The sequence below is a fragment of the Aulonocara stuartgranti genome (assembly GCF_965226115.1).
Source record: "Aulonocara stuartgranti genome assembly, chromosome: 9".
NCBI classification, from domain to species: domain Eukaryota; kingdom Metazoa; phylum Chordata; class Actinopteri; order Cichliformes; family Cichlidae; genus Aulonocara; species Aulonocara stuartgranti.
Window position 1 is genome coordinate 22,072,058 of NC_138960.1, and position 69,691 is coordinate 22,141,748.

Sequence of the window (69,691 nt, forward strand, 5' to 3'; positions counted from 1 at the left end):
GCCTTAAAGGGGCAGCACAAGCCCATTATCATCAATGGAGCTCCAGTGGAGAGGGTGCAGTCCTTCAAGTATCTTGGTGTCCACATCTCCTCAGACCTGACATGGGCTGCCCACATTCAGGTCCAGACCAAAAAGGCTAGGCAGCGCCTGTATCACCTACGACAACTGAGGAAGTTCAGGGTCTCTCCAGAGATCCTCAGGATTTTCTATACAGGCGCTGTGGAGAGCATCCTCACACAGAACATGACATCGTGGTTTGGGCACAGCTGTGTGAAGGACCAAAAAGCTCTCCAGAGAGTGATCCGTACAGCAGAACGCTGCTGCAGGATTGCTCTCCCCCCGCTTCAGGACACCTACACCAGGAGATGCCGGACTAGAGCAGCGCAGATACTGAAGGACCCGTCCCATCCTGGCAACAAACTGTTCCAACTTCTGCAATCTGGTAGAAGGTTCCGCATCCTCCGGGCAAGGACAGAGAGACTCAAGAGGAGCTTCTATCCCCAAGCCATCCGGGCCCTAAACACACACACACCCGCCCTCTCACATCATCTATAATTGACTGAGACAGGACTCTCTTCCAGACACTAAACCAAGGCACAATGTACATTTTAAATTCCTTTAATTTTAAATATGTTTATATTGTCTATCCTGTAAAATAGTCAGATGTCTATTCATATTAATGTACAGAATTCACCTGCTTGCTGCTGCTACTGCACATTCACCCAATGTATATTGTGTATATATGTGTGTGTGTGTGTGTGTGTGTGTGTGTATATGTGTGTGTGTGTGTGTGTGTATATATATATATATATATATATATATATATATATATATATATATATATATATATATATATATATATATATATATATATATATATATGTTCTTCCTCTACCCCCCCCCAATTTTTGCACATGTCGAGGAGCGTGTCAGGCTACATTTCACTGTGTGTTATACTTGTATAACTATGCATGTGACAAATAAAGAACCTTGAACCTTGAAGCAGTGAGCAGCAACCAATCCAGCACCCAGGAGGCAGTGTGTAGGGACGCTACCTCAGGGGGCTCTCAGGGTAGCCGTCCAGTGGATTTGAACACCCGACCTTCCAATCATGGGGTAATGACTTTACTTACAGAGCTATCCCTGCCCCATCAGGAAAACAACAGGAACACAACACTGAAAGACAAAAAGACAAACAGAGATGTGCCATAACAGAACGGAAACACAAGTAAAAGCCTCAGAGTCATCTGTAACTAAAACTAAGTAACTAACACAGAGAATGCAAGACTCAAATGACAGGCTAAATACAGTACATGCAAGGGTCACTGGAGAGGTACAATAAATGAAAAACAAAGAATCTAAAAAAAAACACTGGTGACTTAAAAAGAAGCAAAAACTCAAACAAGAAGCACTGTCAGGAAAAAAAGGAATCATGAACTCCCAAAACTCAAAGCCCTGGGTCCAGCATCCAGGTACCATGAGATCAACAGCTTCTCTACATCTCCCCCCTCCCGTACTCACGTTCATTCCTCTTCTCTCCGACATATACCTCCACCAGTCCAGACTCTCTTCCACCTGCTTCCTGTTCTTGCTACAGATCGCAATGTCATATCCAAACATCATGGTCCACCGAGACTCCTGCCTGAACTCATCTGTCAAGCTGTCCATCACCACTGCAAACAAGGAGCTCACAGCCCTCAAACCTCTCATTCACTCCAGCTGCAGCAATGTCTCACTGTCCTCATGTTCTGCACCATCCTCATGCCTTTCTCTTCCTTTCCTACCTTCCTCGTGCACTACCACACTCTTTTTTTTCTGTCACCTTCTCATATACTTTCTCTAGATTTAAATAAACATTATTAAAAAATAAAAATGACAAAACAACTGAGAAGAAAACCGCATAAAATATAAAACCGAAGCTACATATTAAACATATTAAAACAAATGTTTCCTTGCTTCTTCCTTGTGTATTTAATCCTCCGATACAAGATGAGTTACCTTGCTGGTGTATAAAAAGAGCAGCAGGTAACTACTAAATCATTAATAGCTTTGCAAATTAGTAGCAGAAATCAATTTTACAGATCACAGCACAGGAGCCAGCTGTAATTAGTGATATCCTTCGTGGAAAACTTTTCTTTTTTTTTCCCCCTCTGCATGTATTTATTAGGGGTGCAACAATATTCGTATCGATATCGAACAATACAAAATTTTTAATTTATCAACTTTCCTTCTGACGATGCTGTCTGTGTTGAGCACTCAGTGAATCTGCGTTCGACTACTCCGCCTAGGCTGCACTGTCGAGCGCAGATCCACTGAGCGCTTAACACAGACAGCATTGTCAGACGGAAGAGCGCAGGGCAAGCTAGCGAGACAGAAGTTAAGCTCTCCTTGCAACATGGCAAATTGAACCTCCCCCACCCTCATTCAGATCTGGCGTTTGGAATTATTTTGGTTTTCATGTGACGTATGACCCTGAAGGTAAGCGTGTCATGGACTAAAGTAAAACAGTATGTTGGACGTGCCACGCAATGCTCAATTACATGGGTGGGAACTAGTGTGTTAGCGCAGTTATTTCGTTAACGTGTTGGCCGTCTAGCCCCACGCACGGGGCGATCAGGGGTAGCTCGTTAACGGAGATTTGCCGTGTTGTGGCGTTAAGGTCATTTCAACGAGATTAACGCTGACAGCACTAGTGGGAACACAACGAATATGACTGCACATTTACGCCGACATCATCCTAGTGCAAAGACAAGTGGAAGCAGACAAAAACAACAAGCATGCATGCTACAAACTTTACCCGAGTCATTTAGACAGCCGTTAGCACATGATTCTCCTTATGGGGACCTGATATGTTTAATATTGTGGCGAGCTCAGACAAGGAGGAGACGGAGGTGTCGTTTGGTCTTGCTTCCCGTGAGCTAGCCAGGGAGCACAGCCATTTATTGACATCTGCAGAAGAACACTGCCGCTAGCTAACTGCTCAGCGCGGCAACCGCACAGCAACAACAACACACAGGGCGCCCTCTGACCCCGGAAGGACACACCGTCGCAGCGAGAGGGCGTCACCCGTCACTATGGCAACGTAAACAAAACATAACTGTACAAACAGAACCCCAAACAGCCCTGACCTGCTACAATATGCTGCTGAGAATATAGCCAAGAAGAAGCGTATAGTATAGCTTTTATTTTGGAAAGAGCCATTTCTCTGTAATAAACTCTCTTTTCCAAAGATGAGTGATTCCTCAATCAGATACAGGGCTCGCAAAATCTATCTCTGCCCTGCCCGTCGGGCTATTGTAGGAAGGAAAAATATATGTCAATGCTTTTGCATTCTTTCGGAAATGTAGCTGGGTAATTATGTCATTGGCATCGGTGAGCCACTGTCAATATGTGACATATTGAAATCCCGTTTGAATTTGCACTTGTTTTTTGCTTTCACTTTGCAATCGCGCGAACTGTGTATAGAGAGCGACAGCACTGATCTGTGAGTGATGATAATTTGCGCACCAATTCCTCTGACATCGTCTTATCAATCGTTAGTTTACTATGCAAACATGACAAGTGAAATCTCCTGCAGCAAGCTTAAACATGTGAGAGGTTGATCGCGCAGAGAATCGCTGACCGTTATGTGTGTGTGCAAAAGCAGCAGGATATATATTTTAGTTCTGCTGAGCCAAATAAGACAGGTCAGGGTGAAGAAGTAACAGCCAAAGAAAAGCTTACCACAAAACGGAAAAGTTATGACAAATCAGACTATAAGGCAAAAAGAAAGTGCAGCTTTATGGTTCCATGGACAAAATAATTTCTGTGGCTGCAATATGAGGAGCTATATAACCAGGGCTGCACATAAGTGGTCCGCAGGTGCGCATTCGCTGTCAAAAAAAAAAAAAAACACGCACAAGATATGAAGTTGCAACGCGTGTTTGCATACATAAGATTTTCTGGAGGAGGACAAACATTTGTTTAGAACTCTTAAAGATGTCGAAGAAGCTCCTTTAAGCAATTACTTTGGTGTTCCTCCACCTCCAAACAATTGTCAGAAGGAGTCCGAACCACAAAAGAAGCACGTATTCTCGGAAAAGTGGTTGCAGGAGGTGAGCTGGCTTCAAACAAATGATGAACGCACAGAGATGTGGTGCGGAATGTGCCGTGAAAATCCCACTCTAGCAGACAAAAACAGTGCTTTTTATATGGACGCAAACGCGCGTTGCAACTTCTTATCTGGTGCGCGTCTTTTATTTTGACAGCGAATGCGCACATGCGGACCACTTATGTGCACCCGTGTAAATAACATAATGTTCTGCCGGGTGTGTTGTTGGTTTTCTCTCGATTTCTGAGTCGACAAGCGCCTTTATTACTGGGACCAGTCATTTTAAGAAAGGCCCCATTAGAACCCATGAGAAATGCAAGAAATGCATTATTGCTCAGTCTGCAATATCTTTCCCAGAACAAACACCAATTGCAAATAACATACTAAAAATAAACCTGAAAAATCTGTTTAGAACAGCGTACTATGTTGCAAAGAGTGAACTACCACTGGCAAAATTTAGCAGTCTTTGCAAACTTCAAAAAGCAAATGGCCTCGATCTTGGTTCCACTTGTCTCTTACCCGTGACTTCAGTGGAAATTTCAAATTCAGGATCTGACACAGACTGATTCATGTCCTACACAGTTTTTACAAGTTCATAGAAATTTCTGTTCAATTAGAACCAAGTATTTGAGTTGATGATTGTAATTTTTATGCAATGTTGTAATTTGTTTTTCAACAATTTTTTGATTAATGTTTTGTTTCCTTTACAATATTATACTTTAATGTATAATACTGTAAAGGAAACAAAACATCAATCAAAAAATTGCTCTCTTTTTTTATTCGGGCTACTTACATTTATTTTGGGCTACCAAAAACTGAAGAGTCCCTGCCCGAAGGGCTACCAGGGATTTTGAGACCCCTGAGATATATTACTTTTGTTTCAGCAACATTAAATTTAAAAACTGTACTTTTGAGTTAAAATATATATTTATAATTTTAATAAATGACAAATTAAAAAGGCATGAACATTTTTTTTGTATCGAAAAATATCGAACCGTGACACCAAAGTATCGAACCGAACCGTGAATTTTGTGTATCGTTGCACCCCTAGTATTTATGTCTATGAAGGGAAAATGGCTAGTCATGATCATGCTTCCAGTTTATTCACTATCATTATAAAGCAATACATTTAATATTTTCTCAAATGTATCTTCACAGATTAGAGACAAAGGGTGCTTTCACTTTATTTTAGCCATCTGTTCGAAATATGCCATCACCTGCACAATTCCCTAAGCTCAAATGTAGAACACATGCACACCTGATGCCAAATGTTAGCATGACTGTATCTCCAAAAGCACAGCTGTGATTCTTTTTTTCATGCATTAATTTTTAAAAGACATTACCACTTAAGAAAAAAGGGAGCATTTATTACATTAATATTATGTTAAATTGTTGCTCTCCTGTGAGTGGGTGTTGTTCACAGTCTCATATTGATGCCACAAATCATCATTTATGAATTGTTGAGGATAAAATACAATTGCTTGCAGCTACATTTCATTCAAAGCTATCCTAAAACATGGTCACAACCCCAACTGCACCACTGGATACAGCTAATAGTGCTATTAAACCCAGCACTGAGTGTGCTAGTGACACCCAGCTGTTAAAACAAAAAATATGCAGAAAGTTACAACTATTACAGGAACGATAATGAATGTGTCATATGAGGAACAGAAAATGTCCTATTAATATATGTCCCAAAATTAAATATTTGCAAATGGTGGTTTGTAAAATTTTTATGAGGGAAATGCCAAAAAAGTCAGACATTTGATTTATTCATATTCACATGTCAAGTATGTGAAAATGTTTCCTATATACATTTCATTTTAAGGTCAGTTGTAGTAATTTACTCGTTTTTTTAATGTTTCTGATCGTTAGCAGACGACTTAATACATCAAACTGCCTGTGATGCATGTGCTGCCTGGTGCACGTTCAGCCACACCGCCTGCAGGATGTTAATTGTTATCGTAAAAAATAAAATAAATTACTGGCCCAGTAATTGAAACGGAAAAGAAGGAGAAAAGAAAGTCTCAATTGTCCTCAAATAGTCAGAAACTGCAATTTTTCACAGAATTCAAGATGACGTCTTCTGAAAGATGTGTGCATATATAATTGGGTACAAATCTGCCAGTAAAGTGATGATGCTGAGACATGTATCGATCGTGTCTGTTGACGGCTTTCACTTCTCATTAAGTCGTAGGCATCCATCACAAAGCTAGAGGTTCCCTAGGTGACGGTTAGTGGAGGATCGTGAGGAGAAGCGCCAGAGTACCACAGCTGACATGCAGAGGCGGTTAGGAGAGCTCTCACTGTGTACTGGTTGCAGAATAGATTTGCCTCATATCTAAAAGTATGTGTCAAGGTTGTGTGGACCTATACTACGTGCCTGCCTCTGTGTGTGTGTATAAAACACACAGTAGGGAGCCTCTGTACAACCCACTGATGCCAAGCATGTTTTAAGGCCGGAGGGCAAATCAGTAGACGGATGACTTCTGATGCCGTGAGACAGTCGAATTTCTACAGAGCGTGGCTGTTTTCTTTATGTAATATCAGGCTCCAGTAGGTTTGTGATCTGTCTCCAGTCTGATTGTTTTATATACAGAAGCGTATTATCTTGGTATCAGGTCAGTGTTGCTCATCTCGATGCGAAGATAGGAGAGATAAATGAGAGGATTCAGGAGACCTTTATCTGAATGATCTAAGACACTGTCTGTGGTGGATGTTCATGACTAACAGTTTGGAATTAATCATAAATAAGAGCTAAATTTGATCAAAATTAATGAAAGAAACGTGCAAAACTGCTGATTCTGTTGCAGATGTGAGAAAATATACATTTTACTGGCATTTTAAAAAATTCTATGTTGAATATAGAGTTTGAAGCACCTCTGTACCTCTGTACCTACGTGTAAGTGGTTCATTTCACGTGTTTGTTGCATACACTGTATGTAAAAACAAATGTTTCCATTGACTCAGAAAAGCTAAGGCAAAATAGCAGTGCCCTTTTTGTATATTTCTTACTAATGGCCAGCAGGGGGCGATGCCTCTGTTTTGTTTTGTTTTGTTTTTTTAATTTTCTCTTATCTTTTGTTCTTTATCTTTTCCTGCTTTCAAACTGGATGTGAAAAATAAGAAGTGGATCCGACTGTGATACTGTGCTCTCATTGGCTAATGATGTAAGACTGAGAAGTCAATAGCCAATTAGCACACCCTGGAAAATCTTTCCTTTTGCCTCTAATAATGATCATCGTTGGTAAGTGGAAAAACAATGGATGCAAAGATCCCCCATGTGACCTGTTGTGGTTGATGGAAACTGATGGCAGGTGCGACTCTCCAAACTTTAGTGAAACTGTGAAAATAACAACACAAGCCAGAAAACTGGAGGCCATCCACCTTCAAAGTAAAGGTTGTGCCCTTTGAAACATGCTCACGGCAGTGCTTGTCCATTTCCAGTTTACATTTATGCTTTTTTGAATTGTGCATCCAATTCCAATCTACTAGAAAAGTAAACACTATGGGAGGTTTTTGGTGCAGCGCCTTCTGTGACTCTGATTTTACCCAAAAAGAACCAAAAAACTCCAGAAACCTCTGCCAACCAGTCAGAGAAAACATGTTAATTCCCAACAAGGTACTGGGTGGATGTATCAAGTCCAATGTGGTGGACAACACATGAGAAACCTCAATATCCATAAGCCTTAAAGCAGGTGTTCATAGGCTAAACATGGCTGAAGACTGCTTAGAAACCAGGAGCTACATCAAAAGTTGAATTTCATGGATTTGGACAAAACTCAGTTATGGTGATGAAAGAATAGCCTTTGGGGGACCAGGTGTCCTACTCTTTGGGACTGCCACATACTGAGACAATGTCCTGCATTATAAATGGCTCAAGTATTGAAAAGTCGACCCTGCTGGACAGGCACTTTTCTAAAGTTTGGCTTTTATCCAGTGGCTGTGAAGAAAGCAGGAAAGGCTGTTATTACGCTCAATGGGGAAAATTTCAAATTTCACCACATAGTCAGGAGCTATGCAGATTTCTAAGAGAATGATGGAAACTACCACATATAAAAGAAATTCAACAATAGAGGCTAAAAAAGGACTATATAGCTGGGGGAAATGGGTGGAGGGCAATTTTCAGAATTCTTTTGCCTTGATATATATATTTTTTGCTTTTATCATTATTTTATAATTTTACACAAAAATGACAAAGATGTCATGAAGTGACACAGAACATGTGGGCAGCACAAAATAAGCTGGCTCCTAAAGAGATGTCCAGCTATGACTGCAACCCTACTGAAAGTCACAGATGATTAGAGGACAGAACTGCAGTTAAAATAACAGCAAACAGTTTTCACAGTTTCTGGGAAAGAAAAAAAATAATACATGAGAAGATTATCAGACAAACTTTAGCTTTCATTTATGCTCACTGTATTTATGCAGAAAGTTGTATTTGGATAAAAAGTTGTGTATTTCTTTCAGAATATGTTTGTCTTTTTTTGTACTTCATTTATTTTTCTGGGATCTAATCAGTTGAAACACCTGCTGGTTCAGTTTCTCAGGAGCTGCTTAATTGATTTGTTTTCTTTATTTGTCATTTTGCTTTTATTTTGTATTTCTATGTCCATTTTCATTTCTAGTATGTTAAGATTTATATATGGAAAGCAGATCTCAAGTACAAGCCCGATGGGAGAGTGTATCAATCTGCAGAAGCTTTTGAAATCAGCATCATCACTTCTTTGCATCAGTTTTTTCAATCTGCAGTTATGCTGAATTACACAAACATGATGCTTTTCATCATTTAATGCAAAGATGCATTTTCTGTGACGACAGGCTTAAATCTAAAAACATTAGAGTTGATCGTATTTACAGTGTTTTGTGGTTAAATAGCAACTGTCTCATTTAAGTGAAGTTATTATGGATTATACTAAGTTATTACACTGTACATAAGGATTTACTGAGTAAAAGTCCTCACCCATCTCATCATTTTAGCTTCTGTCGAAATCTTCCATCACTTTTGCCTCTTTGTCCAACATTTTCACTTCATCATCACCTAAATTTTCCAACTTTGCCCCCATCTTTTTCTCTCTTACCTTGATGTAGAGGACCGCCAGCGTGCCTTCCAATCCCCCGGCCATTGATTGTAAATGTCCCGCTCACTCACAGTGCACATTCAGCATTTCTGAAGATGATCAGCTGTTCCCCTGAGTCATAGATCAAAAACAGTGAGCCCCTCTGGCTCCACACCTCAAAGTGAATCATGCAAACATCTGCAATACGAAGCAGCTTCAGGGGGATTATTTGTTATGATCACATATTTGCTTGTGTGGGAGATTGATAATGAAGCTGGGCCAATTAACTTACACATTATCATTCACACAAAAATAGATTTTCTTTTTTCTGTATTGCCTACAATTTTTTTCTCTTTCTTCTAAGTGTTGGCCACATCGATCACCCACGCAATCTTTATGAATCAAGTCAAGTCATCTTTATTTATATAGCACATTTAAAAGACATCAAGTGTTGCCCAAAGTGCTGAACAGAGGAATATAATACAAAGAATTTAAATAGATAGAATAGAATCAAAAAGGAGTGTGTGTGGTTTCTTTGGGGCCAAATACTATTGAAGATACCATTATCATATTTATAGTGTTGCAACGAAAATTACCCCTTCCCCCAAAGGAATGGTTTTACAGGCAGAGGTCCCTTCTCATCTTTTCTGACTGCTTTCTCACTAGTTTTGTATTTCAGAATCAGAATCTGAATACTTTATTAATCCCTAAGGAAATTATGTAATGTATTGTATAATGTATTTGGATTGGGTCAGAGTCACTACTGATATCATGAGGTGATACCTGAACCTCACAGTTGTTGCAGAGGTAATCACATGAATACGTGCCATTGCCAGAAGGTTTTCTGTCTCAGTAGCATGGAGACAAGCTGTTATTTTAGGCGAGCTGGACAGGGCAGTAGAAGGTCCTTAACCCATGAGCAGGACTGGTATCTGCTCCTTTGTGCAAGAAAGAACAGGATGAGCACTGCTATTGCTATAAAATATCCTCCAGCAGGGCACTGGTGTGAATATCTCTGACCAAGCAATCAGTAACCCCAACAACGATGACTCCATATGTGTGGCCAACTAGAGTTTCAACATCCTCTGTTTGGCACCGTGCTTGATGCCCAGCACCATGGAGCCGACTGGCATTTGCCATAGAATACCAGAATTGGCAGGTCCATTACCTGCAATATTCTTTTCACAGATGAGAGCAGGTTCACCCTGAGCACATGTGGCAGACGCGAAAGCCCCCGGAGTCTCTGTGGAGAACATTGTGCTGCCTGCAACATCATTCAGCAAGACCAGTTTGGTGGTAAGTCAGCGATGGGGAGGCACATACATGGAGGGACGCACAGGCCTCTACACGCTAGGCAATGACACCTTAGACCCAATGTCAGACCCTATGCTGGTGAGGTGGGCCCTGGGTTCCTCCTTGTGCATGCAGGTAGTTCCTGAAGGGTGAAAGAATTGATACCATTGGTCCCCATGCTTGCTAAACCCAATAGAGCACAAGCTGGGACATCATCTTTCTGGTTTGCCAGGTTGCACCTCAGACTATCCAGGAGCACATTGATGCTCTGGTCCATATCTGGGAGGACGAGACCCGTCATCTCAATCAGAGTAAGACGTTATCAGGCATAAATATCAGCACATGGTAGCAATACAAACTACTGAGTAATATTTTGAGTCACTTCAATGAAATTTAGGCAAAGTGGACTAGCCTCCTGCATCGTTTGATCACTTTGATTTTCAAGGTCTCTTTGAATTTGGCTCTCTGTAGGTTGATCATTTTCATCAAACAATGCAGCATCATTTCCTTCCTAGTATATTACCCAGGTCAGATCAGTAGAAATACAGAACGATGATTTTATATTTCTTGCAATAATAATTGAACCTGGATTTTTTTTGCACATGCAGGTTGTTCCAAAAATACCAAATGTTGCTTTTTGGCACCACGCTGTTCTTCCAGCATCTGCTCTACATGTGATAATTGAGTATAATATATATTAAGCCTGGAAGTTGCAACAGTTGTCTGCCATATTTTTGTGCCATTGTGGTGACCATTAGGCTACTTCTGTTATCTGTTGCTTGCAATCTTCCGCCCGTATTAATGGAGTCTCTCTTTGCCTCTTCTAGTTGCCTGCTCCATGCTCCCTTTGAAACATCACCACCTTCGAAACACATTCACCTGTTTCCTGTGGAATCATCCACCCTAATTTATTTGCTTTATCACCTAAGAAAGGACTTACTCTGCCTGTCACCTCTACCAACATATTTGTTACCCCGAGCTGCTAACATCGTGCACATCCGAGTTTGACGTCACATGTTACGGCATGCACAACTTTATTTGTGGCACTTCAGCCAGTCATGCACCTCTGGTTTTTTCTAACCAGCTACACAACAGTACAACTGTCTCGTATTTTACTGCCATTTTAATGATGTTCCAGCTCAGAGATACACAGATTATACAGAGGAAGATGTTGCAACTGTTTGAAAACTTAAGACTTTGTGGAAAACATCTCAAGCGGTGACACCAATCATTCAGGAGAATACTGCAGCAGCTTCCTGTGCTTTAAAGGAAGGCATAAATAGAAATGACTGCGTCATGATATTATGGCGGGGCACGATGCAACGTGGAAGGTTTATTGGTGCAATAAGTCTTTGCTCTTAAACAACTGAAGCAGAACTGTCACAAACAATCAAGTTCCTCTCTGCAAACAGTACTCTCTATTTGGACTTATTATCTACTGGCAGAGCTTCTGTGTGTGAACCAGCAGTGGTGCACCTCCAACCTACTACCTGAAAACTGTTCACTCTCTGTCAACAAACACTTTCCTCACCCAACTATTACTCGAATCTGGTCCTTGGGTCCACTTTTTTCCAAACAAGGACAATCAGTTTCTCTGAATTTAAAAAAAGAAGAATATGAATTTCACAAAGAAGCATGTTTGACTTGATGCCTCTATCAGGAGGATTTACTTTGAAGTGAGTTCAACATAGCTTGGCTTTTTTGTCATTAACTGCCAGGACCAAACCAAACCTAAGACCCCAGATTGTTGGGTGTGGCTGTGTGCAGGCAGGAATAGGACCCAAGGTGCAGACTCCGGAGACAGACGTGAACTCAAAAAAGGCTTTAATTCTGAACACAACATGACATAACTTGAAAAAACTCTAAATAAACTTACACCGGTGGACAGACAAAACACACAGCAAAATAAACGGTAGATCACGACACGGACACAGAGAAACACTGGGCTTAAATACACAGAGGGAGCAATCAGGGAATGGGTAACAGGAGGGAAACACAGCTGGGGCAAATCAGGCCTAACGAGACAAGAGGAAGCAAAACCAGACACATTAACATCAGACATGGACTTTCAAAGTAAAACAGGAAACACATAACACAGACTGAACAAAGACACAGACTCATATGCAGGCACTACAAAGGGAACAGAGACGTGGGAACAGGGCAGACACAAACACTGACTGAACACGGGGATATAGGAACTTAAGATACACATAGACGCGAACTAGACAAGGGGATGCAGGTGATAGGGGAGACAGAGCAACTAAAGACGACAGAGACATAAGCCATAAGACGGAACTCAAAGAAACCAAAAACTAGAAATTATAAAATAATATCAAAAACTCAAAAACCCTGGGTCGACGACCCAGGCATCCTAACACAGATAGAGATAACGGGTATCAGCACAGTACTTATTGGCTTTCTTTGTTAACTCCGGCTTTCTGCTTCAGGCTCTTTGGTCACATAAAAGGAAGTGTCTTAGTGCCGCCTACTTAAGGCAGACAGAATATTATCAGAGGGCTGGGGGGGATATGAAGAATAGGAAAAATATGAAGGCAAAATGGCAAACAGGGGTTGCTAAAATAAGACAAGAGACCAGTGCTGCAGAAAACTAATCTTGCGTGAATTTTATTGCTGGGTGTGCTCTCAGTGATAGCTGCACATTAGAGCTCTGAAACGTATACATTTAAACATGACTCTCAAGAAGTGCATACAGCTGTGATGCTGTCACATCGCCTGAAGAAGAGAACCTCATAATCACAGTCTTTGCCCAAAGCAAAGCAAAACTGATTTTAATGGCTGAATATTCTAACCCGTGCTTCCTCAGCTGCAGTACCAGCAGTGTAAAACAGACCAAGCCTTAATACTTACTTTGGATTTTCTCCATTAACACCTGAACACACGCAAATTGCCGGGATAATGCAGTGCATGCAGGCCGAGATCTTCGAATTTTATTGGTGGTGTTAGCGGGCTATGTGTCTAAAATGTTAGAATCTGCATCACATCACGCATGTTTGCAAGAAAAGAATCACTGGAAATGTGGTGGTGAAAAGAATTTTACTAGGCTATGAAAAATGAAGGAAATGAAACGTACAACAGCCAGATAAAACATAATAAAACAGAATGGCACTTAAAATTTAAAAATGCGTTTTTGTGTGGAAAGTCACAAAACTCTTCACTTTGCACTGATGTTTACTGCACTGCAAACCTCAAAGTACAATGTTGTATAAAACAAAACAAATTAAATATATAGAGAAAATATTTGTTCTTGTTTTTGTTGATGTGACAGTAATGTAGTTACAGATCACTTTAAGCACAAAGGGGGCTTGGTTACATCCAGTGAAAGGTCAAAGTTTGGATGAAAATATTAGGAGAACTTCTGAAGATTTATAACCTGAATGGGACAAATCTTTCTCTCAGGAGCTGGAGGAGACCAAAAGTAAGCAAAAATAACAACAACAAAAAAACATTCATTCACGACATGACAATCAACACAACTTCAAAAATGTTGTGTGCACGCTGTCTACCCCCTTGCATTGTATTCATGTGCAGCTGTGTGCAACAAAGGGAAGAACACTGTGTGTTATTTAAAATTGATTTACTGGTTTAATCTGAAAGTAGATAATTAACTATAAATGGTCAGTACTTGGCAGACACATTGCTTGTTTAAGAATTCGAATCAAAGGAGGTCTTTTTTCTTATTACTTTCCATTACATATCTAAAACAACAGAAGGTTGGCAGCAACACGGTTGATTTAGTCCGCATCGTGACAAAGCAGCCTTTGACTCAGCAGCTCAGACTGATACAGTTTGGAGAAACAATTTATCCCTTTGACCTCAGGGATGGGAGATTATTGCCACACTTTTTGTTTTTTCCAGCGATGCCAAAATGCCTTTCTGTGTTGGGTGGAAGTCTCATAATTCTCACAACAGAACAACGCGTTCAGTTTCCCACATTTATTGTACGAATCCAGCAGGGAAAACCTCGAGCCAGAAATAGCAGCTCTCACATCTGAACCTACACATTTTCTATCTCTGCTTCATGTTATCGAGTGAAAACACTAAAGGTAAACACTTACAACACACAAATACGAAGAGTTGATTCATTACCAGGCATCACGGCGATGACCTCTATTACTGTGCGTTTCTGGTGAAATGATTTATGAAAAGAAAAACAAAAAGGAGAACGGATCACTGCTGGTTGGAAAATGGGTTTTGATGCCCGTGGAGTTTGTAAATCAGGCAGGAAAAGTGATTCACGACACATAATGACCACAGCTCTGCTCTTTTTGTTCAGATTATGGGAGAAAGACCAGCAGGGTGGGGTTTGATTAAACCAAAATAAAGACTGGTGGGAGCGGGAGTGTTGCAGTAATTCAGAAGGACATCAGAACAATAAACCTTTGACAGCCTCTGAGAGATTCTGACATTTAAAAACAACAGTAATTACAATTTTCTCATTTGAAATTTGAATTTGATTCTTGCATACTTTAACTGGCCTGTCTGAGAGATCCTGAGAAAATCGATGCTTTAAACTCACGACTGTGCTTATTTAATCTGAACTTAAATCAGATCCAGTATTCCTCTCTGACCCACTCGCGTCTCCACGCCAGCAAACGAAACACGCGACGACGGCATCCATCTGTCCTTTCATGCCTGCAAGTTCGGGCGAAGCTGTGAAAGATGCTCCGCCGACCTCCCACACATCTTCACAAAAGCTGCAAATTATCAGCAAACTGTGAATGTCATCTTCGGAGTTGTACACTTGTAAACGGCGAGATCAATCACGGCTCCTGTCAGAGGCAGATCAATAAGTTTTCACACCATGGCGTCAAAGTTAAAAATACCAAGCTGCTGAGCGCAGTCATTAGCAGATGGAGCCGGTCAGCAATAATCTCTGCTGCACTGTGAGCCTGTTTTGAGATCATGTTTGGAGTGGAAGTTTACTTTTTTAGGTTCCATCACTGACCCAAAAAAACAGAGAAAAAAAAATATATATTTTTTTATTTTTTGCTCTTCGAATAGTCACATCTGACGCTGTTTACTTCTGAGCACAGACACAGACTTTACAATGTAATCTTTTTCTAAGTCCTTTTAATCCCTCGCTGCGGTTCGCAAATACTGGTTGAGTTGTGTTCGGTCACACGTACGTGAGCTTTTTTTTTTCCTTGAGCTCAGCAGAGTACAGGTTGGTGTGCAGGAAGGCCGGGGCGGATCTGGAATATTAATGCATTGTATGGACTCCTGAAGGGGAATCCTCCTGAGCTTGCTCATCTACAGTTGGGGTCAGAGGTCAGGACCAGTTAGAGAAGGAATGCTAGAAAAGGTCTGGTGATTTGCTCAAGAGCACCTGGTGTTTAACAAAGCCACGTGAGCCGCATTCATGTCTCTCCGCACTGGTCTTGGCTCAGAACAGATGTGTGCAGATGATTACAGCAGGGATCTCCAGCAGATTAAAGCAAAGGTCTGGCTCTTTGGCAACTCTGTGCAAGATTTAAAAATGACAATCACATGCTCATCTGTTACATAATCGCCACCAACGTAGGAGAATTCCAGTTCCACTGACGGGTTGGTAGCTGCAGAGAGATACAATAGCAATCGGTCTATAGCTTATGTCAGATGATTACAGATTGATTTTTGTGGACACTCGTAGCTCCCAGAGGATGAATCCTAATTACTTTAAGGATCTTCTTACTTTTCCCTTTCACTTGTTGTTATTCAGTGCAAAAAGTTACACGTATTTATTGAATTCAGATTAATATACTTAACAGATTTCAAGTAGTTTCTCATCATTTGCTAGGTTATCATACACACTTCTCATATGCAACGCTTTTTTCTGCAATCTAACACAAATGTGCAGCACAGGCTCTGTTCAAGCTCTATTTTTCTCTACGGAAGTTCTGGAGGTACAGCGATCAATCTTCTTAGTTCAATATGCGTTGCGGATGACAGAGTGCAATCTCGTAAATCTAAGTCTTAAATAATCTTCTATGTATGGTCTCATGTTTGTCTAGCACCGTTATAAACTTATAAAAACCAAATCACTTCACCCCAAGAGTGACTCTAATATGTAACTGTTTCTTTCCTCTTCACAAAAGCCATTTTCGCTGTCCTTGCTGGATTTCTTCTTTTTTTCATTCATTGATTTTCTATACCTTTCTCAGTGCTATAGCCTTCCCCAGAATGCACCAGGCAAGAAGTGAATTTCCCAAATTCATTTTGCCCTCCTGTATGAAAACACTGGGGGTGTACTGTAGCTTTTTCTGCTTTTCAAATATTTGCCCATGTTTTCTCTGAGCCCCCGGGATGGGTTCGGCCAGCGTTTGTGAACCATGTATAAACATTTCCTGAGTCAGAGTCAGAGGATTTCATCTGTCAACAAAATGATAAAATGATCTCCTCCACGGATGACAAATGGAGTAATCACTTTAAGTGCCTCACAATTAAAGCTCACTATTCATGTGAACTGATTAAAAATACTTAAAAACTTAAAAACAGTGCATTTTATGGGATCTAATGAGAAAAATGCACTACAAAGTAAATAAAAGTTATTGCGAGTAGATAAGAAACTATGAAGAGCAGATGACTAACTCGACCTCTTTCCTATGTGGAGAAATTTCAGACTAAAGTAGAAATGTAATGAAAGGATACAAGTAGCAGAAATGAGTTCATTTGTTATTGTTTGGATTAGCTACAAAACAGCTTAAATTATTTAATGACTCTTGACTTTTATATTATCTTAGTCCTCAAGTTTGCGATAATTAATGAAGCTTGCAGAAGCTCAGTTTCCCGAGGGCCTGGGACATTGCGTAGCTGCGCCGTAGATGACATGCTTAGGATGATTATGATCCATCGTGAAACTTTATATTATGATCACACAAAGCCTCTAATGTTAAAATTTAGCTCTGCATTTCTGATTGTTTAATACTTGAGTCAGTGTAGCCTGGTAATGAGGTTTACTGTTGATCAGCTATAACATTAAAAGCACCGATTGATGCTATTAAGGTAGTTAAATATTGCTTATAATCTGCTTACAAAAGAAGATTTTGCTGGGGAGCCTGGAAATTAACTGGATATTGCTTTGACATGTACCACCCATGTAAATATCACTGTGGACAAAGCACATCCCCCCATGTTGGCAGCACTTCCCCACAGTCATGGTCATTCAGAATGGGACAGCATGCCCCACACCACACCACAAAAATGGCTCATGCCAGAGAAACAAACCAAAAAGCTCAATTCCAAATCCACAAAACTCGATCCTCTTGAGCACAGTAACAAGCCTCAAACACGGAGCCTCTGCTTCTAGCATCTCAGCGCTGACTTTACAGGAAGCTAATTAGCAGGCAGATGTTGCTCATTGAAAACAAGTGGATTAATCGAGCATCACCAAACGTGAGCACCTCAATAAAAGCTGACGTTTTGGCAGTTTACTGGCAAGTTACCAATCTTCCTACGAGTGGACATCCTAGCAAATTTGCCCCAAAGAAAAACTCAAGAGCTACATCTCAGACTCTACAGGCCTCAGTTAGCATGTTAAATGTTAAAGTTCATGACAGTAAAATTAGAAAGTGATTGAAAAATAATGATTTAAAAGTGTTTGCAGGAGAAAGTCTCTTCTCACTAAAAACAACAATGGCAGCATGGCAGAATTGCATCTGAACAAACTACAAGACGTCTGGACAGATGAGACCAAAGTGAAGATGTTTGGCCATAATGTACCAAACACAGCATATCAGCACAAATACTCCAACTGTGGAACATGGTGGTGGACATGTGATAATTTAGGCTTGTTTTGCAGCCAAAGAACCCGGGAAGTCTGCAGTCATTAAGTTGACCGTGAACTCCTCTGTATAACAAAGTATTCCAGTCAAATATGAGGCCACCTGTCCAGCGGTCTGTCTTGGCCTAGACTGAGTTGCAGCAGCAAATCTATAACAGAATGGCTGAAAAAGAAGTAAAATCAAGGAGTTGCAATGGAGCAGTGCAAACCTCAGCCCGAGTGAATAAATCAATAAGATGCTTATTTGCAATAAGTAAAAAAGATGACAGTGAAGCATCTGTTTATGTTTTTATTCTTTAATGTTGGGATTGCATAGACCCACTGCAGTATGTGCAAAAAAGAATAACAAGAAAATAGATTTTTTTTATTATCATGCTTTTGAAAATGACGGTCTTGGTAATTTTTCACTTGAACACAAACTGCAGCAGACAAAAGTGACAAAATTACACTCTGTTCTCCCAGAAAATGACTCGAGAGGTAATTTGTGCAAGCAGATATTACAATCCAGTAAGCACCCTTTAGATGCAAATTCACACTTTCACATACTTAAGGTTGCAAAAATGTGAATCTAATCTAAAAAGCAAAGCAAAGTTAATTCCCCAAATTAACTACAGCAAGTAGATTTGGTGCCTAAACCTGGCTAAACTGTGAAAGTGGTTCCATAATTTTTCTCTTAGCAAATGCACACTATATTATCCCCATGTTAGACCTCGTAGCCAGGTTTTTGTTTTCATTGGAAGGTGAACCATTAAAATGAAATTCATTTAATTATATCCATATTTGACTGTTTATCCACTACCTATTATCCAGTTAATGTTTTTCTAATCTAGCTTGCTGTGCATTAGTCTCGAGCAGTTTTATAGTTCAAACACCTATTATTAACCCATGAGTCATCATTAACTGATAAGCAATGAATAGTATGCTACATAGTCTATTCTGGAATAACAACACTCTGTTAAAAGGGACTATGATCAACCACACCAACAGATGGGAGGAAATCCCTTTATGTTCAGTGATTTCTCTGATTTTTCTTTAGACAAACAGAAGCAATTTTCTTTCAGTTTAAACTTCGGTTTATTGTATACAAGTTACTGTCATTATCATTCAGTATCCAGTTCATAAAGCAACTCTGAGCAGGTTTTATCTTTTTTTAAAGGTTTAAAGAAGAGAGCTGCACAAATCTGCCATTTAACACTCTTCTCTCATCATAGTTATTCTACCAACAGCCTGTAGTGTCAGAAGCCATAGAGCCAAGAGAGCTGTTTTTGGCACTCGCAGTGAAGGAGATCCTTTATAAAAACAGAGCTAAGCACAATGCATCAGACTGAGAGAGGTCTAAAACAACAGTGTACACTACAACTGATGTTTTTTTTTTTAAAACATCTTTAAAAAAACCAAAAACAAACATGGATTCTAAAAATGATCAAAATTAGACTTTGAATCAAGAACATTTGAAATGCTGGGAAGCAAAATGAGATCCAGTGCCAATGGCTTTTCCTTTCACTGAGGGTGAAATGATGGGTCATTCTGGTTGTTTGCTGGAGTGGTCTGAGTGCTGGCTGTGCTGGACCTTGGTCATATATCACCCCCCCTTTTCTGTCCCCGGGTTGTAGCTCCTCTGTCCACCAAAGCAGAAATGGCCCGAAATGCGCAGTGCTGTGTCCAGTTAAAGTGTTTATGACCTCCATCATTGAACACACACACACACACACACACACACACACACACACACACACACACACACACACTCCTAAACATCAGCGAGGCTGTATTTGTTGCACTCTCGCCTGAATTCACAACTTAAAAGGAAAAACGTGTTTTCTTTGCCCACGGAGAATTTCCTCGAGCCCCTGTACATCGTTATAGGACCATTTTTTAATAAACTGCAACATAGATGCAATTTTAATCTCGTCTAAACCTTTTCAGTGCTTCTAATGCACAAATCTTACTTCATTATGCTCAACAGTTTTTACTCGGCTGTGACATGGTGATTGTGGGAAGCTGTGCGCTTGCCTGCAGGTTATTGTCATCGCTCTGTCATCTCATATTTTGGGTGAATGTTGTGTGTGTGTGTGTGTGTGTGTGTGTGTGTGTGTGTGTGTGTGTGTGTGTGTGTGTGTGTGTGTGGTGGGTCTAGCCTGATTGCGCGCCACTTCTCCATCAGTGCGTGTGCACGAGGGTCCGCAAAGGTGCCGCTGCTCCTCTCCGGGCGCGCAGTACCATCCCCAAACTTTGATGAGCCGTAACCTTCACCAGGGCAACAAAACAAGCCGGGCTGAATTATACCTGCGAGGATATATTAAAAATAAAAACAGCGTCGTCTCTTTCTCCCCCCCTCTCTCTTTTTCTGAGTGATTAAGGTGAGTAAACTGCAAGCTTCACATTACAGTGCGCGTTTTCCCCTCAACGATTCGCAGCACAGCGCGTATTTTACCGGACGTGTTTTGCCAGATCTGCGCGCGTCTCCACAACCAAAGTGAAGTTTGTGTAGGTGTGATGTTTTTGCATTAATTAATTGATCGTGCAAACTTTTTTCCTTTTTATAACTGAGTAAAGATGTTCTAGATGCTTTTTTTGCAGCTCAGTTGCTCCGATATCACCATATCTTTTTTTTTTTTTTGCCTGCCGTATGTTACATCTCTGAATTCAACACGCAGAATTTATCAGTAACTCGATTTTAAAAGTCTTAACCAGAAAGGATTTTTTTCCTCCAAGCCCAACAACAAACAGGTGTCAAAATGGAAAGCACTCCGATTGAAATTTACAAAGAAGACACCAAGTGCCTCTCCTCGCTGCTGGAAGACTGTCCGGCGAATTCAACTGCTTGGGTATCCGGATACTCTGACAGCCGCAATGTGACCCACGATGATGATAGCTGGGAGCAGGAGAGCATGTCTCCCATCATCCCCATCATCACCGCAGTGTACTCCGTGGTGTTTGTGGTCGGCTTGTTGGGCAACTGCCTCGTTATGTATGTGATTATTAGGTAAGGATTTTTCTCCCCACTTTGTATAACATCATAAAGTGTGTGAATGTGTGTGTGAATGGGTGGATGACTGAATGTGTAAAGCGCTTTGGGGTCCTTAGGGACTAGTAAAGCGCTATACAAATACAGGCCATTTACCATTTACCATAAAGTATAAATAATAAATCCGCATGTGTGCCAGAAATCACTTCTCTGTTTCTATGGAGAAAAGAAAAGAGAAAAGATGCAATTGTGTCTTTTTTTTTTTTTTTTTAAGAAATCAAGATCCAGCCAGAGGAATGTTTTTCTTCTCTGCCTTTGCAAATGTTATTGCTTGGGAATAAGAGCACCCAGACTTGGGCTTACACAGTGACCTCCAGGCCATCTGGTGTTAGTCACAGTTCTTGTTTTTGCCTGCATTTTGTTTTTGGATGCGCTTCAGAGACACTGAAAAAAAGGTGTGATGCTCTAAGCTCATGAAAGAATTGACAAAATGGGCATTTAAAATGGTAAGAGACAGCATCCAGATAGAGAACGATCTTTTTTAAACCCCCAAGTCTCAAAAAAGAAAACAAGACGTCATTTTGGCAAAGAAAGGGAATGTCGTCATTTCTAACCTGACATTAAATGTTCAAAAGCTTGGTGACAGGGAGCTAATTCTACCTCCTCCAGAAAATGAAACATGCCAACTTTATGAATGGCAACTCTCCAGCAAGACCTCCCAGATATATAATGGGTTTCTATACATTTCTCATCAAGTCTGGCCTGGCAGGCATAAAATTAATTACGTCTGAAACCAGTGGTGCTTTGTCAACCCAATAACATGCTTACACCTCATTGGGCTTTATTTATGGTCTGTGTGAGCAACAAATCTTATCTGATGTAACGTGAACTGCTGCAGTGCCATCCAGAATGCTTCAATTCCTCGACAACAATTACCTCAAATCAGGTTGATGGCTTCGCCTGTCTGCAGGAGTCAGCTTTTTCACGTCACTTTACAGACAAGAGTGTACATTTTACTGTTTCTCCACAGAGAACAGCTGAAGGAAGAAGATGCTTAATGCTGATTTATTGGGAAGAAATATATGCAATTATTCAAATGTAATAAAGTCCATTTGGGTCACAAAATAGATGTTTTAGGCCGCTTGTCTGATTTTCAGACATGTCATGTTTTATATAGCCAAACTGCCCGTTTTACCATCTTTCGCTTTTAGGTGTGCTCTTATTCCTTATGTCAGATTCAACAATCTGACATAAGCTCCTCAGAGATTTTGGTCTATTTTGCCATGATAGCGTCACACAGTTACTGCAGATTTTTCAGCTGCACATCCATGATGTGAATCTGCCATTCCACCCCCTGGCCTCTAAATGGCCATTTGAGTACAGTGAACTCATTGTCATGTTCAGGAAACCAGTATGAGATGATTTGAACTTTGTGCATTATCCTGCTGGAAGAAGCCATCAGGAGACGGCTACATTTTGGTCGTAAAGGGACGGTCAGCAACAATACTCAGGTAGGCTGCAGTGCTCAGAGGAGTTCAAAGGGGGACAAGAAAATATGTCCTACATCATTATACATCACCAGCCTGATCAGCTGATACAAGGCAAGGTGGATAAGGGTTTTCATGTTCTGACCCTACCATGCAAAAGTCGGAGAAGCAGTAACACTTACTCATCAAACCAGGCAAGGTTTTTCCAATCTATTTTTCACTTTTGATGAGTCTATGTGAAATGTAGCCTCAGTTTCCTGTTCTTATCTGACAGAAGTAGCAGCCGTTGTGGTCTTCTGCTGCTGTAGCCCATTTGCCTCAAGGTTTGATATGTTATCCATTCAAAGACATACTTTGGTCGCAACAAGTGGATACTTGAATTACTGTTACTCACCTGTCAGTTTGAAAAAGTCAGGGTATTCTGCTCTGGCTTCTTGTATCAACAAGATATTTTCAATCAGTGAACTGCTGATTTGGATAGTTTCTCTTTTTGGTAAATCCTATACTGGTTGTCCTTTGTAGATCAGCAGTTTCTGAAATACTCAGACTACCCCATCTGACACAAAAATGGGACTTAAATCACATTTTTCTCCAGTCTTATTCTCAGATTGAACTAGATCCACTACAATGTCTAGATCCGCTGAGTTGCTGCCATATGATTGGCTGATTAGATATTTGGTATACAACTGCACTTGAACACGTTACATACTGAAGTAAAGCCACTGAATGTATTTACAACTCCCAGTGAATATAACGTCGCTTATTCTCTGCTATATGTGTATAAAAAACACAATAGCTGCTTGCTAACACATTAATCCACATATCAAAGTCAGTGCCTGCTGAACTAAACCCAAGTGGCTAAAAGTAAACTTGAAAAAAACTTTGATATCATGACAAATAAATTTCTCTTTTGCTCAGAGGACTGAGCTTTATCTATGAATATAAAGCTGAAGCTAGCAGCTAGTTAGCTTGAAATTTAATTTACTGCTTCTACATTTTGGGTTAATCACACCATAAATAAAAGACATGCAGTGTGTTCAATAGTGAACTTCTGGTAGACTGAACTTCTTTTTTCTGGTCACAACTATTTTCTTGGGTTTTTTGTCTTCATGATTAGCTAAAGTAACTGGTTGCTAATAGGTTCCTTAAATTAAAAAGTACATTGTTTAAGCAACTCGATGATATCTGGTTTCAGAGGGCTGTATTATAAAGAAATATTGTTTTACCTGTCTCTTTTTCTGGATTACTGCTTGTGAATAGTAGACCATTTATAAGTAATTGAATTACTTTAGCCCACTATATTGTGGTATATAATACCAGCAACTCTGCAAATTGTGCAAAATAACGTCTATTTTCAGGTTGATCTCAAATGGAGGGGAGTTCACATTAATTTTTCCAGTTGGAAACAAATTTTTCTGATTACTCCAACATGACACGAATGCAGTTTATTCTAACCAAAGTTTGCTTGTGAAACACTGACGCTCTTTATGATAATTTTGCTGTAATCTTGAACAGAAGTTCATTCTTTTAGGTGAATCTTCTAGGTTCTTGCAGATCATACTATAGCAAGTAAATATCAACTTTTTAAAATTTCTACCCAAACCCCAAAATTCTGCATGTATTTTGCATTGGTGCTACCACAAGTAAAAATCTGTAAATACACAATTGTATAAAGCTCATTGGATATGGTTTCAATCCAACACCACTTTACATATAACAATGAAGTGTGAGCCTGAAAGATTGCATTACAAATTCAAGAAAGCACTGTGGACTAATGGACAATGTTTAATTCACAAAGAGCCCAGAACAAAGGTCTTCCACTGAGTCGCGAAGCAATAACGGCTGCCGAGACAGTGCCGTATCTCTCCTCACAGGACAACTTTGTGTTGTGCATATTTAACAGGTACACGAAGATGAAGACGGCCACCAATATTTATATTTTCAACCTGGCACTCGCCGACGCCCTCGTCACCACCACGATGCCATTCCAGAGCACTGACTACCTTCTGAATACGTGGCCCTTCGGCGAGGTGGTATGCAAGGTCTTCATCTCCATCGACTACTACAACATGTTCACAAGTATCTTCACCCTCACCATGATGAGTGTGGACCGCTACGTGGCCGTGTGCCACCCCGTGAAAGCCCTGGATTTCCGCACTCCCCTCAAGGCCAAGATGATAAACGTGTGCATCTGGATCTTGTCCTCGGCTGCAGGGATACCGGCTTTTGTGCTGGGCGGTACTCAGACGAATAGCGGTGAGGAAGTCTTTCCCCGATGTCTAACAAAAAGTTTAAGAGTCTCTGTCCACTTTCTATGCATAGCAAATACTCTCCAAGCATGTACTAATAAAATGTTAAGAACAGAAATATATTCAATATATCAAATCCATCCGTCACTGAAGAGTTTTTCATTAGCTACAAATTGAGCACATCCTTCCTGAATATAGATGACGTAAGAAATAAAAAAGCGTTTAGAGCAAAATGTTCCCTTGTTGAGTGCAGATTAGCTATTCTACAGCAACTTGCTAAATTGATTGCAGAAAATTGTGAAGTGGAATTTCATTTATCATAAAGTGCACTTCAAAAATAGACTCAAAACCTTTTTGTTCATACTTGGCAGCTGTGTGTGAATGCCTTTTTTAAAGTTTTCACTGACTTAAGACATAATCAAACCTACAGGTTTTTCTGTTTTTATTTTCAGTGTTAATTACATTGAGTTTCATAAAACATGTCATATAAATAAAATTGCCACTTTATTTTCTCTCCACTGTTCTTCCACAGACATAACAGAGTGTGCGCTGCAGTTCCCCGATCCCTACGCAAAGTGGGACACACTGATGAAGATTTTAGTGTTTGTCTTTGCCTTCGTCGTGCCTGTGCTCATTATCACCGTGTGCTACTCCCTCATGGTCCTGAGGCTGAAGAGCGTCCGAATGTTGTCCGGCTCGAGGGAGAAGGATCGCAACTTGCGCCGGATCACGCGGTTGGTGGTGGTCGTGGTGGCCGTGTTTGTGGTCTGCTGGACGCCCATTCACATCTTCATCCTGGTCAAAGCTCTCGTCACCGTGCCGGAAACCACCGCCATCATGGCCGCCTACTTCTTCTGCGTGGCTCTGGGTTACACCAACAGCAGCCTCAATCCTGTCCTCTACGCCTTTCTGGATGAGAACTTCAAACGCTGCTTCAAAGACTTCTGCCTGTCAGCCAGACTGAAGGGGGAGAAGGTGTCAGGGAGCAAAAAGGCCCCCAGCACTGTGCGAGAGGCCGCTGTTCCCCTGGAGAACCCAGATGGGACTGGTAAGCCGACATGACTAGCAGTGGAACTGTCTTCAATCTCCCACACTGGAAAAGAAGACTCACAATACCTGGGCTTAACCCACATCACAACAGCAATGTAGACTGGGTTTTGGATTCACTTCATTTTCATTATCACCCAGGGTATAATCATCGATGTGGTTGTCCATAAATCCAAATCAATCCATCCTAGTGTCCTCTGACTTCTGACACTTTCCTTCACAGCAGCCTGTGATTGTAGGTCGAGACAAAGATTGTGCATTTATGGTTTAACCTGGCAGGTGGATGTAAACCAAACACTGTTTCTGTTTAAGTAGGTCAAAGAAGAAAGTGCTGCTTATAATTAATATGGATTACTGTTGATGGAGGTCCAACAATTAGTTGATTAACCAATTATTGCATGAATCCCCATTTATTTTGATGACTAAGTAATTATTCAGGGAGGGTTTTTTTTTTAGGAAAAATTAAACATTCGCACCATCCAGCATCCTAAATAAGATTTTGATTTCATACGTGACAGTTAATTAAACATTTTTAAAACAAATTTATGATCGCTTACTGTTTTAATGATGATTTATTTAGCCATAAGTTTAATTTAGACTGCCAACCTTCCCAGGGTGTACTGACAGCTGAGATACGTTACATCACCTCTACAACCCTGAATTGAATAAGTAGGAGATGGATAGATGGGTATTGAGCTTACTGGCAAAATAATCAGCAGATTAGCATTTCATAAAATCATCATTACACAATATTGCACACACGGTCATGAGATAATTATGTGAAGATATCTTAGGAGAACTGATGATTATTTAAAGGGTAAACGAGCAGGAGACTGATTAAAATCACTTGGCCCATATCAAGTTTCATCAGTTTTGATTCATTTGTCTCTCAAATGCTGTTTATTCCCAAAATTTCCTCCTATCATTTTTCATTTGCCAAATGTGCCTTTACAAGTCCAGGAAAAAATGTTTGTGGCGGCAGAAAAATGACTTCAGGAATGATTACTAGATAGGGGTCAAACAGCACTTCATATTATAATGTTTGCTATTTTTATTCAATGCATTTGACATGCCGGTGATATTTGCATGAATCGCTGACAGCAGACATGTGCCAAAAACATTTTCACATCTGTGCAGAGCCTGAATGGTGCTGATTGACCACAGTGTGAGAGCACTCACTGACTCGTGTTGGACTTTGAAGTTGTGTAAGAGTCAAAGAAAAAAACAAAAAGCAACATTCAGCTGCATCAAAGCAAGTTAATCAATGAGAGAATGTGGAGGGAAGATCCTGGACTTGAATGTGCATTTAAAATTTGACAGAGGGCTCTCTATCAGCTTTGACCCTGGCTTTGTGTCCAGACTGATAAGTTGTTAACTTTATGGTATATAACTAATAATGATATGTGCTTTGTATATGGCTTTTACCATGATACACATACTGTAGTCCTGCTGAACTGTCATACTGTTATTGTTGTGCAGTCTGATAAGCCGATTAGCTCTTTCAACAAGTAAAAATACAGAATATTCTAACAACTGTACAGTATCTCAGTCTCTATACAAAGACTTATTTTGTATAGACTACAAAATGAAAATCTTTGCACAGACTTTATGAAAATATACTGTATTTGTAGCATGTTAATCATCACTGCTATGATAGTAAAGGCAACATCAGCAGCCATAAGCTTCATGGACTGTGCTGTTATTTTGAATGTACTGCAAATACTACATGAAAGTCATCTATCTCATTTAAAAAAAAAGCATCTTTAGCTAATACTTGTTGATAAATCTCTTGCTGACATATGGACACAAAAATAGATAAAGCACAGATGTTCTAAAAATAAGAGACGTTATTCTAAGAATCAACACTGTGATCGAGGCATCGTTGTAGTTTTTATTTATTTCTTTTTCATCTCTGTGCTCACAGTTTAATGCTGTACATTGGCTTCTCCTGCCGTCATTCGAGCAGGACGTGTACTGATCGATTAAAACTTGTCTGTGAAGAGCTTAATAAAACAAGTTTAACAAATACACAATGATTCTTTCCTTGGAGTGTGACAAGCTCGGGGATAGCGGATACTCATTGTTTGTTTGTTTTAAGGAAAACAAATCTCTCTCCTTTTTGGTGACTTGTTTTAATAGATTTTGAAGCTTTGAAGAGATTCTTATTGGAGGCAGTGACTCTGCAGACTTCTACAGTTTAAGAGTTTTTTACTGTAAGCCATCAGCTCCCCCCAGAGGGAAGAGGATGCAATGTGGGGTCTTTGTTTTGTTTTTTATTTTAAAGAAACTGCAATGATTAATAGCTGCATTCACATAACTTGGCATAAACAGAAGCTTCTGTATAGCAGTCCATATTAGTGTTCACATACTGGATCTCAATTGTGCCACCTCTGCAAGACTACGGGATAAGAAGATACATCAGGTGATGATTGATGATTTCTCCCACATTACAAGCTTCTGTCTCAGACTTCTTTTATTATGTTCATTATAATACATCCACAAGACCTCCAGATCATTTGATCATTATTCACCCATTAATGCACCTGATACAAAATCGTAATCGTTTATTATTATTATTAGTATTAGTAACCTCATTTTTGATTTGTTCATATTTCAACATTACTAAATTGATTTGACTTATCATGGCAGTGTATGAATTACTGTAGGCAAATTCCAGCACTTAGTGTTTTTGGACTATTTCTGTATGTGTAGAAATAAGCCATAAGAAGAACAGACAGACTAGATTCATGTAGGTTCACTGTCTAAGTTCAGGTCAAAGGAATTTTATTTACATACAGAGTACCGAGTCTGTAGTCGGTAGTCTGATACTGAAAATATGCGTAATTTTGCTTTAAACAATCCATATGAAATTTCTGTTTGTTTGGATAAGGACAAACTCTTCTAAACTTTTTATCAGTGAAGTAAAACAAGGAAACATTCAGGTTCTGAGCCACTAACACTTTTTTCCTAATTTACATGTTCTGTTGTATTCTCCTTCATAAATGACTTGTCTTTTGAAAAGGGCTCTACAAATAATAAGTGCTTTTATGGAAAAAGCAGATGGCTTTTAACAGCATGTTTGTTTGAAGGCAGCAAGCATAACGAAAATAAAAGAAAATGAACTAAACAGGCTGGCGAGGCTATGTCTACAAAGATGTACCTAATTTTAATATTATCAGAGTGTGTGGGCGGAGTGGGGGGCATAAAGCTTTTAGTTACAAGCTGCGGTGTGGATAACTGGAATACTTGAGCTTACTAATAGACATAATATATGAAATGATAGAATATTTCATATATATCATATCAAGTTAATTTAGGACCCCGAATTTTGTACAAATTTTGTGTAGTTGTGTTTAATTTTTAGAATTAGTGCTATCTAAACGGCAAAAAGAGAGAGAAAAAGAATTAGTTGAAGAACTTAATTGCGCCATATAAAGACGAGGCAGGCCAATAATCAAGCACACATACAACAGCACAACAGTAATCTGAGGAGGGTGTGGCCGGGTGAGTCAAGCCCATGTGACTCCCCTTACGTCATGGGAAGGGCTTTTCCGGGTGTTTAGTTGGACACTGAACTCTTGACAGACAAACAAACGTAGCTCTTCTTTTACACTTTTCACCTTATTTTTGCCGAAATGAATCGCATATTTGGCAAAGGAAAAGCTAAAGGTCCGCCACCGAACCTGACGGACTGCATCGGAAGCGTAAGTATGAGGCGGAAATAACTTTTCGGAAGGATCTTTAAACGAAGTAAACAAAGACAGTTAGCTAAGTGTTAGCCAAGTTTCTGGGGACCAAACAGGCCACGGGTTCACATATTTAATTGGAGATATAATTTTCGGAAATATACATTATTTTCTAGATTAATCGTATGTTATTTTTTTTATGTTTTTAATGTCTCGTAGACTTAAAACCTAACGCCTTGAGTTGACAGTGTCAGTTGGTAAATAAGGTTCTCAAAGAAAACAATCAGTTCTCAGTGTGGGTAATGGGTCATCATTGTGTAACGTTGGGCAGGAATTTGAGCCATTTGACTGTGATTGAGCTCAAACCATGTTGTTCTCCGAGTAAAACAAAGAGAATAAGCAGACATGAACCAGTTAAACTGGTTGTCAGACTGCAGATGAAGGACGTGTTTAACGATGATGAGTTTTAGCGCCCACCGCAGAAAAATTACCACGGCTGTGATAGAAAAATATTTTGTTTTTAATTTACTGTAGCATAAAATACATTTACAGTGTCCACCAAATGGCCTGAAATAACAGGAAAATGCTTAGTTTCTGATAAGATGAGATAAAATAGATCCCAAGGGAAATCCCTAGTGCCTTTTTAGATGCTCGGTACAATGAGAAAAAGCATTCTCACACAAAAAAAAAAATTATGATCAACTACTGAACGGCTGCTGGAAAGATAAGACACAGGTGAGAACAACAGCAAAATGTCTACAGGACAGTATAAATGTCAGTATGATTAGTAAATAGGCAGAAAGTGGTGTTTTAAATAATATTTTTAATGCTATAGGGAATTGTAGCATGTGACAATGGAGAATAAACTACAAATGATACTGTATTAATAATAATAATAATAATTGTCCCATCTGGTAAAGAGTCGATGGGTTAGGAAGTGTTGCTGTGCATGTGTATATTTTTCATGCATCACATGAGGGAGGAGTTGTACTGTCTAATAGCCACAGGTAGAAAGAACTTCCTGTAGTCCTCAGGCCTGCACCTTGTGGCAGTGAGTCATTTGACTCGTGTGCTGTGGTGACTAATCAAGAGGGTCATGCTTGGATGGATTGTCCAAGATGCTGAGGAGTTGAACCAGCCTTCTCGATCAATTTGTTCAATCTGTTGCCATCAACTGCCTTCACCCAGCTGCCCCAGCACACTGTCGCATACAAGACCACTATTGCAACCACGGAGGTATAAAACATAGGCAGCATAGTCTGTAGATGCCCTTCAACATCTGTAGGACCATTTAGTGGCCTATTCTGAACCAGGAAAAACCCTGAATTCATTACTGTGTTCTTCTTTAAAAAGAGCTCCAATAATAATATGGTCCTACTGTCAAAGATCAACTAAAATTGATGTCATGTTTCTACTTTCAGGTGGATTCTCGGGCGGAGTCCATTGATAAGAAAATCGCCAGACTAGATGCTGAACTTGTGAAGTACAAAGATCAGATGAAAAAGATGAGAGATGGGCCTTCAAAGGTGAGTCTTGTTGTCCGGTTGTACTGTAAGACAAAGAGGCTGGTGTCTCTTAAAAACTTTCAAGATCAAAATAAACCTCTCTAAAAGAATTCCTACAGTTTGTGAGGGGGTTTTCCACAAGTTTGTCCTTTTTCTCCCCCACTAGAACATGGTCAAGCAAAAGGCAATGAGAGTGCTAAAGCAGAAGAGAATGTGAGTACTTTTACTTCCTAAAGAAAGGGTAAGTTATTTAAGCTGCTGCCTTGATTGCTCTCATAACTTTATTTCTTCACGGCTCCAAGGTATGAAGGCCAGAGAGACAATCTTATGCAGCAGTCGTTCAACATGGAGCAAACAAACTACGCGATCCAAAACCTGAAAGACACTAAAACTACAGTAAGAGAACAGGAACTGGACCAGATCTTAGTTACAGAAGAAAATACTTTGTGTGCTAACATGTTTTGTTTTTTTTCTTTTAGGTTGATGCCATGAAAGTTGGCCTCAAAGACATGAAGAAGGCTTACAAGAATGTGAAGATTGATAAAATTGAGGTATGCTTTCAGGTTATTTTAACAGCAGTTAATGTAGCTACTTGGCTGTTAGTTAATAATTAACTAATTAATTATTATTATTGAAATTCAGTTACCAGTCTTAGGTGCTAACTCTTTAACCCTTGAAGGTTTGCTGATAGAACAAAACGAGTCGCTGTGCATCACAAATTAGTGAGGGTGGTCTCTGCCTGTGCAGCTACATCCAGATAAACCCAGAAACTATTGTATTGGTTGTCAAATACACATGTTAGATAAGTCCTGTAAAGGAAAGATCCTTAATGGTGATTGGCCAGCAGGGATTAATAACAGCCCAGATTAAATATGAGCAGAGTGTGCAGGTTATCAAATTACCAAAGATGCTGCTGACACAAATGTAATGCTTCAAACTTTTTTTTTTAAATATTCAGGATCTCCAAGACCAGCTGGAGGACATGATGGAGGATGCCAACGAGATCCAGGAAGCGATGAGCAGGAGCTATGGCACACCTGACATCGACGAGGACGACTTGGAAGCAGGTCAGGAAAACACAAATATGCCTGGATTTCACATATACAGCATTAAAAAAGAAAACATTACAGTGTACAAAGCTGCAGCAGTTCTGGTCAAGACTTATCTTTGCAGCATATGTGACCAGTGTGTGGATTTCATAAAAAAGGCTTCTAGTTTTTCCACTGACATCCCTGTGCACACACAGGACTTTAAGGATTCACGTGTGTAGACAGTTTAAACACAGATCTAAAGTGATAGAGCTCCTGATCTTTAAATGCTGTTCTGTCCACAGAGCTGGACGCTCTGGGAGATGAGCTGCTGATGGATGACGACAGCTCCTACCTCGATGAGGCCTCATCTGCTCCTTCCATCCCAGAGGGCCTGCCCGGCGACAAGTCAAACAGGGTACTGATCACAAGATTTTTACAGTTTCCTGTGAAATTTCTATTTAGTTTATAGCTTCTTGGTTTGTTATGCTTTCATTATTCATGGGAATTCCTTCTTTTTCTTTCAGGATGGTGTCCTGGTAGACGAGTTTGGCCTTCCTCAGATCCCAGCTTCGTAAAGGAAAATACATCATCCTAGTTTTACATGTATCATAGCCCTTTTTTTCTATTTATCCAACTGACACTCCTGGCCGAAAAAGGCAGCAATAAAAACCAAAGCATCTTGTGTCCAATGAATGGTAGAAACTGTAAGGTAAAAATCAGGCGTCTTTAATTCAAGGTTGTGCTTATGACTCTTTATAACTAAGCTTGTGATTGCTGGAATTAGGTTTCTATTATCTTTGTACAGTTTTTGCGGCACCCTGTTGCAAAAAACAAAATAAATTATATTTTTCAAACAATACTCATCCTTGTGTGATATAGAAATCATTCCATCAAGTCATTTTTTTGTACAAAAGACAGTTTATTGTCCAGTTAAATTTGTGCATGTGCAGGTGATAACTTAACACATTAACTTGGCAATTACTGTTAGCAAAAATAAATATGGAGTTTTTCCTTTTTAAAAGCCCTGAAGTTCCAACCACAGCGAAACTGTTTCTCGGTCACCAGCTGAGCCTGTAGGTGTGAGGGAAGATCTTTTGGTGTAGATACTCCACCATGCTGGTCTTGCTTTGCAGCTTTTCAAACTCAAAGTAAGGAATCTAGAAAGAAAAACACAAATTCGGCTATTTCGTTTGAATTTTAGGATTTACTGATCTACACAAATCTAAGAACTGTTGAGGATCTAACCTGAACAACTTCATATCCCAGAAGGCGCAGATGCCGCTGCTTGATGGCCTCTTTTCCAAGAAGCTGCCTCAAGTTTGACGTGAACCTCTTTTGTCCATCAATACACAGAGCGATCCTGCAACGTCACCATACAGCTCTCAAATACGAGCTTTACTTTCACTGCTTTGACATCGAAAACATGAAACTGGTTTACCTTTTGTATACGTCATCAGTTTGGCTGGCAGGCAGCACATATCCCTCTTCATCAAGTTTTATTTCAACATCTGCAACAAGAAAAGAACGAAGCCTTCAGTAGATAAGCTACAGGAAACATTTATGAAGTAAACCACTGGTGCAGACCAGCGTGTGTGCGTTACCGAGTGTGTAGCAGTATGGCGTCAGAACTTTCGATCCAAAGTATGAACGATCCCCGAGCAAATCCACCAATCCAGTTTTCACAGAGTTGTACAGATGTGGATCCACTGGTGTCTCCAGAGAGCGTCCAGACATGAGGAAAGACTTGACGCGGTATTTTGGAAGGAGTTTGGGACCCTGATTAAAGAAAAACAAAGGTTGACACAGGAAAGTGTTCATATAGCCTGCTATGACGTGTGACTTACAGATTTTCATTTATTTGAAAACAAAACACTGAGCAGTATAAATGTTATTAGTATTCACTTCTTTTTGTTTACCTTTACGTGTGTTTTCTATCCATTTGAAATGAGAAAAACACAATAAAAACACATCATCCTGTTTTTATAAAAGCTCACAGAACGTGTATACATTTGTTAGTTTGTCTTTTTGGATCTCAAAAAATGAAAACTAGATAAAAGACCGGAATTGGAGGTTGGTAAGTCAAATTTAAATAAAATACAACTGAACACTGTAGAAACAATAAAGTGACCCTAGATAAGTAAATTGATAAATAATTTGCTCCTAATGCCACATAACTAAAATGCACTGAAGCTCACACACCGATGATGAGTTAAGCATGTGGGTGTGTATTCAGGTTTTGCATTGTTCCTGTGTCATTCAGCTTTCCAAGTGTCTAACCCTCACATTGTTCTAAATACTTTACCTCATAGAAGGGACACTCCAACTTCACAGTCATGTAGAGCTGAGTCAGTTGTGCCAGAGCAGCCCGGTCAATTCCCATGCTTTGCTCTACAGGACAAAAACACACAGCAGGAAATGACGTCAGCAATATTTTGTTAAATCATGCACTCATGACACAGCATGTGTTGGCATTACGATTTACCTTGCAGCTGCTGGAGGAAGTAACTGCTGAAAACTTTGGAGACAAAATTAACAGGGAACCTCTCCACCAGGGTGCAGGCATGGAGCAGGTTGAGCAGCGTTCGAGGCTGGAAGTGTGAGAAACGCGTGTGTAGGATAGTTTCTACTTTCCCGAACACCTGGCCCGCATTGGGTGGGAGGTATCCCAGCTTCCCAAAAGCCATGATCTGCCTAGCCACCTGGCTGGTGCTGTAGTCATCTGCTCGGTACACAAAGCTCTCAGCGATGGCATCAAAGACGGGCGGGGAAAGGATGTTCCTGCGTCCAAAGAACTGCATCACTTTAGTAATTGTCTCTGGGTGGGAGGTGAAGGCCACTGTAGGAACATATTTCTCCATCGCCCCCATAAAGTAATGATCACTGTGACCAAAGTGCATTAGTGCCCCAAGTACATGGGTGAGCTCCTCATCGGTGAAGTGAGGCACATGCCGCACAGCCTGCTTACACAGATTGATCACAAGAGGCATGGCCTGCATCTGATTCAGGGTTACGAGAGCGCCGAGCACCCCGCTGACAGCAGCAGGATCCATACGGGAAGTAACAGTCACAGCGTGGCTGTGCATGGCATTCAGGAGGTCCCTGTATTTTCCATCTACACCCACACCACCTTGCAGAAGTCTATAAACAGCAACAAGGTCTGCTAGGCTCCAATTGGAAAGCTCCTGCCTCTGGATTTGCTCCATCAACTGCTCCAACATCACACTGCCTGGACCCTCTATGGCCAGCATCGCCTGCCCCAGAGTACACAGTTCCCCTATGGTCATCTCCCCCCTGTCAAGCCTTGCCTGGCTCTCAGACAAGAGCCTTACCATCAGTGTGCTCCAGGGATCCAAGTAAAGCCGTGTGCAAGCCAAGAGAGCCGAAACCAGTCCAGCATTAGTCAACCGTCCAGAGTCCTGCTCCAGCTGGAAGCACAGGGCCCTGATAGTGGCCTCCTCCAACACAGTGGGGTTGGTCAGAGCACCACCCTCCTGCTCCAAGTCGGCCACACGGTGAAGGGCTGCTGCGGCCATGGTGTCAGACATGATTTCCACTGAGCGCAGCAGTCTGAAAACCTGCCTGGAGGAGGAGCAGGTCTCTAGACGGTGCAGGAAACTTTGCTCCTCTATAGCTGTGGGTCGGTGCAGCTGGGTCAGACAAAACCGCGGGACCGAATCTCTGTGGATTCCCACTGAGCTGCTGGTGATGAATGCAGGCTCCCTGACGATGGTGGTCAGACTCCTCGTCACGCTGTCCTGTAGTAGCTTCCGGCAGCCCCATATCCTGATACACCGGCCGGCTGATGTACACAGGCAAGTTACACATAAGACCTGGCTGCTGGTACTCAGAGGCCTGACGGATCCAGCAGGATAACATCGGATCCTGAACGGAATCCTCTGAATCAGCTTCAGAGCCATGACCCTGGTCCGGGACTCACCGGTCCCAGCTGAGCTAAAACGAAATAAAAACACAAAATTATTAAGACTATTTTTAAATAAGTGAGAGAACAAAAAAAAACACCAAGAGTCAGAGACTCCTTCCAAACGTTTTCCTGTTTAAAATGAGCAGTTCATGGGTGGCTTTTTCAAAGACGCTAGACTGGTATGCAAATAATTCAAGGCAAAGATAACATCTGTTATTTTTGGCCATTGACAATATTATCCTTGCGTAAATGCCACCTTACTTACAAAATTTAAATATATATATTGATAGAAAACTAAAATGTCTCTGGTATTCACCAAAATGTTTTAAATACAGGGAAACGTCTGTCTTAGTTTCTTTTAGCGAACCAACCTTGAAGGTTGCTGTTAGCTAACGTTAGCATAGGTGCTAGCCTCATGTGTAACCTAGCAGAGCCGCACTGCTCTTTGTACTAACTTTTCATAGGGCTGACACTTCGGAAATATAAATAAAAACAAAAATGTGACGACAGTAAACTGAAAAAGTTCGTACCTGGACCTTCCAACAGCGGAAAAGGGTAAAATAACCGCTGACACCGGAGATGCTACCAAACGTGACTCCGTAAGGAGCACGAGGCGTTCAAGGCACCCTCAAAGTCTGTTCTTCTTAATTTCACACGCGTCTTGATGTTCCAAATCAAGAAGTAATTCTTAAATTAGCATATAACAAGAGAATTGCTGTAGATTAGCATAGCTCTTCACACATCTGAAATTCGTGGTGTAGAAAAAGATATACATTTCTTTCTTTTATTATTAAATTTGTATGAAACCCCTAAAGGGAGCAGACGAAAGAAGCAGTGTCTGAAATCCATACTTTCACTGTAACCTTCACTTCTCTTAGTCTCTTCGCAATAAATGTTCATTTCCGATAACTCGTTTTAATAGTTTTCTGACCTTCATAGGTTTTGTATGTCCAATAATCGAGGCATCATTGAAGGCAGCGTCATGTGGTTTGAACCTTCCACTCAGACACTAGAGGGCGACATTATCACTGCACAAGCCTATTCAAAATAACGTTTTGAGTTTGCGGCCGGTCGTCATAGCTTAACCCTCCTGTTATGTTGGTTTCCAGGAACACCAATTATGCTCCTGGGTTAATTTGACCCGGGACAAATTTACTCATCCAAAAGTGTCAGAAATACTGCCATTGATTATTTTACAATTTAGATTTTTTATTTTCGTTTTCTGTAGTGATGCAGATGACATCTCTTCTGTTCTGGGTCAATCTGACCCGCAACATAACAGGAGGGTTAAGTGGTCTTTCTGCGCCAAAAATAATTTTGTATTTTAACCTGCCATTTAAAGCATGGACTGTCATTTAAAGAGGGCGCAGCTGTAAAGTGCAGACTGATTTAGCGTCATCGCTCAAACAAGATTTTGGGAAATGAACACTGTAAATGTAGTTCTGCCAAAAACCAAAGAAAATTTAGTTCCAGGATGGATTTAAGCCCGTCCTTCTCATCTGGTAGGTTAGCATCCTTTTGTATATGTTTCATAGATAAGCATTTTTATTATACTAGATCACTCCCTAATATGAAGCAGACAGCATGCAGGTATGTACTGAGCAGTTTTCCTTTCATTTTTATAAAGGTCAGATTTTACTGTTTGCACTGGACTTTGCACAAACATCACCTAGTGCTAGCCTGCACATGCTGATTGAATTGGATCGGAGGAAGAGCAGGCTTGTAGAGACTTGACAAAAATCCCAATGGGGGGGGGGGGGGGAATCTGTTGCTTAAGAATTTTGTTTCACCCGAGGCAATAAAATAAAGACAAAATAATGCAACACTTATTTCAGTTGTCATTTATGGAAGGGAAACAGCAAAATACAACTTGATAGAGGGCTTTTATTTAAAAAGTTTATATTAGAAAATGTAAAAACTCAGCTAAACCCAATCACATGAATTGCAAAGATGCATTTCCTTAGAGCTTTCCAAGTGCTGCCACTTCACATCTTTACATGACAAAACAACACTATTCAGATTTTTCTTCTAAGATGTGTAAATTTGGCAATACTGGAAGTTCACAGCAAACCGTGTTGATAGTTATTGCTTTGGTTTGTTTAAAATAGGGTTTAAACTGGAGTTGAGACATGCAGCATGGTGATCTAGCTGACGACAGAGAGGTGGAGGGCACAGAGAGAACGCTGGTGTAGCTCCTTAATCGTCCTTATCCTTGGCTCCGTGCTTTAGGATGCGTGTGAACTCCACATAGTTGAAATTATTCTTCTTGTCAATGGGGGCCTCCCTGAAGAGCTCATCCACCTCCTCATCTGTAAACCGGTCACCCATTGTTGTGAGCAGCTCTCTGAGGTAATCTTCCTGGATGAAACCTGAAGTGGATAATGGTCAAAATCAGATAAGAAACTGCAACAGTTCCCTCTTCAAATTAAAAAAAGCAAAAACAAAAAAAACCCCATGAGACTGTGGGTCACCAACAGGAAGTTACCTGTCCCCTCCTCATCAAAGCAAGCAAATGCATTCCTGATCACATCCTCGGGGTCTGTGCCATTGAGCTTCTCTCCAAACATGGTGAGGAACATGGTGAAGTTGATGGGCCCAGGAGCTTCATTCATCATGGCCTCCAGGTAGTCCTCATTGGGATTTTTGCCTGTGTAGATAAACATATGTGATGCAAACTGAATTCAGAGGAGACTTTTCTATTTTCAAACAACTTCTTATCCTAATAGGAACAAAACTAAATTGGGCAAACATCTTACTGCCTTCAATGTTCTCTGTACCGAGAGCCCTGTGTTTATTTCTCTATAAAGCAACTTCAGCCAGCTAATCCCAGCTTCAAACCATTATTATTTTCATTGTGCTTCCTATCAAAGAAGCAGAGTGAAGCCTTTTAAGTGTAGGGTTTCTGCCGGACAAGTTATAAGACCAAGAGTAAAAGAGTAATAAGTTGTAACATTTGCCTGGGTCTTTTGCTTAGCAGTTCTAACCCTTTCACAGCTTACTGAATGTGTTAAAATAAAAAGGTATATTAAACAGCAGCTGTACTTCTCGTCCTAAAGCCAAGCTTAAAATTACCAGCTGTTTTCAGACATTAGTCTGGGTAGGCGGCTCCGTTTAGGAGCTTGAAATACATGGGTGGAAACCCTGCATAGCAGTAGCATTGGCAGGAACAGGTCACACAGCAGTTACTGCACCATTTTCTTCTAATGAACCAGTATAGATCTATGAAGAGCACCTTTTCTCTACTCATAAACCTGAAAGGCTCAAATGATAGAGGCAATCATTATTTTTATTAACAGCTAAAAGCAAATTTAAATACGTGTGCCTGTAGAACCAGTTTAAGCACAGCTAACATCAGTACACACCCAAATGAATACGAACAGAGCATGAATGGCATACATTTGACCTCCTTAAGACGTCTGAGAATTTTACTCACCCAGCGAGGCAAGCATGTCGTGGAGGTCCTCTTTGTCGACAAACCCATCTCGGTTCTGGTCGATCATGTTGAAGGCCTCCTTAAACTCCTGAATCTGGGACTGGTCAAACATGGCGAAGACATTGGAAGTGGCGCGCTGAGGGCGCTTCTTCGTGGTCTTTCCCTTAGCCCTTTTGCTAGACATTGTGAATGTTTTGTTTCTGTGGAAATTAACAGACATCAGGTTACACATCTTTTTGAATTACAGCTCCATTTGATTAACTACTGAGAAACAAACTGGAAACTGATTTAGGTTGGGTTGATTTCTACATCTGATAAGACTAAACTAAAAGACTTTTCATTTGATTGAAAAGACTTCAAGAATTCCAATCAGGATGCAATGTTATAGGGATGAATGCCAACTTATTCCCCATTTACAGGAAACAGCATCATTTGCCAAGGCACAATGTGGAAGAAAACACCACAAGACAGACAAAAGTTGGCAGCACAATTCAGCATTTAGATCAAAGTAGATGATGCCATTATTCAAAATAAGAGTTTGTCAGTCACATCCACACATGAGTAGCAGGGTAATATAATTCTCTGGCAGCGAATCCCCAGTGAGGTGTCCCTCACTGAGCTATTAATGGAAATGTTCCTCATCTTTCTAGGTTGATCAGCTCACTGCTTTCAAAGAGGGTAGGAAAACTACCGATGTGAGGACAGATGCCCTTATCAGGCAAAGTCTTGAATAAAGAGTTGAACTGTCCCCACGTTAACATCTTTATGTTGACAGACACTTTGGGTTTTGCTGCTCTGCGCTCATGGAAAATGGATTCCAACAGCTCAGGCAGCAAGTATTATCTCGCTATGCATGTGATGCCCTGTAAAAACAGTGATGTGGGCTGATATTATCTGAAACACTGACAAGTGCAACAAAAAAGGAAAGAAAATATGAGCAACGTCTTACCCTATAACTTATTAAATAAAAAAATAGAATAAAATGACAAATGTTATGCCTACTGAGAATGAATCTGAAAAGCTGACTGAAGACAGCTGGTGATTGTTGGTTAACCGTGTCGACTGACTAACAACTAAAGCTGATTTACGCATATATCATATTTACGCGTTTTTAATTAAATGTTCTCTTCTCCCCAGCGGTCATACAAATGCACAATTGACATTAATTAACTTCGAATAAGCCAAAAAAGTTAAACACGATATTTATATGATTTAAAAAGCTGACCGTACCTGCACACTCTTCTGGTTTGCGGCCTGTATTAACCAACATCATAATTTATATGAAATACCCAACAGTCACTGGCGATAACCCAATTCACAAACACATTTTCAACTCACGAAGCTAACCGCGGGATTTACTAGCTGAAAATATTTCTTTACTTGCGACCAATTTCGTAACAGAGCCATTAGCTACGCGGCTAACTGTTAGCCGTGTTTTCAAGGCTACCAACGAGTGAGCAACACATTACGTTTTCTTTTAAGATATGAAGTTTTAGCAGCGGGATTAAATCCGTGTTTTGTATATATCAGAGTGTGTTTAATGCAACTAAATAGCTCTTTAAAATAAGATATAAACACAGACTTACCTGACAACTTCCAGAAAACCGTCAGCTAGCCCTGTGCCGTTCTTTTTCTCAACCACCGCCCTTCACTTCCTCATAATATTGCTGGGTTCCGTACAGAACACCAGACCAAACCAATGAAGAACTATGGGGGTGCCGGTCAAGAATGAAGCCATTATTTCTCATTTGGAATTAATTGCATGTTTCAGTCTAATTGTAATTCTTAAATAACTTGTCTAAAACTCCGTTTGAAAACATATCTAAATAATTCTAGCATTATTAGCAATAAAATACAAAATAATTTTTAACACTTCCCTCTTTGGAGTAATTGTAACTTCCACTCTCTGCCTGCATTGACTTTCAAGGATATGTCCTTTTAAGGAAATAGCGACATACATCCTCCCTGCGATGAGCAATTAAGGAAAGGTGTGTAGTTTCAATGATCCCCGTGGGAGGATGGAATTTTTTAAATTCCATATTTTATTTATTCTAACGTTTCTCTTATTTTCTAAACTATTCAACACATAAATTTATCTTTAATGTATTTTTTAAACACGTTTCTAACAGCTGATTTCATTCATTCCTTTAATGGAAAAACAGAAATTTAGTCATATTTGGGTCATATTTGGGTCATCCTCATAACTAAACTACGTTGACACTGATCATTTGTTATTTATGATTCTCCTTTGTTGCATTATCATTGGGCTTTTAATGTTGTTTACGTGTTATTTATTGTTGAAGAATATGTTATGATGTCTTCCTGGGAACGTCCTCGTTGAAGATTTGAATAGGTAAATCGAACAGGAAAAGATAATGAAATATTGAAGGAAGTCAAATACTAAACCATAACAAAATGAAGAAATGTTGACATAGAGGATAATTATAGTCCGACCTGTCCGACGATGGGTCAGACAACAGTTGGTACCACAGTCATTGCTGTAAACAGAGGATTACTGCTGCAGGGCTTCAAAAGCAACACGTGGAACTATTGACTCACAGTTAAAACAGGCCACGTCTGCCTTTGTTGTCCACCTGTCATATCACTTTCAGAGTTAGGGAAACAGCTTCACACTGGAAAAAGTTTTACTCGCAGCAAAGCCAGAGGAAGAAGCCTAGTTTAAAGCTTCAAACATACAAAGAGGTGAAGCATATGGTTGTGTGCTGCCTCATGAACGCATTGCCCAGGCATGCCCGAAAAGGGGAATGTGGCTCATTGAGTGGGTCCGGTTACAGAAGATAAGTAACAGTAAAATCATTTTTTTCGTTGTATGCCACACTTAATTTGTGATTTTAGTAGTTAAACTATTTTTGTTTACAAAATAATTATCTAAAAAAAAAAGCTACAACAAATTTAAACTGTGCATGGTTCACTTACCTTTAGCACTGCACTTTCAAAGCTGATAACAAAATGAGTGTCATGACTCATGAATATTTATATATTTTACAATAACCAGACTTTTACAATTATACATATAGATACCAAACTGTTAGTTTCTACTCCTCCTCTGTGTTTAGGAGAGACACAACCGAGCCACTCAAAATGAAAAGAGAAAATTAATGTTGGAAAATATTTTACGATTGTATTTTAAGTTTTGCATTTATTTATTTATTTTTACTTAGAATTGCAGTACTGCATTCACCCACTAGAGGCTGCTACTTACATATGAAACTTCTCATGCATATTTAAACACTTCTTGAGATATTTACTTACCTTTCTTAGAGTGTCACTTCGTGTGAACTGAATATGTTCATATCTCCGAACTTTATATAGCTTCAAAGCATTGATGCAGCACAAACACAGAAGATAAAAATAGCCTCAACAGATCCCCTGATATCCATACAGTGGGAATTTCCTGGACAGCTAAACTCAGTTCATTGCTGTGAACTGTCTTTCTGTTCAAATCTTAGTGAGTCAGAGTAATATTGTGGTTAAGCAAATCATTTCTGTTTTTGAAGTGGGAACCCCACACAACACTAGAAAAACCTCTCAGTATAATGTACCATTACACCAGAGCTAACCATAACCTCAAAACTGTAACCTTGAGTTGAATACACCTACACCTTTGTGGTCATTCAAACGTGTCAATAATACAAGACTTCACAGGCTTTATATTTACCAGTTTTGTGCTTTACTTACAGTCATAATAACTAAGTGCAAACTGTTTCAATAAGGTGATAAAATCAACTGTATTCTGTAAAACATATTTATGTAGACTATGATACTCTTCATATACCATGGGGACTTCACTGTGCCAATACAAACTTTAAACTTTCAAACAAGCTAGTATTTTGAGGAAGAGTTTATCAGCTGTGGGTGGCAGCTGTTTGGTGAATGGGGCTTATTTTCAGGGCTATTTAGATGTTTTTGGTAGGAGATACTGAGCAGCTACATGCTGTTCTTTGATGCTCAGTCATACGCACTAATTATGCAGTTTACTGTAGCTTGTGGTGTAACACAGCGGCTTTAAAATGTAGCATTGGTGAGTATGGAGGGGATGATGAAGGTCTGTGTGTAGAATATAATGTAAAAGGATAATTAGAAAAAAAAATACTATAACAGTTCTGTGCAAGCCAGATGAATCCAACAATGGAGGGATTTTCATACTGTTTGAATACTTAAGAAAATATGAATATGAACTATGAATTTATATGTGGCATGGTGGAGCAGCGGCTAGCACTGTGTTAGCTCCTAGCAAGGAGGTTCTGGGTATGGATCTGCTGCCATGGTCGGGTCTTTAAATGCTGGTTTTGCACATTTTCCTCTTCAGGTACTCACACTTCTTCCAACTGTACAAAGACATGTATGTTGAGTTTACGGGAGCTTCTAAATTGACTGCAGGTGTGAATGGTTGTATCATCAGCTCAGTTAGACCTGTGTTGAACATTGGCCCAGAAAACTGTGTCTGTGCACACAGTAGATCGTGCCATCCTAAAATGCAGAATCAAACTTTATCGTGCAAAGAAGCCAAATTATGTGAAAGTTTTAAACAGTTCTGTGCTGAGACACATCAAAATTTGAGTTCTTTTTTGAAAAACATAGACATCACATCATCTAGACTAAAAAGGAGAGAAACCATCTAACTTGTTATTAGCACTCAGTTCATTAAAATGAAAAAAGAAATGTAATTTTCTTTGTCTTGTTGAGAGGTTTTCTATTGAAACTGAGGCCTCGATACAAAGTAAACAAGACAAGTTTGACTGAAAAGAGAAAATCTGCAGATTCCCTAAACAGCACACACTTATGAAATACACACTTGTACACACAAGTTATAATAAACTGATTAAGACTAGGCAAACTGAAACAATATGTTAATTAGTTTGAACTTTGTCCCTATTGCCAGTCTTGGCACCCGGGGGTCAGTCCGCCAGGGCCTCCGGAGTTTGGATGGAGTTTGAACTTTGATTTAATGCATAATGAAAAGTTGTGTTTGATTTGATTTGGAGCTGGATGTTCACACGTGAAACCAGTCGCAGACAAACTTGCTGTTTATCTGATGATTTCTGCAACTCCCTTGTTTTTCAGTTAATGCAACCAGTTCAAATCTATCACCTTGGAGGCTTGTTTAGTGGGTAAGCTATTTTCATTAGACAGAATGAAGTACTGTGACCCTGCTTAATGTCTTGTACTAGCTCCCTCAGTGTACAGAGGTGGGCTTATCTCTTTTAATGGGCTCACACTTCATGTTGCTGCCATAATGTTTAAGGTATGCTGTCATGCTGATTGCTGACCGTATTATGTTGAACACTGATGAGTGAGAGCCAAAAAGGAAAGAATGGTCAGAACAAAAGCCCCTGAAGTGCCCACTGACATGATATTTTTGCCATGGAAATTGTCAGATGTTTGACCTGAAGTCAAATTCCAGAACAAAGTCCAAACACAGATAGAGCTCAAATTATCTCCACCAGGCAAATGACGTAAAGCTCACTATATTTGCATGTAAATAGAAACATGTTAGTTTATGTTTATGTGCTCTATTAGCCACTGGATTCTGAGTTTTATTTATTTGACCTTCTTAGTAGCTGTTTATGAGTAGAGTGACCAAGAGGAGACACTCATGCACTTCTCCAAATGACAGTGACACTGAAAGAGAGAGTGACAAAGAGACATTAACTGGCATTTGTTGTATGCAATGAGCATAACAATAGCATTGCTAAAGTTAGCAACGGTCACAGCTGAGACCGCTACAGTCAAAAGCCAAGATAAAAAGCTGCTGGAGGCTAACCAGCAATGCCACACTTTGGGCTTTGAGCCATCACAGTCTTAACAGACTTAAAACAAAATTAGAAGATATCAGACACTGACTAAAGAATACTGAAAAACCTTGGGAACCTCTGGGGAAGCTTGGCCTCGAGGAAAAGCTGGTTGATGAGGTGCTTTGGTGGTGTGGCACAATTTCAATTAAAAAAAAAGTGGTAGTAAATATTTAAAAATGACAAATATAAATAAGCAGCATTCATAAATACAAAACATGTAAAAAAATTAATATTATATAGATTTAATGCAACACTAAAAGTGATATTAACAATTTAACCTTGACATTAATTGGCAATTTAAACTTCAAACACTAGCCTTGTATTTACCTGCATATCAAGCCCACTGGCAGAGACCTGCACCCATAAGTGTTTTGCACTATGGGAGTTGACTTGCCCCCCAGCTCTGCTCCTAGCTATATTTATCTCCACTCTCACCATAAAAGGCTGTGACTGCTGCTTGGACTCTGACTAAGGCCAATATTATTTTTGTTGTGTAGACCGCAGCCGTGTGTGTGCCTACCTGCGGGTTTGCTTGGGATATCAAACTTAAGAGTGTGTGGAGTTGGACCATCTTTTCATTTAAAGCTTAGAATTGAGAGAGTTTGTCCAGAGTAAGTGACTACTTTGGGGGTAAGATGTGATATGCAAGGTTGTAGTTGTTGCATATGTCTGTGTAAGCATGCCGAGAAAGTGCCTGATTGCCTGAAACTGTATATCATGTCTTTGTAGCTGATGTTGCAGGTTTGATTTGAAAGGTTTTATGATGGTTCCCTTAAACTGTCTTTGTTGATCAAGAAACTATTTGTAGTTTTTGGCCATCATACCTTTAGTACACTTAGTACAGTCTAATTTTTTCCACTATGACAATTAGATTAACTATTTATGTTCAGCAAAAAGAGTCAAAAAGCTTGCTGTGAACCTACCCTGTATTGACAGTGAATCCACATGCTCTTGACCACTAACTAACCTGACAGACAAGCAGATAGACAGGAAGAAACTCGGAAACTCAGGGCTCGTGTGAGGAGTGGCCTGCAGCATGTCTGGATCTATACCGTTCTACCAGAAGCACCATCTCCACTATGACCGCGGCTACCGTAGCAAGGAGACTCAGTCTAAAGTGAGTCAGTACCAGGCCAGCAGCAGATACAGTGCTAGCGGCAGCGCCTCTGCCGCCACCAGGAGCAGGGGGTAAGGAGAAGGAAAGGGAGGTGGATCAACTTCATCAATCCTTTTTCTTTATGACAGGAAAGTCCTACTACCTCCCTAACACCTACCCCACCCCAGCTGATCAAGTTCACCTCCATCACCCTTGTGAGATCACCTCCCTGACACAACTCTGGGATCGTCTTTCCTTGACACCAAGTAACCATCTTACTCCCCCATGAGTTTTCTTTCACCTTGATCGCCCCTCAAACACACCTGAGGATTGAAAACAGCTTTGAGTCCTGCATGAAGCCCTGTGCATGTAGCCTGACAGATGTCCTTTGTGTTTTCATGCATGTTGACCAAGTCTTACCTTTAACACAGTAATGTGTCTAAAAGGGCTACAGGAATTTCTGTCACCTTTAGAGGAATGGCATTCGTTAGAAAGGATGCAACGTTATGTTATATTAGAGCTATATGCTATATAAATTGACTGAAATAGCATCTTGACCTGTGTATCATACTAGGATGAAAATAAGAAGAGATAGTTTATCAGTCTTGTTCGTTTGAAAACTCATCCACTGTGCCGTGAATCTTTTTAATTAGTGAGTGTGGGAAACTTGGCAGCTTCTCTTTATTTTTAAGAGGCATAAGGATAGCTGTTCATGAGCTGCTGATTTGTCATCAGTTCACATTTCCTGACATTTAAAGTTTGGAGTATATTGAGCTTTTCTATCCAGGGAATACCAAAGCTCCCATAGTGAGCCTATCTATTAGGGTATCTGGCAAATCCTTAAATACTCTGGCCTGGAGAGTGTGAACACATCAGAGGGCTTAGATTTTACTATCTCATCTTTCCCTTCAGGCAGCTCACCAGACCCCAGATCAGTGCTGAGGGGAGGCAGGGAGCATTGCTTTTATGGCAAAGATAGGATTGCATTTATGTGGTTATAGGAGTTTCTTGTAATATGGGATAATCTTCATATCACACCCTCGCAAATTCTATGAGATTTTCCAATTAAAATCTTGGAAATGGTCAGAGGTAAAGGGACACTGACTCAGATAGACATAGGAAAAATGAGGGCAGCTGTCCTACTTGCTATGCCATTCTGTGAATCCTCAAAAACTATTCAAAGCTATAGTGTTGACACTGGACAGATTTCCTTACCTACATCAGGATATTTCACCCTATGAGCCACAGTCATTTCCTGAAAGCAGTTTGTCAGTAATAAATGATTCTAGCATAAACATTACAGAACAAGATTACGACCCAGGTGGGACTTGAACCCACAATCCCCAGCTCCGGAGGCTGATGCCTTATCCATTAGGCCACTGGGCCACTGATTGATTGTAAGCTCTACGTAAACTAAAGATGGATTTCTCACTTTGCCCTAAATCTTTCTTAGAGAAACATGAAATGTAGTATGGAAGTCAGTAGGACAGCTGGGTTTCACATTTTGGTATGCACTGAGATACCATCATAGATGAAGGACACTCATCTGTTAATGACCGAATACTGGCTGCTTTTAGTGGTCGTTAGCGGTGTCAGTATTGTCTTTCACATCATATGGTTGTTATAGATGTTGAAAACTTAATAACTGAGGTGTGCAAAGCTGTAAAAAATAATTACAACTAAACCATCTCCACTACTTTCCAACTGAATTTTAATCCACATCTCATCCACCCCTGACCTTGGCTTTGTCCCCACATTTTTCTGTTGTTGGTTGCACTGTCTGGCTGTGTGCCAGGCTGATGGTACTCTGTATGTCTCAGACTTAACGTGTCTTCGCACTCTGGCCTGGAGGAGAGCAGACTAAGCCCCTCACCCAAGAGAGCCAAGCCAACTTACTTGGCTGTGGATAAAGACAACCAAATCATCGGCTATGTAGTGCCTATCTTCAGGGGCAGGTAATAACTATCCCTCTATGTAGAACTGGAAATCCAAGATTGCTTTTCAACAGCCTAAAGTTTTAACAACATGCCTTGCTTTCACGTCCATCCCTGGCTCTGCTTTGCTGCCTCCTAGTCAAGAGTTTGCTACAGGACTTTCAGATACAGAGGAAGCAAGAGTGAGAGACACTGCTGCATACATGGCCCGCAGGGATTTGTTCACCAGTGGCCTGGAGATGGAGAGGTCTGAGCTCATCTCCAGGAAGGAGACCATGCGCGAGTCGGCTGAGCGCATCACTCTGAATAAAAGGGTCAGTTCTCACTGTTTTGAGATCACACAAGGCAGCCGTGCTGTTCTTTAAAGTTTTAAAGCAAACATGGAGAACTGCTTAGAATTTTACATCACAGAAACGGGCCTTAGGTTTGGTCTGTTTGGTTGTTTGTATGCGCTTGCAAAAACCTGCATACTTATTTTTTTTGTAAATCAGTCTTCTTCTTGACATTACAGACTCACTTCTCACATTTAAGGCACATATCATAGTCCATAACAGGGTCATAGAGTGTATCATGGGTCAAGGAAATGCCTGTGTGGCATTATAATGGCACATATCTTTTGCAAAAGCCCAGAAAAATGTTTCTTGAGCCTGGATTATACTTTCTGTTAGTCTGCTAGGGCCCACTCAGGTCCACTCTGGTCAGAGTGATGCAAATTTCATCGTCAAATGGTGAGTGCAAGGGTCTATGCGGACGTCTATATGCCTGCCCACTTTTTGTGACCACGTTGACATCTTTGAAGAATTTACATTAGAATGCACCAGGAAGCTGTCCAAGTATAAGCTAGGCTTTAGCTTTGATATCACAAATAAGCATTATGTATTTGTGATGTTACAGTAAACTTTAGGACATGCCAAATTTGCTTTTGTACTTTTGTAATCACAGTACAGCCATCTCAGTCGCTGGGGAGTATATTAGTGAATAATTCTGTAATTCTGCTTAGATAATTATAAGCTAATATTACTTACTATCAGGTTTCACTTTACTTAAGAGAACACAAAAATGGTAGTTAATGGTTAAATAGTGGTTAAGTAATGAGTAACTACTGAATAACTGTTAATTCTTCTTCTCTTCGCATTGCTTGGCATAACAGAGGAAACATGGGGTAGTGGTGAAGTAGTCCTTAAACTACTGAGTAACAATTAAGTATAACATTTCCATTGTGTTGAGTTATATTTTACTGACATAATGTGATTAAAAAAAGAAAAAAAGATTTTGGCTGTTAGTTAAAAGGTTTTCCAAAGAAACTCAAGATAGGTGAAGTATGCTTAATCCAAATGAATCATCTGCACCATTCATCTGTGCTTATATATTGTGCTTTTATTGCTCATTACTTGTGGGATCATAGTAGATCATCCTCTATTATAATATCACAATAAATCCATATTCTAATGCCAATATCAGGCCACAAAGCACAACAATATTTATTTATTGTAGCAAAACTGACCATGGTTGATTGCATCAGTGCTTGGGAATGTAAAGTGTCTGTGGCTAAGTGGTTGTTATTACTACCCCTTACACAAGAAAGTTATTTATGTGCCTGGATGATTATGTGAATTGGTACCCAGCCATTCAATGAGCATCATGAAAAACCACACTTACCCCCTCACTGCATTTATATGCCTCCCCTGCCGCACAGCCTTACTACTGGGTGACAAATTCTTCAGGAGATCACGTTTCTTCGGACAGAGGGAAGCAGTGTCTCATTGGTGGTATTATGTGTTGAGATACTGGATAGTGAACAAACAGACAAGACCTCAACACCTCATCTTTTCACAGGACTAAGGAAGAACACATCCTTACAGTTGTAATGTGTGAAGATAATATCTAAAGTAGATGTGTTGGTTTTATTTAAATGTATCTACAAGAAAATGGTAATTGTGGAGCACGTTGTGGTTGGTAGAAGGTAAAAACTGTCCTGAGTGATTTGCTCTATCTTTAGATCCATGAACACGAGGAACACTTCAAGCGTATGAACGAAGACAGCCTGATGCACGCCCCAGAGTTTGTGATTAAACCTCGCTCCCACACTGTGTGGGAGAAACAGTGTGTCCGGCTGCACTGCACTGTCAGTGGGTGGCCCGACCCACGGGTCGTCTGGTAGGTCACCAACTACACAATCTTATGTCTTTCCTCTCTGTTCTTTCAAAAAATGATCTTTATCCATTCCATCTAGATCCATCTAGTTTTTAATGTTTCCTCGCTTGATTTTGTTTTATTCTTTTCAAACTTTTTTTGTCTTTCAAGGTACAAAAACAATGTGGCGCTTGATCCGCTTGCCAACCCTGGCAAGTACAAAATTGAGAGCAGATACAGCGTGCACTCACTGGAGATTAACAAGTAGGTCGTTTCTCCCATCCACAGTACTTAAAGTAGATGTCCACATACATTTTATGCCATAAATTAATGTCAATACACATCATCACCTTGAAGATTTTCCAGTGAGCCCTTTGAAAGAAGGCAGGGTATTTTCATGCAACTTGTGAATCCCAAATAGTGCTATACTACAGCTCTGTATATTAAGTTTAACTTAAAAACGTAACCAGAACATCATGGAAGTTAAGATGTTAGACATTAAGATAAAATATATTAGTCAAAGAACTTGTTATGATTACATACTGAAAATAAAGTTTATTTAATATCTTCATTGTTTTCCAGTGACTGACACAAAATTGGGTTGAAATAAAGAAGTTTGTTGGGGGCAAAATATGATAGGCTGACACTGATGTTCCTTGGGCCTCGGTTTGTAGTATATGTATTAAAAATACTTTGTTAAAATTAAAATATTTACTTTGAAATTTAGGATTCTTTAAACTGAGTGTTATTTTTTAAAGTAGGCATCTTGCCCTGGATTCAGCATTCAGCCATATATGGACTTATGTGTAAATGACTTAATCTACAGGCCCAGGGTCTTGATAACAAAGAGGTGGTCTAAGGATAGCTAGTCTAAGATAGTAGATGTAGCCGTATTATGTAGAAGTTAGTCTACATCAGATGCACCCCATCTCTGAGTTGAGCTTCATGTTTGATCACTTGTAGCACAACAATTCACTAGCATTAAGATTACATGCAGCTTAAAATATAAATTCAACCACTACTACAAGCTGCTATTCAGTTTAACGGATATCTGTTACATTCAGTGGACAATGTTAAAATGTTTATCTAATAACATGGCCTGTTTAATAATGCATCATTCAAGCTAAAAATGCTGCTAATGCTAGCAGGTTCAGTGAGCAAGCTGTACTCTTAAACGTTATGAGCATAGAAGACATACACAAATACTTTCTAGTGCAGGCTAATTAAATAGTATAAACTTGACTCACCAAATCACCAAAACTGGAGGACTTTTAGGACAGCCTATATCTGTGTGTTTTCTGTAATTTTATACATTTATCTCTTACAGTTTAATCCCAAAGCAGCATTTCTTTATCACATAGAAAACCTATGATGTGCTGTTGAAATTGCATTTTCTTAAATTAAAACATCTAGGGGGAAAAAGTGTCATAAAATTGCTTTACTTTATTTATTCTTTTTTAAACTACTGCTTATCCATCAAATTAGTTAACCTTTCTTGCTAGTCTGTCGGCACGTCACACATCGGATCACTTCATGTACAGAAAGCCACAACACCTAATGCGTGTGACATCACCAGCGTGTCTATTTTTTGCCAGAGTATTTCTGGCCAGGAGTGATGGAACGTTTTACAGTTGGGCTCACATAGTTGGTATTATTTACATGGCTGAAAGGAATTAGGTTGAGCTGGGGGGAGGGGCACCGTACACATGAATCCTTAACACAGTACACCGAACATGTGCATATCATGGACATTGATCAGCTGATGCTCTCCTCTTTCAGATGTGATTTTGATGATACAGCTCAGTATCGTGTCTCTGCCATGAACTCCCAGGGAGAGCTGTCTGCATTTGCCTCCGTTGTTGTCAAGAGTAGGTTTCACCCAATTCCACAGCTAATGCCAATATGCTCATGATCATCAAAAACATATATAAAAAAAAAACTTAAGAGTAATTATATTTTCCTAATTAACTGTTTAAAATTAGTGTGTGACAACTTAAATTTGCATGTGTGTGAAATGAAAACAAAAATTCTCTCCATCAGTGTGATAAAGTCATACAACAATCTGTAAATGTGAAATGTATTAAAAGTGCCTCCTGCTGTTCTTCATAGGGTTCAAAGGTGAAATGGATGAGTTCCTGCCAGCACCCAGGCGTAAGTTGGAATTTACTGCCAGTTTTAATTCATGAATGAACTTTTTTCAGGCCACTGGAAAGTAAAATATGTCAATAAAGACTCTAAACAGCAAATTGCTATACTAGCAAATAAGCGGATTCTGAACAACATTTATCTTCTTTTATAAAGTCCTTTCATTGGAGCTGTGTTTTGGTCTCCTCCAGTCTTTGGAAAAAAATGATGCAACAGTTACGCTACAGAAAACAGTGGGTGGAGATCTTGGCACGGCCAAAATGACTGGGATCATGTGCAATGAACTTGTGATCTTGCTGCTTTTAAAATGGTGGTTATGAACATGACGATTAAGGCCTGTTAAAACACTCATGGTCAGTTGTATTTAAAGCAAGGTTGGTGCATCCAAACAGCAATAAGATAAAATCAGTCTGCTATTAGTCTGCAGTCAAGTATCAAGCTGGTATTTGAATGCAATCTGCTTTTGATAACACAGCAATTAACTGATACATCAGCGAAAGTCACAAATTATTTTTCATTTTTCAAATGAGTGTAATTCAGTTTTATTTATATAGTGCCAAATCACAACAGCAGTCGATTCAGTGCTCTTTATATTGCAAGGTAAAGGCCCTACAATAATGAAGAGAAAATCCCAACCACCAGAAAACACTACTCTATAAGCAAGCATTTGGCGAGAGTGAGAAGGAAAAACTCCCTTTCAACAGGAAGAAACCTCCAGCAAACCGAGGCTCAGGGAGCCATCTGCCTCAACCAGTTAGGGCTGAGGGGGAAGAGACAGGACAAAAAACACAGTGTGGAAGCAAAGTTCTTTGAAATTTGTATATCTATTGCCTTCTACTTACACAAAAATTCACATCAGCTAATTACAATCAGAGTCCAGTTGGCCATTACAACTACTTGCAATCAGTTTTTGACATTAAAAGAAAAGCAAAGCAATCACTGGGAAAACGCAGATTTTTTCCTTCTGATTGCCATTTTTTTCCATGGTGTGTAACTGGGCATGTACCATACAGTTTTTTATTAATGAAACAGATGCCTGCAACATGATTGATGATCGTCCAGTGAGTCCAAATGGATTTAAAAGCACAGCATAGTAAACAGCTGTGTTATAAATCTAACTAACCCCAGTGGGGAGCAGGGTGGTGGGATGTTTGGAGAAGAACAATGGGCGCTATTGCATTAACATTTTTGTTGTTGCTTTTTTGACAATGCAGGGGCCATTACTGAAGGTAACAGGGTGTCGGGAGTGTGGTCTGAAATCGATTTTCTCCAAGCATGGCCGTTTTTGTCTGAATAGAAAAATCCACAGTAACATTCATAATAGTCTAATTAAACTGCAGAGAGTAAGTGTGCAAAAATGTACTAATTTTTTAATGCATGAAAACATGAATTATTTCAGCAGTTGTTTTTGTGAGAGCTGCAGTGAAGTTTTAGAGTCCCCCTTTTGGTCTGTATTTGTGTTTTTGCCCTTTATCCTTTTACATCTTATACACGCTCACTTTTCCACCGTTTTCCATCTGGGTGCAAAACTTTGATAGTTGATGTGTGCAACACCTGTAGTTCCACTTAATTCAATCTCAGTAGTCTGAATTTGCGAGATTCTTTATATATATTTGTGTGTGTGTGTGTGTGTGTGTGTGTGTGTGTGTGTGTGTGTGTGTGTGTGTGTGTGTGTGTAAACTGTTTAATAATGATACCAGCCAGTGACTTTGTTGTCACATCCTTTTGTATAGTTGGCCCAGTTTCCGAGTACGGCATCACCTTCCAGACTCACATTGTTGATAAATTCGGTGTATCGTTTGGAAGGGAGGGTGAGACCATGAGTCTGGGGTGTACAGTCATCATCTACCCTGCCCTGCATCGCTACCAGCCAGAGGTGGAGTGGTATAGAGATGGTAGGAAGACTTACTGTGATACTGAACAATGCCCGTAATGTACAGTTCTTGTAGATTTAAATCAGTTGTTCTCTGTACTGTAATATGTTTACTTCTCACCTTGCTAATACTTAATGACCTGCACTCCAGATGTTCTGCTGTCTCCCTCCAAATGGACTCACATGCACTGGAGCGGAGATCGAGCCACCCTGACACTCACGCACCTGAACAAAGAAGACGAGGGCCTCTACACCCTGCGCGTCACCACCAAGTCTGGATATGAGACCTACTCAGCCTACGTCTTTGTCAGAGGTAGGTACATCCTCGCTGAACGGTTTCTTGTCATTAAGTCATAATTATTCTATTCAGATTATCTTTTGACTGATTTAGAAATTAGGCTTTATCTTCATCTGTAAACATGCCATTTGTTTGGTCCTATGCTGCCAGCTGAATCTGGCACACATGCACAGATTCACAGAGCATGCACAAAAATATCCTCCAGCTTTAATCTCAGCTGTTTTGTCCAAATAATCTTAATAATTCAGATCCAGGTTTGAGTTTTGAGTCTAAACTAGCTAAGCTCTGAAGGTTGGTCCTGCTGACCAACCTTCATACATCACACAAGATTTAGTATATTAGTAAAATTATAAAAACTAATGTTATATATCTAAGATGTGTTCACATAGATATTTCTACTGTAGTTCTTTTACATTAGTCAAGTGGACTTCCTTAAAAAATGTTTTTAAAGCCTATCAGATCTAGATCAAAGTCACAACAGATTAAACCCTGGCACCCGATGATGCAATGGCATCTAAAAGTCAAAGTGTTTGGATGTTAGTGATGGTTTTAAATAGGATATCTCTAATAGATACACCACTGAGTGGCAACTCTCTGGCATCTGTTTAAATAGCATGGAAAAATAGGTCACCACAGCTTATCTTTGCTGCCTTCAGAGACAATCTGACCTTTGAAGCTTCAGCTTCTACACAGGAACCATGCTAAGTATGAGGAGGCTGAAAAATATCCTGCTCATTCTTCTGTTATAGTTCAGGGTCATTTGGTAAAGAAGAATCCAGGTACAGTCTCCACAACAAAACACTAGACGATCATGGCTGCAGCCATGCTATTCTTAGAGAGCCGGTGCTTAAAGAATGGAGAACACAAAATTGGTCCAAAAACCTCTCATGTTCAGCTGTTTTTTTGTAAAAAGATAACAATGCTAGCCTTTTCTGCAGCTATGGGGCATATATGGTATCACTCTTGGCTGGAAGCAGTGCTTAAACAATGGAAAAAACACAAACTTTGTCCTAAACCTCTCATGTTTAACTGTTTTCCACTTTTTCTTTGGTCATTTTAGCCTTTTTGGCCAGGGTGAAGGGAGTATCTGCCATCAAACAAGAGGACAGCCGCATGTAGCTATGATGATGTTTGCTAGTTCACCTTACCTGCATTAATGTAATAACGTGGTTAGCCTACTCAACGTAAATTAGCTACTCACGCAGAGAAGAACTGCTGCTGCTGCCACCATCATCCGTCATCATTTCTGCTACACTGGCAGGGCTAGGGGCGAGGACTCTCCTCTTCGGGTTTTTGGGGGATGTTGCTAACTCCGGGTCCGATAACAGGCACAACACCCGCAGTAGATGTGCTCGGTGTGAGGTCTCGCAGCAAGCTATCAAATACGGCGCATTTCTCGGCTTTTAAAAAAAACGCTATGCGTCGCCAGGTGTTTCATCGGATTTGAGGTGTTACCTCCTTTGACAGTATCACAGTATCAGCTTAAAGCACTTGTTGCTGCTGAGTTTGCATATTTTGCTATGAAGTACAGCCAGACTTTTGACCGCTTCGCCTTGGACATTTTTAATCTGTAGCTCTGCTCTAACAGAACGTACGTACCTGGCCCCGCCTACTATCCTCGGAAACGTAAAATGATTGGCTAGAATCAGCTCAGGAAAAAAAAGCACCGAAATAAAGCACCGAAATAAAGCACCGAAATGTGCGCTGCTTTTCGGTCTGGTTACTACCGTTTATGTCAGAACTGGTGCCATCATGGCACCGGACACCGGTACCCATCCCTAATGACAAGTGAAATCTCCTGCAGCAAGCTTAAACATGTGAGAGGTTGGTCGCGCAGAGAATCGCTGACCGTTATGTGTGTGTGCGTGTAAAAGCAGCAGGATATATATTTTAGTTCTGCTGAGCCAAATAAGACAGGTCAGGGTGAAGAAGTAACAGCCAAAGAAAACCTTACCACAAAACGGAAAAGTTATGACAAATCAGACTATAAGGCAAAACGAAAGTGCAGCTTTATGGTTTCATGGACAAAAGAATTTCTGTGGCTGCAATATGAGGAGCTATATAACCGGGGCTGCACATAAGTGGTCCACAGGTGCGCATTCGCTGTCAAAATTTTAAAAAACGCGCACAAGATATGAAGTTGCAACGCGTGTTTGCATACATAAGATTTTCTGGAGGAGGACAGACATTTGTTTAGAACTCTTAAAGATGTCGAAGAAGCTCCTTTAAGCAATTACTTTGGTGTTCCTCTACCTCCAAAGAAATGTCAGAAGGAGTCCGAACCACAAAAGAAGCGCGTATTCTCGGAAAAGTGGTTGCAGGAGGTGAGCTGGCTTCAAACAAATGATGAACGCACAGAGATGTGGTGCGGAATGTGCCGTGAAAATCCCACTCTAGCAGACAAAAACAGTGCTTTTTATATGGACGCAAATGCGCGTTGCAACTTCTTATCTGGTGCGCGTCTTTTATTTTGACAGTGAATGCGCACATGCGGACCACTTATGTGCACCCGTGTAAATAACATGATGTTCTGCCGGGTGTGTTGTTGGTTTTCTCTCGATTTCTGAGTCAACAAGCGCCTTTGTTACTGGGACCAGTCATTTTAAGAAAGGCCCCATTAGAACCCATGAGAAATGCAAGAAATGCATTATTGCTCAGTCTGCAATATCTTTCCCAGAACAAACACCAATTGCAAATAACATACTAAAAATAAACCTGAAAAATCTGTTTAGAACAGCGTACTATGTTGCAAAGAGTGAACTACCACTGGCAAAATTTAGCAGTCTTTGCAAACTTTAAAAAGCAAATGGCCTAGATCTTGGTTCCACTTGTCTCTTACCCGTGACTTCAGTGGAAATTTCAAATTCAGGATCTGACACAGACTGATTCATGTCCTACACAGTTCTTACAAGTTCATAGAAATTTCTGTTCAATTAGAACCAAGTATTTGAGTTGATGATTGTAATTTTTATACAATGTTGTAATTTGTTTTTCAACAATTTTTTGATTAATGTTTTGTTTCCTTTACAATATTATACTTTAATGTATAATACTGTAAAGGAAACAAAACATCAATCAAAAAATTGCTCTCTTTTTTATTCGGGCTACTTACATTTATTTTGGGCTACCAAAAACTGAAGAGTCCCTGCCCGAAGGGCTACCAGGGATTTTGAAATTTTGAGAGCCCTGAGATATATTTATTTTTTTAATTACTTTTGTTTCAGCAACATTAAATTTAAAAACTGTACTTTTGAGTTAAAATATATATTTATAATTTTAATAAATGACAAATTAAAAAGGCATGAACATTTTTTTTGTATCGAAAAAATATCGAACCGTGACAACAAAGTATCGAACCGAACCGTGAATTTTGTGTATCGTTGCACCCCTAGTAAATATCTGCTTTAAGGAGGAACAACAGATTCATTTCAGTGCTCTCTGGATAGCTGTGTGAGCCAATGAACAACCAAAATAAAAAACAAACACAAAGTGAATATTTAATTTTACAATATACAAGGATGTAAATTCCAGACGTTATTCCCCCACATATCCAGTTTAAAACAAATCTGTCTCTCTATTCTAAAACCTTTGTCTCTTTCCTTAGTGTCCTGACTTTACCTACAGATGACAGGCATGTTTGCTTTATTTAAAAGTCACCTCTTTTATCCCTTTTCCCTTCAGCGCAGGCTTGTGCTAATTCTGTCCTCCTGCTTGACCTGAAATATTCCTGGCATTGAACCCTGCAGCTGCAAAGTTCACCCACATGGTCCACTCGCTATAAATCAAACATCCTGTCAATTTATTGCAAAAATAAAGCTGAGCTAAAGCTGAATAAAACAATAGAACGTGCACGTTCAGAGAGCGCGCTCATACTGTCCTGATGATATTCTTCTTGTATCTGTTAGATGCTGATGCTGAGGTCGAAGGAGCTCCTGCAGCCCCTCTGGATGTGCGCTGTTTGGATGCCAACAAGGATTATATCATTGTTGCATGGAAGCAGCCAGCTGTTGATGGTGGCAACTCCATCCTGGGCTACTTTGTGGACAGGTTGGTCAATGCGTCGCTTCCTGCTACTCTAACCTCCAAAGCTAAACTGGATAGACACCACAGAATGAGCTATCAATGCAAAACATAAAAGTCTTTCTCAAGTGAATGTCAGAGGAATAAGGCAACACAATGTTGGTGATAACATGACTAACAAGTAGTCTTTAGGTGTTTGAAATAAAATCAAAAGTCTGAATGTGACATACTAATATTTTAATGTTTACGCACAGGTGTGAGGTCGGAACCACTCACTGGATTCAGTGCAATGACACCCTGGTGAAGTTTGCCCGATTCCCCGTCACTGGTTTGGTGGAGGGGCGCTCTTATATCTTCCGTGTGCGCGCTGTAAACAAAAGTGGCATAAGCCGCCCATCCAGAGTCTCGGAGCCAGTGGCTGCAATGGACCCAGCTGACCGCGCCCGCATGAGAGGTAGTTGACACAGAGAGGAATTTGACTGTATCGTGAATCAAAGCATCCGATGCACAAACACTCTTAAACATATTTAGGGATTTTGAAGAATAAAAGATGTAGTTTGGGCATTAGTTTTGGCACTGGAGCAAAATATAGAAAACATTTAGCTCACAGAAAATCGCAGGACTGACAATGTGTCTGTACTGATCTACTACATGTTTGCAGGTACTTCTGCTCCCTGGACTGGCCAAATCATTGTCACGGAGGAGGAGCCTGCAGGTAGGAGGTCAAATGCTTTTGCATGATGATTTATATCAGAGAGTGACTCAAGTAGAAGGGGATTATAAAATTCTCCAACTCTGAGTCCACCTGATTCAAGCTTATTAACCACATTCAGGGAAGAAGAAGCACCTGTGCTTTTTCATTTATGCTCTATTTATTATCAATGTAATTATTAAAAAATAATAAAGAAGAAAGGAATGATAACATTTCTTGAATAGATGCATTTTCCAATAAGTGGTGGATGTGATCTTAATACATCCATCTGGTGTTGAAGGGTCAATCTTTCTTTTTTGGAGACTTGACTCTTTCCCTTTTGACCATCAGAGGGCATTGTTCCCAGCAAACCCTGTGATCTGCAGGTGACAGAGGCAACCAAAAACTATGTGGTGCTGAGCTGGAAGCCACCCGGAGAGAAAGGGCTTGAGGGTGTCATGTACTATGTGGAAAAGGTAAATTATTCCTCCACTTTTCCTCAGATGCACTTTAACTAAACGTTTCTGTTTTCCTGCATATGAGATTGTTACATTGCCTGAGTTTCAGTGACAGTGTGACGTTTTCCTCTTTGCCCATCAGTGTGTTTCCGGTACAGACAGCTGGCAGAGGGTGAACACGGAGATCCCAGTAAAGTCTCCTCGCTTTGCGCTGTTTGATCTCGCAGAGGGAAAAGCCTACCGCTTCCGTGTCCGCTGCTGCAATTCTGCCGGTGTTGGCGAGCCATCTGACCCGACTGAGGCCACCACAGTTGGAGACAAGCTTGGTCAGAAGAGAGATAAACATAAACATAGAGAAGATTAGCTCTTTTAGATATTAAGAATCTTATTTGTCACACAATGCTATCAGGCAAACTGGTCCCAGACCTGTTTTGCAGTCATGACTCCTGCATCACAGATCTGATGAAACTGAACATTTGCACGGTACAAATATATTATGTTAGCACTGACTCAGCCCCAAAATGTAACTATTCTTGTGTGCAGATATCCCATCTGCCCCAGGAAAGGTTATTCCCACCAGAAACACGGACACATCAGTTGTTGTGTCCTGGGAAGCGTCTTGCAATGCCAAAGAGTTAGTGGGATACTACATCGAGGGCAGCATTGTGGGGAGCAACGTGTGGGAGCCCTGCAACAACAAGCCCGTGAATGTCACCAGGTAAAAATGACCCCTCTTGTTTTCTTTCAGCAATTTCTGATACAAATTCATGGCTGCTGCACTTTCTGCATTTACAGGTTCATCTGCCACGGTCTGATCACAGGAGAGAAGTACGTGTTCAGGGTGAGGGCGGTGAACGCTGCAGGGATCAGCCAGTTCTCCCAGGAGTCAGAGGCTGTGGAGGTGAAGGCTGCTATTGGTGAGTACAGTGGATCCATCACATCTAAATACAACAAAGTAATGTAGTAATCAGAGGACGTTAATAATTCCAGTTTACTGCTATTTAGATTAAGATTTGTTTAGAGATGTTAAAAAAACTAAACTGTTGGTGTTATATTGTGCATTTCTGAGCCAGTTGTGCTGGAAATTTCAACAAGGCACACCTCTTGGACGCACTGAACACCACAGACTGATCACTGCTATCATTAGCAGACTCTCTATGTGGAAGAAATAATGCAACAAGCTGATTTTTCTTGATATTTTACCACGAATTGTGTTGTAGGCTACGGTTCTCTTGAAACATGTCTTCAGCTCCCACACTTTCTCCACCATTGTTCCACTCTGTCACCCTGTCACATTATTCTGCACTGTCGTATGCTCTACCTACCTCCTACCCTGTCTGGCCACATCTCCTCTAGCGCCTCCTCCTCCCTGCACAGCCTGAGGCGGGGCTGGGGGTCAGGACTTGTAGACTTCCTCTAATTTGGGTCAGTGCGATCCAATTCAGCGGTCGTTACAAAGTAGCTCAGTGTCACACATCACCACTATCACCACCACCTCCCCGCATCTCCCCTATCCTATCTCGGGCACAGGATGTGTCGGCAACCCCACATTAGAGCTAAAGGTACCACCATTGGAACCCCCCCTGTTATCAGCTAGCAATGTTATTGTTCCGTTGATCTGATTCTTTATAACTCAATATTTTTACATTATTTCATTCAACTCAAAGTCAATAAACTGCACCCTAACACGTACTTTGCATGCCAGCAACAGAAACAGTGTTACTGTTTTAATAATGATGCTGTTACTAAATTCCTGCACGTGTTCCCTAACAGTAACATCTCTCTGCATTAATACTAACACAACTTTCAGCCTTTGGATGTCACTCATTCACTGGCTGGCTTTGCGCTGAGCAGCATGCTTTGTTATCCCTTGTGAAACACTCTTAGCAAGAATGCCAGTGCACATATATTTTAAGAAGAAAGATGTGTTGTTGATGACACATCCTTTTCTGCTGGAATAATGTGTTACTTCAACACAGTCTTCAAGGCTGATTCATCATTAGAAAAACGAGTTGTGATGCTCATATGTGCAAGGAGACAGTTACTTCAGGGTCCTTAGGGACTAGTAAAGCGCTATATAAATACAGGCCATTTACCATTTAGTTTAACAAATAGATGCCTTACTGTGCCTGAGACTTTGCTGCTTAACTAAATTGTGCCCATAAGAGGAGGATTATGCTGGTTTTTGAAGGAAACCATGAACTTTTGCACACAAACGTCAGATTTGGGCATTTTCACAATCAGAATAGTTTTACTTTCTTAGAACAAAAAAACTAAGATGAGATTCCAAAGGAAATTCTTTTTGGGGGGTATTTTACAACTGTTACTGAAACCACACAGACCGATGCAGCAAATGCAAATAGATTGTTTCAGCACAACAATCAGCAGTTTTTTATATGACAAACCTATAAATTTATACAGCCCGAGTTCCCAAAAAGCTGGAATGCTGTGTAAAACCTCCATTAAAAACAGGATGCAATGATTTTAAAATCTGATAAAACCATATTTTATTCACAATAGAACATAAAAAAATGAGTGTTTAATGTGAGACATTTAATTTCATGAAAAATATTAGTTCATTTTGAGTTTGATGGTAACAGGTAAGTAGTATGACTGTATAAAAAGATCATCTTAAAGAGTTAGAGGTTCTCAAAAATAGAGATGGGTCAGTCAGTCAGATCTGTAAGATAAATCGGTGTACAACTTGAAGTCAAAAGATTCAGAGAGTGTGGAGAAATCTGGATGTGTGCGAGCTTCAGGCCCTCAAGTGGCACTGCATTAAAAACAGACATAATTCTGTCGCGGGTTGGCCTCACTGAAATCACTGTCTGTTATACAGGTCACTAAGCAGAGCGAGCTTGTTATCAGTGCTCAGTTCAAAAGCCTGCATCTGTGAAGGTATGGAGGTCCATTAGTGCCTATGGAATTGGCGTCTTGCCCATCTGGGAAGACACTATAGATGCTGAAAGGTATATACAGGTTGTAGAGCAACAAATATTCCCATCCAGATTCTTTTTCAGGGAAGCCCTCGTGTATTTCAGCAAGACAATGCTAAACCCCACACTGCATCTACTGAACAACAGCATGGCTTCATAGGAGAAGGGTCGAGGTGCTGCCTTTCACCAAGTCAAAACATATTCAACACATCATGAAATGAAAAATACAGCAAAGAAGCCCCAGGACTGTTGATCAGCTAGTGTTCTTTATCAGACAAGAATGGGACAGCATGGCCCTGTTCCAATTTTTTGAGATGTGTTGCAACAATCAAATTCAAATTGACCTTATTTCTTCTTAAAAAGGCACTTTTTCTCAGTTTAAACACTTGACATTCAGTTCAGTTCAATTCAATTAAGTTTTATTTTTATAGCGCCAAATCACAACAACAGTCGCCTCAAGGCGGTAGACCCTGCAATAATGCATACAGAGAAAAACCCAGCAATCATATGATCCCCTATGAGCAAGTACTTTGGGACAGTGGGAAGGAAAAACTCCCTTTTAACAGGAAGAAACCTCCGGCAGAACCAGGTTCAGGGAGGGGCATCTGCTACGACCAGTTGGGGTGAGAGAAGGAAGACTATGATCTACTGTGTATAAAATACAAATTTATGGGATTTGTAAATCAATGCATTCTGCTTTTAATTTACATTTTTTGGTACTGGAATTTTACAATGTGCCACCAAAACACTGAAATAACCTTTGAGTTCACTTGCAACTGAAGGAAAACTCAGAGTAATTAAAACACAGCACTACCACCCGTGAATTAGATCATGGTGTGCTGTTACATTTGGTCTCGATATACAACTTACATCACTTTTGGAGCTGTAATCTAAGAGATGATGGAATCTGTTGGCATTGTTTCTAAAGTCATGAGTTTTTTCATTAAGGGCCAGAGCAAAGCCGCGCACCCACATTATTGGCCGGCTGTTCTGTGTTACGTGCCTGCGTGCTCTCATAATCCCAATTGAAGCCTGCTAACATGGATGTCACCTGCTGGTCATCTTGTCTTCATTTCCACTCCCAGTCAGATGAAGACATTGTTCTGTATTTGACTGCCAGTTCAGCAAATATTGCTTTTTAATGTTTTTGTGCTTGTTTCTTCTTATTCTGTTCTCTTAATGTGGTGCGATTGAGAAATGAGCTGTGGATGGATTTGTGCCTGTTTTAAAAAAAGCTTCTTCTGCTTTTCTCTGCTAACACCCGTAGGGGGCGGCATCCTACACGGTGTGTTGCCGAAGATGGGGCCGGGGGGTAACGTGGGACAACTAACTGAGCACAGGCCACGCTGGACGGGAACGCATGACACTGTCCAGTTCCCTCCCAACACTATGCAAAAGCGCAATAAAGCTCAAGCTGACAGTGAATCCAGGGAAGGGGCCAGGGCTGCTAGCTCAGACCTCACAGACCCTGACCCCAGGGAGACTAAAAACAAGTGGGGCAAGAGAGGTGATGGGTCCCGGGCCCCTGAGCTGGCAAAAGACATGCACTCAGAGCCTGTGTCAGGCCCAATTCCTGAATCACATACTGACACAATCACAGCTGCACACTGTGACCCAGTAACTGCTGAGGCTCAGGATCAGGCTGTGGAGACAGCTGATGAGCCTGACGCCTCGCAGGCACGTAAGTTCTCAGTAGATGGTAATCGGGAGAAAGCGAAGCCCCAGAGAGAGTCAGCAGGTGAGCACCGAGGAAAACCTTTTGTCAAATCCAAATAAAACCACAAAGAAAAGTACAGTTTTTACTCACTTTAGAGCCATAAAAATATATTCTGCCTTGACTTCACATCAGTTTTGTAGGTACAAATAGTAACTTGGCTCTTTTTGAAGGTAAGTCAATCCAATTCACCGCCAAACCTGGGTTTAACTCATGCTTTCTGGCCGCCACCAAAACCCTAACTTATATGTGTAGTGTCAATCACCTCAGGACCTGCCACTCCTCTGATTACCCAGAGCACTTTAACACACAAAGACACCAAAGCAATTCATGGCAGGAGCCCCTTAATCACACCCTGTACTCGAAAAGTGGGTCATCCAACCAAGAGAACACTTGTGACCTGAGACCTTTTTGGGAGTGCACTCTGGACTTAATCAGACACCCACCTCCCAGACGCTTTGACCACATTCTCACTCCTAATCAGGAGAGGGTATAAAGTTCATGTGACTATTTGTACTCGACAGGCTGCTTTATTATCACAGTGTTACTTGATCCTGCTTTTGTGGAGACCTTTGGCTCCCAGTCATTCCTTTAACCTGGTCTCTGAAATCGCTGTGCCCTTTGTTACCAGGAATACAGTGTAACAAGCAACATGTAACTGCACACTTTCTGACTCAGTGTATAAAACAGTGGTTTCTAAATTAGACTAATCTGTATTTATCTTTTGAATCTGGAACTAGAGAAAAATAATTTAATAATCTTACGGCTGTTGACTTCATAGTTAGAGTGCAATTAACTCCCAAAATCTCAATGTCACTGAGCATTAAGGTTACAAATGTGTTGGGTTGGACGAGATGTTGTTACAGCAGGTATTAACCTACAACTGTCTCTGAACCCACTATCCAGTAATCTTTAACATTGTAAGGAGAGTAACTGCTGGTGAGTTCCTGCTGTAAACTGTTTCCAATAATGGGACACTGAAGCTCTTCACAGGGAAAAAAGAGGCGTGGGAATTAAAAGTATCAAATCTTTTGTGGCGCTTCAGTTTCCCATTACGTCAGTTTTCACGCCGAGGTTTTGCCGTATTAATTTGCGATTTGCGTCTCAGCCTCTCCCGCTCCACCCTATGGCATCACCATCCTGGAGTGCGTGCGCGACTCCATGGTGCTGGCCTGGAAACAGCCAACTTTCATCGGAGGCGCTGACATCACCGGTTACTTTGTGGATTACCGTGAGGTCATCGATGGCGTGCCGGGAAAGTGGCACGAGGCCAACATTAAGGCTGTCAGCGAGAGGGCCTACAGGGTGGGTTGATATGAAAAAACACCATCCGAGCCTGAAGTTATATGTGCTGAATGTGCAAGGGGCGAGTGTCTTTGTGTCTTTGTTTCCAGGTGTCCGATCTGAAGGAGAATAAGAAGTACCAGTTTCAGGTGCGAGCAGCCAACATGGCTGGTGTCGGCATCCCGTCGCTGCCCAGTAATACCTTCCTGTGTGAAGAATGGACCATTGCTGTCCCAGGTTGGTTGGGCCACATGTTTCACCAACTGAGAGAATATTTTAATGAACCATTTGATGAACAAAAACAAACAAAAAAAAAACTCCCAATGCACACTGCTTTATTTTTCTGTCACCGATGTTGCACATAAATACAACTATATCAGAGAAATATGGTAAATGATACAAAAAAAATGAATTATTAGATAATTTGGTAACTTTTAATGTTGAAGAAAGTCACTTTATGTTATAAATATAAGAAAAAATACCAAAACAAATGTTCATCATCCATGAAAATGTCTTAATTGTACATATTTCTCCTGTTTGCCATTTATTCCTGCTGTACCCACAATTTTGTTGTACATGTATAATTACGATAAAGTTCTATTCTATTGGAATTGTGAACTGAATATTTACATGTTATAGACACGGTTTCTGACAACACTATCACTTTAGGGATTTACAGAACCTTGAAAGTGACTGAGTAAACAGGATTTGTTATTTAGCCTCAGTCATCTTTCTGGGCTGCAGGACCTCCACATGATCTGCAGATTAGAGAGGCGCGGAACGACTCTCTGGTATTGCTATGGAAACCACCTGTGTACCAGGGCCGCGATCCTGTCAACGGGTTCTATGTTGACATCAAGGAAGCAGATGCACCAGAGGAGGCGTGGAGAGGAGTCAACACCAAAGCCTTAGAAAAGACATATACAAAGGTGCTAATCAGGAGTGCATTTATCTGAGAGATTCCCAAGTTTTAGCAGGATATCACAAATATATTTCAACATTTCTTTCTTTCTTTTTTTTGCAGATTAAGGATCTTAAGGAGGGAGAGAAGTATGTGTTCCGTGTGCGTGCTCAGAATAAAGCTGGAGTAGGAAAAGTCTCAGACGTGACAGAGCCGGTTCCCGCTCTGACCAAACCAGGTGGGATGAAATGATGGAACAAGTGAAGGTGACACTACAAAATTTGAGCAGATGAGATTTTTACCTTCTTGTTTTTTTAGGCACGAAAGAGATAGTCGTAGATGTCGACGACGACGGTGTCATCTCCCTGAACTTTGAATGTGGCAACATGACCCCCGACTCCAAGTTTGTGTGGTCCAAAAACTACGAGGACATCACAGACACCTCCCGCCTGACCACAGAGACCAAGGGAACCAAGTGAGATGGCAACATTTTTAACATTAAGACTATTTGAGCATCCCTCTCACCTCTCATGTCACGAATGCTGTGTTTCCTCTGCAGGTCTAAAGTTGTTTTCAATCATCCCGGGGAGGAGGACATTGGAGTTTACTCATGTCTTGTCACTCACACTGACGGTGCTTCATCCAGCTACACTCTCTCTGAGGAAGGTGGGTTTGAAAATTGAGAGAAAAGATTTTTCATATTACATGATGTGTTGCTTTTCTCATCTTGAATCCTGAATCTCTTCTTGTTTTCTTTTCAGAGTTAAAGAGGCTGCTGGAGATCAGTCATGACCACAAATTCCCCAGTGAGTGCTTCACATGGTATTTCTGCTTTATTTAGTGGTTTGTCATGAACTGGACGGACTTTCTAACTATTTCTTCATCACTTTCTTTACACCAGTTATTCCTCTGAAGTCAGATCTAGCTGTGGAGCTGCTGGAAAAGGGCCGCGTTCGCTTTTGGCTGCAGGCGGAGAAGATGTCCAATAACGGCAAAGTCGATTATGTTTTCAATGATAATGTTGTCTCTCAGGGGGAGGTCAGTGAGAATCTGCGTTCAGATATTTTACTTGTGTGCTCTACCTGTGTTTTAAAGTAAAAAATTTGCTGCTTTATTTGGGGTGGTAGAAATATAAGATGAACTTTGACAAGAACACCGGTGTGATTGAGATGACCATGGAGTCTCTGACCCCGGCGGATGAGGGCACGTACACCTTCCAGCTGCAGGATGGAAAAGCTACCAACCAGTCCAGCTTGGTACTGATAGGGGATGGTATGTTTATTTAAAAAAAAAAAAGAAAAAAGAAAACGTGACTTTTAATTGTGAATGAATGTGTACAGTCAAGGATAAAAAGCTCAGAACGTTATCCATATAAAATAATTTAACACTCTGCCACGCTGGGTATATTTTGATTAGGTTTGATAGAAAGTGGCAACCCTACAAATTAAATTAAATAATATCTCTCATGTGAAACAACCAAAACGATTTTACTTTCAGCAGTAAAGCAGACTGTACCAGAGGCCATTATGGCTCAGGTGGTGGATGGTTTGATACCTGCTCCTTCCAGTCTGTCTGCAAGCATTATTAAATAAGTGTCCTAAGGCCAGATATTGAATCCCAATTAGTCCTCTTCATGTTTCTCATTGGCATGATCACTTAAATATGGTTAAAGTGGCTTTTAGTAGGAAGCACAAAACCAAATTCTGACCCTACCATCAGAATGTTGCACCAGAAATTGATACATAACAAACCAACAGTGTTTTTCCAATCTTCTGTTGTCCAGATTTGGTGAGGCCGTGCAAACTGTAGCCTTAGTTTCTTGTTCTTAGCAGAGAGGAGTGGCACATCTTCTACTGTAGCCCATCTGCTTCAAGACTGGACGCGTTGTGTGTTCTGAGATGCTCTTTTGCGTACCTTGGTCATAACAAATAGTTATTGGTAAAAGGACTTATATAGTGCTTTTCTATTATAGTTGAGGATTAAAAGTGCTATATAAAAACATTTATATAACATACTTATTCGTCCATTGAGGCAAGCACTTTTTTCTAGTGTTTTCTAATTAACATTCACACTCCAATAAATGCATCGGAGAGCAACTCAAGGTTCAGAAGATGAGCCAGGGATCAAACACACAATCTTCTGATTAGCAGATGACCTGCTCTACTTCCTGAGCTGCAGGGTGGCTTTTCTCTTCCGACCTCTAAGATCAAAGTGGCATTATCTCACATCCTAGAGATGGTTGTTTGGGTAAAATCCCACCAGTTTCTGAAAATACTGAGCCACACATTCAAAGTCACTTAAATCATTCTTTTCCATTCTGATGCTTGATTTGAACAAGAGTTTTTCTTAACCATGTCTGCATGCCTAAATGCATTGAGTTGCTGCAATTATTTGATATTTTGATAGAGCAGTTTAACAGGTTTAGCTCATAAAGTGTCTGGTGAGAACTCAACATCTGCAACATATGAACACTAGAGGGCACTGAAACATTTTAGAAATCATGTTGTAATAGCTCCAGCTAAATTCTAATTTCATTTAATTGCACTTAATGGTATCTGTGTTGTTTTAAACCACAATTTATGAAAACTGTCATTTGTGTATTTTTCAGTGTTCAAGCAGCTGCAGAAGGAATCAGAGTTCCAGAGAAAGGAGTATTTCCGAAAACAAGGTAAGCGCCTGAGCACAAGAGTATTTTAATGACTGATGGATCTGTGTTATTCTCAGAGGCTTAATCTTTTTCTTCAACATTTAAAACAGAACAAAAAATATAAAAGCTGACAGTAACTCACACAGAAGATGCTGAAACCAGCAAATTTGGAATTTTTGCTTAAAAGTGATGAA

The 69,691-nt window shown here is 40.3% G+C and overlaps 5 protein-coding genes across 14 annotated transcripts in view; 3 read left to right on the top strand and 2 right to left on the bottom strand.

The window, feature by feature from the left end:
• Positions 1–2,264: 2,264 nt before the first annotated feature.
• On the top strand, positions 2,265–27,956 carry LOC309714434 (kappa-type opioid receptor-like). 4 transcript variants are annotated; one of them, XM_082546900.1, is made up of 4 exons: positions 2,265–2,478; positions 10,339–10,446; positions 24,582–24,934; positions 25,460–27,956. In XM_082546900.1, the coding sequence occupies exons 2-4, from the start codon at positions 10,364–10,366 to the stop codon at positions 25,987–25,989; spliced, it is 966 nt and encodes a 321-aa protein (XP_082403026.1). In that variant the 5' UTR covers positions 2,265–2,478; positions 10,339–10,363; the 3' UTR covers positions 25,990–27,956. The 4 variants fall into 4 exon arrangements, with proteins under 4 accessions (XP_082403026.1, XP_082403027.1, XP_082403024.1 ...); XM_082546898.1 differs by lacking the exons at positions 2,265–2,478; positions 10,339–10,446 and adding exons at positions 20,357–20,583; positions 20,939–21,209; XM_082546899.1 differs by lacking the exons at positions 2,265–2,478; positions 10,339–10,446 and adding exons at positions 20,357–20,583; positions 20,939–21,194.
• Positions 27,957–29,496: 1,540 nt separating this feature from the next.
• Positions 29,497–33,055, top strand: chmp5b (charged multivesicular body protein 5b). The gene is made up of 8 exons (XM_082546242.1): positions 29,497–29,678; positions 31,082–31,186; positions 31,332–31,378; positions 31,468–31,561; positions 31,645–31,716; positions 32,124–32,232; positions 32,499–32,611; positions 32,721–33,055. The coding sequence occupies exons 1-8, from the start codon at positions 29,610–29,612 to the stop codon at positions 32,769–32,771; spliced, it is 660 nt and encodes a 219-aa protein (XP_082402368.1). The 5' UTR covers positions 29,497–29,609; the 3' UTR covers positions 32,772–33,055.
• Positions 33,056–33,094: 39 nt separating this feature from the next.
• On the bottom strand, positions 33,095–36,862 carry fastkd3 (FAST kinase domains 3). 2 transcript variants are annotated; one of them, XM_082546241.1, is made up of 7 exons: positions 36,649–36,862; positions 34,679–36,142; positions 34,499–34,584; positions 33,798–33,972; positions 33,635–33,704; positions 33,442–33,556; positions 33,095–33,353 (listed from the first exon to the last, which is right to left on the bottom strand). In XM_082546241.1, the coding sequence occupies exons 2-7, from the start codon at positions 36,111–36,113 to the stop codon at positions 33,255–33,257; spliced, it is 1,980 nt and encodes a 659-aa protein (XP_082402367.1). In that variant the 5' UTR covers positions 36,114–36,142; positions 36,649–36,862; the 3' UTR covers positions 33,095–33,254. The 2 variants fall into 2 exon arrangements, with proteins under 2 accessions (XP_082402367.1, XP_082402366.1); XM_082546240.1 differs by having other exon boundaries at positions 34,679–36,147; positions 36,649–36,861.
• A 1,082-nt stretch (positions 36,863–37,944) lies between these two features.
• On the bottom strand, positions 37,945–41,238 carry myl12.1 (myosin, light chain 12-1). Its single transcript, XM_082546243.1, has 4 exons — positions 41,138–41,238; positions 39,552–39,751; positions 38,604–38,765; positions 37,945–38,487 (listed from the first exon to the last, which is right to left on the bottom strand). The coding sequence occupies exons 2-4, from the start codon at positions 39,733–39,735 to the stop codon at positions 38,315–38,317; spliced, it is 519 nt and encodes a 172-aa protein (XP_082402369.1). The 5' UTR covers positions 39,736–39,751; positions 41,138–41,238; the 3' UTR covers positions 37,945–38,314.
• A 4,628-nt stretch (positions 41,239–45,866) lies between these two features.
• The window catches only part of myom1b (myomesin 1b), a 29,796-nt gene continuing 5,971 nt past the window's right edge, over positions 45,867–69,691 (top strand). For 2 of the 6 annotated variants that reach the window (XM_082546235.1, XM_082546237.1), the window contains exons 1-28: positions 45,867–45,978; positions 46,342–46,555; positions 48,284–48,418; positions 48,537–48,711; positions 50,397–50,554; positions 50,702–50,794; positions 52,310–52,398; positions 52,640–52,681; positions 53,890–53,904; positions 54,409–54,570; positions 54,700–54,861; positions 58,752–58,893; positions 59,121–59,320; positions 59,528–59,581; positions 59,909–60,033; positions 60,158–60,341; positions 60,559–60,733; positions 60,811–60,932; positions 65,774–65,970; positions 66,060–66,186; positions 66,694–66,878; positions 66,974–67,088; positions 67,169–67,325; positions 67,410–67,516; positions 67,612–67,656; positions 67,752–67,888; positions 67,978–68,122; positions 69,459–69,518. In XM_082546235.1, coding sequence (XP_082402361.1) covers positions 46,404–46,555; positions 48,284–48,418; positions 48,537–48,711; positions 50,397–50,554; positions 50,702–50,794; positions 52,310–52,398; positions 52,640–52,681; positions 53,890–53,904; positions 54,409–54,570; positions 54,700–54,861; positions 58,752–58,893; positions 59,121–59,320; positions 59,528–59,581; positions 59,909–60,033; positions 60,158–60,341; positions 60,559–60,733; positions 60,811–60,932; positions 65,774–65,970; positions 66,060–66,186; positions 66,694–66,878; positions 66,974–67,088; positions 67,169–67,325; positions 67,410–67,516; positions 67,612–67,656; positions 67,752–67,888; positions 67,978–68,122; positions 69,459–69,518 — 3,460 coding nt within the window. In that variant the 5' untranslated portion in view covers positions 45,867–45,978; positions 46,342–46,403. Of the gene's footprint in view, positions 45,979–46,341; positions 46,556–48,283; positions 48,419–48,536; positions 48,712–50,396; positions 50,555–50,701; positions 50,795–52,309; positions 52,399–52,639; positions 52,682–53,889; positions 53,905–54,408; positions 54,571–54,699; positions 54,862–58,751; positions 58,894–59,120; positions 59,321–59,527; positions 59,582–59,908; positions 60,034–60,157; positions 60,342–60,558; positions 60,734–60,810; positions 60,933–64,218; positions 64,690–65,773; positions 65,971–66,059; positions 66,187–66,693; positions 66,879–66,973; positions 67,089–67,168; positions 67,326–67,409; positions 67,517–67,611; positions 67,657–67,751; positions 67,889–67,977; positions 68,123–69,458; positions 69,519–69,691 lie in introns of all 6 variants that reach the window. The other 4 variants (XM_082546236.1, XM_082546238.1, XM_082546234.1 and 1 more) reach the window with 3 other exon arrangements.

Bases quoted from the DNA above. Each gene is read 5' to 3' on its own strand.
- myl12.1 (XM_082546243.1), bottom strand. From the start codon at position 39,735: ATGTCTAGCAAAAGGGCTAAGGGAAAGACCACGAAGAAGCGCCCTCAG. The intron at 38,766-39,551 runs GTGAGTAAAATT...TTATCTACACAG, and splicing joins CGACATGCTTGCCTCGCTGG to GCAAAAATCCCAATGAGGAC. The intron at 38,488-38,603 runs GTAACTTCCTGT...TATCCACTTCAG, and splicing joins CTTTGATGAGGAGGGGACAG to GTTTCATCCAGGAAGATTAC.
- fastkd3 (XM_082546241.1), bottom strand. From the start codon at position 36,113: ATGGCTCTGAAGCTGATTCAGAGGATTCCGTTCAGGATCCGATGTTAT. The intron at 33,557-33,634 runs GTAAACCAGTTT...GTGACGTTGCAG, and splicing joins ACTGATGACGTATACAAAAG to GATCGCTCTGTGTATTGATG. The intron at 33,354-33,441 runs GTTAGATCCTCA...TTTTCTTTCTAG, and splicing joins TGGGATATGAAGTTGTTCAG to ATTCCTTACTTTGAGTTTGA.
- LOC309714434 (XM_082546898.1), top strand. From the start codon at position 20,962: ATGGAAAGCACTCCGATTGAAATTTACAAAGAAGACACCAAGTGCCTC. The intron at 21,210-24,581 runs GTAAGGATTTTT...CATATTTAACAG, and splicing joins GTTATGTATGTGATTATTAG to GTACACGAAGATGAAGACGG. The intron at 24,935-25,459 runs GTGAGGAAGTCT...GTTCTTCCACAG, and splicing joins CGGTACTCAGACGAATAGCG to ACATAACAGAGTGTGCGCTG.
- chmp5b (XM_082546242.1), top strand. From the start codon at position 29,610: ATGAATCGCATATTTGGCAAAGGAAAAGCTAAAGGTCCGCCACCGAAC. The intron at 29,679-31,081 runs GTAAGTATGAGG...TTCTACTTTCAG, and splicing joins TGACGGACTGCATCGGAAGC to GTGGATTCTCGGGCGGAGTC. The intron at 31,562-31,644 runs GTAAGAGAACAG...TTTTTCTTTTAG, and splicing joins TGAAAGACACTAAAACTACA to GTTGATGCCATGAAAGTTGG.